General features: G+C 39.9%; 1 long non-coding RNA gene across 1 annotated transcript; it reads right to left on the bottom strand.

Moving 5' to 3' along the window:
- Positions 1-39,385: 39,385 nt before the first annotated feature.
- Positions 39,386-58,347, bottom strand: LOC117522645. The gene is made up of 3 exons (XR_004564275.1): positions 58,336-58,347; positions 43,632-43,635; positions 39,386-39,474 (listed from the first exon to the last, which is right to left on the bottom strand). It is a non-coding gene; the product is annotated as an uncharacterized LOC117522645 (long non-coding RNA).
- Between the last annotated feature and the right edge of the window lie 13,742 nt (positions 58,348-72,089).

Below are 72,089 nucleotides of genomic sequence, written 5' to 3'. Positions count from 1 at the left end.
ATGTGGCCCTGCGACTGACTGGTGTCCTGTCCAGAGTGTACCCCACCTCACACTCTATGACTGCTCGAGTAGGCTCCAGAACCCCCCTGCCCCAACCACTGATTGGAGTACGCAAGTATAGAAAATGAATGAATGAATATTATTATTATTATTATTATTATTGCTGTTGTTGTTACGTCCACCAAGGACGTAATAAAATCATTGGGGTTTATTTATTTGTCTGTCTGTCTGTCTGTCAGAAGGATTACATCAAAACTACTGCACAGATTTTGATGAAATTTCCACCATAGGCCACGGACCATTAAGTTTTGGAAGTGATCCGGTGTCACAGACCGAACAGTCCCCCTTAAAAATCAGTCTACCCTGGCTTCACTGCGCATGCAACAATTAGCAGCGTCAGCAACGATTCACCAATTATCACCTTGTTTCCTGCTTAAAACTGCACTCCAGTCATCATCTATCTTAGCGACAGATCTCTGAAGCTTTGGTACAACAATCATTTTCACATAATTTCATAATAAAATATGGGGGACTGATCACAGCGCAACACCAGCACGTCTGAGTCTGACTCTCTGAGTCTGACTCTCTACACCCAAACTGATAAAAGGGAATAATGTGATTACTAACTATCAGATGGCAAAGTTAAACCTCTTAAATCATTATAAAGTCAGTTTTAAGCAGAAACGAGGCGATAATCTGTTAATCGCTGCTGATACTCTGAAATGATGCATGCCCAGTATACAAAAGGGGACTGATTTTTAGGGGGAACCGTTTGGTCTGAGACACTGGATCCAGATTCTGGCTCAGGATTTCACTTTTATAGGCTTTCAAGGATTACGTCAAAACTACGTCACAGCTTCTCACCAAATTTGCACCACAGATAGGTATTAGGGCATGGAAGACTCATGGATGACCATTTTGTGAATTAAATTAAAGTGAATTAATTAAATATCACAATTGCAATATCTTGATCAGTCAAACCATTCTGGATCAGTATGCAGTTGTTGCATTGTGTTGTGGAATCCAGATTCAGGCAAAGTACAGGTCACAGTGTAACTCACATATGCATATGTCAACCCTTGGTGGATGTCAGAAATCTCAGATTGTTCTTATTTGTTTGTTTGTTTCTTTTTAAGAGCCATAGTCTGTAACTGTGGAATGGTTTATAGAAGGGAGTGATATATCATGTTTTAGTAGGCCACTGAAGTTTTTTTAGGGGAAGCTATATTGTCCAAACGGACAAAAATTACGTTTTTCATCCAAAGATCCCTTCGGGTGGAAATTTACGGCCCTTTATAGGGTAGGGATTTTTGCCTCATTAACCAGGGTTAATGAGGCAAAACGCCTTCTTAATATCTTTATCCTGAATAGCAGAGATACAGAGGAACATAATAAAACAAGTTTCACTGAAATCCATAGGGGGACGCACCGAGATATGGCCAAATGAAAATCGCCAAATATCGCGTTCTAAACATAAAAAGCACCACCTATGCAAAAGTGCCCTAACTAAGCCACCGCCATTTATGCAAATTTGGACTTGTCCCAATGTATCCAAATATGCATAAATGAGCAAGGCTTATTCAGGACGCAGGCCCTGGGAGGGTCCCAAATGTAGCCCAAAATGCCAAAGGTTGTGACTTGAAGCCCACCTATAGGTAGCACCCACAGTTAGCCTTGAAAAATATAACGCTAAATGGGAGAACTCCATCCATACATTCATATACCATAAGATCAATGAGGCTTACTGAGGGTGCACAAAGATATTCAAAGGTCAAAATCCACATTTTGACTATGTCACTGTTTTGGCCCCTTTAACCCCTATCCTAAAAAGGGCAGTAATTTTCCTCCCGAAGGGATTTATGGGTAAAAATGTAATTTTTGTCCGTTTGGACAATACAACTTCCCCTAAAAAAATCTTCAGTGGCCTACTGAAACATGATATATTACCACCCATTTAAAAGTTACAGATTTTGGCTGTTAATCAAAACTGCCAATATTCTGTTTTCCAAAATATCAGTGTGGTAAAATAGGGCAGCAAAACAGTCCGTTGTTTTTATGTCAGAATACAAAAGAGATGCTTTAGTTAATATCTCCTAAATAATCCATCAAAGTCATTGGGCCAACGCTAAGCCAACTGAATGTTCTTGTGCAAACTGTCGTTATAACTGTTACATGGCATGTCTTTGGCCTTAGTGGGGGAATGAGCTTTATGTGCTTGACTAAGTGCCATTTGTCTCACATTTAATTTTGTTCCATCTCAGCTAAAGTGAAGGACACCACAGAATCTATATTGTAAAATGTTTTCACAAAAAGCTCAAATTTGCATTTGCCTCAACAGCCTCCTTGAATTCTGGGATGGCTGCCATCGAAATTAAACAGACTTCCTCAGGCTGCGTTTTGTTGCCTTTTGCCACACGCTGTCTACGTGCAGGCAGGCAGCAAAGTGTGACGCCTTTAGGGATATAGTCAAAGTTGGACTCTTTCTGACAAACCTCCGAAGCGTTCCCATTTGCCCTATAATGCCCTAAAGCTGCTGACCTGACTGATGTGATCTGACAAACAGACACTTGTTCATGTTTCTTTTTTTTTTTCTTTTTTTTTCTTTTTTTTTTGGCGATAACAACAAGCGCCCTTGCTCCCCTGTAGGCCGACCCTCCTCGCGTGACTCACTGTCGAGCTATCCCAGGTGCTCATCAGTAAGCTCCGGGCTCTTTAAAACATCAGTGGAAAACAGGTGCAACCAGGAGCACTGACATAAACCGCAGCCCCACCGAAACCTCGACCGTGACCTAATGTGGAAACATTACAAGCAGCTACTCCTATTATTCTGATCATTCACCTCATAAAAGCCAAGTGCCACCAAGGGGGCACTTTGAACTTCAAAATAATAAAGTTGTTTTTTTCCACCACTCTTTAGGGAATCTAATATCTCTCCAACCATCAGCAACAATCTGTCATAGTGTTGTTGGAGGAAAAAAGAAGATGAATGCCAATTAGCTTCATAATCACGCAAGACGCCTCTTTAACATCAATGATTAACTGCATGACTGATTTCTCCGATAATGCATTTATAGAGGTAGGAGGAGAAGAAGCTGGAAGTCATTTAACGCATGCACCATTTACAGGATGAGTTAAGGCAAATACTACCTACTTGTGGAAACTTAATGGAGAATTCTGTTGAATTACAACCTACGGAGCATCCAGAAAGTATTCAAAGCGCTTCACTTTTTCCATATTTTGTTATGTTACAGTCTTATTCCAAAATGGATTAAAATCTTTTGTTTTTCCCTCAAAATTATGCACACAATACCCCATCATGTCAGCATGAAAAACCTTTTTTTGCAAATTTATTAAAAATAAAAATTAAAAACTAAGAAATCACATGTATATATGATGTCTTATCTTTCTTATGTCTTATTATTTATTATTATATATACTATTTTCTTGAGCCACTTGGGTGGGTAGGGAGCGTTCCCATGGGATAAAAAACCTTTTCAACCTACCATCCCTGATTCTCAAGACCAGGCACCTAAGTGGCTCTACTCTACTCTTTTCCACTCTTCTATTTTACTCTTCCTTTTTAGATATTTTCCTTTTTAGATACCTTAGAATTGGAATATAATATATAAGATATACGTTACTGAATTTTCATGTATGTAAGTATTCACATCCTTTGCTCAATACTTTGTTGATGCACCTTTGGCAGCAATTACAGCCTCAAGTCTTCTTGAATATGATGCCACAAGCTTGGTGCACCTATCTTTGGGCAGTTTTGCCCATTCCTCTTTGCAGCACCTCTCAACCTCCATCAGGTGGGATGGGGAGTGTCGGTGCACAGACATTTTCAGATCTCTCCAGAGATGTTCAATCAGATTCAGGTCTGGGCTCTGGCTGGGCCACTCAAGAACATTCACGGAGTTATCCTGAAGCCACTTCTTTGAAATCTTGGCTGTGTTCTTGGGGTCATTTTCCTGCTGAAAATGAACCGTCGCCCCAGTCTGTGTCAAGAAAAGTCTGGAGTGTTTTCATCCAGGATGTCTCTGTATATTGCTGTATTCATCTTTCACTTAATCCTGCCTAGTCTCCCAGTTCCTGCCGCTGAAAAACATCCCCACAGCATGATGCTGCCACCACCATGCTTCACTGTAAAGATGGTGCTTGGTTTCCTCCAAACATGACGCCTGACATTCAGGCCAAAGAGTTCAATCATTGTCTCATCAGACCAGAGAATTTTGTTTCTCATGGTCTGAGAGTCCTTTTGGTGCCTTTTGGCAAACTCCAGATGGACTGCCATGTGCCCTTTTGACAGGAATGGCTTCCGTCTGGCCACTCTACCAGACAGGCCTGATTGGTGGATTGCTGCAGAGATGGTAGTTCTGGAAGGTTCTCCTCTCTCCACAGAGGAATGCTGGAGCTCTGACAGAGTGACCATCAGGCTCTTAGTCACCTCCCTGACTAAGGTCCTTCTCCCCCGATCGCTTAATTTAGACAGGCAGCCAGCTCTAGAAAGAGTCCTGGTGGATCTGAAATTCTTACATTTATGGATGATGGCGGTCACTCTCCCTCAGCCCCAACCAGTCCCAACAGAAGACTGCCCCTCCCTGAGCCTGGTTCTGCTGGAGGTTTCTTCCTGTTAAAAGGGAGTTTTTCCTTCCCACTGTAGCCAAGTTCTTGCTCACAGGGGGTCGTTTTGACCGTTGGGGTTTTACATAATTATTGTATGGCCTTGCTTTACAATATAAGGCGCCTTGGGGCAACTGTTTGTTGTGATTTGGCGCTATATAAAAAAAAAATTGATTGATTGATATATATTGATATATATATATATATATATATAAATTTGCAACAAAAAACTTTTTTCACATTGTCATTATGGGGTATTGTGTGTAGGATTTTGAGGGAAAATGATTTTTATCCATTTTGGAATAAGGCTGTAACATAAAATGTGTGAAAAGTGCAGCGCTGTCAATACTTCCTGTATTCACTGTAGGCTTTTTTTTTTTTTAGATGTTTTGGGTGTCATCTTTTTACTACATACACAAAGTAATTTAATCTACATATTATTTGTTTAGAATGCAAGAACTCAAGCTTCTTGTCTCCACTGAACAGGTGAAAGCATCATTAGAAGTGTCCAACTGCACAGAGAGTTTCAGTCTGGAGCTAAACGTGTGCACATTTACCTCACTAAATGTAAAAGGCTTTATAAAGTGTCTAATTATACAGTTAATTTCTTACCTTAGCCTCACCATCAAAGCGCTGAGGAGCGGGTGGATCTTACAGAACAAGTTCCAATTCTACTCAGAGGAATTTCCCATTTACGTCTGCCAGGAACAGCCGCCTGATGTCAGAATTGCAACTCATCAGCTTGTTCGAACACCACATTCCCCAACTTCACAATCCAAACTCTCTGCTCCGAACAGTAAGAACAAAGTGTAGTTTTTACTGTTTTTGGACTGCTGTCATTTTTGTGTCCAAATGAATAAATTGTACACACATTACTGGTCTACTACTGTCTTTTGATATGCTGTTTTGGTGTTTTTGCACAGGAAATGCAGTGCAATGTGTTGTTTATTAACTGCTGCTGCTAACACTGGCTAACACAGTAGATGATGTTAACAACAATGACTAGCTACACTGCGATACCAACCAAACAGTAAATCAAATCACTAATCACTAATGTAACTTCTGCACAATCTGTTCTCTTCCATGAGGTCTCTTTGGTGGGCCGCAATCTTACTGTATCCTCCAAAATGTTGGAGGCATCCAGCTTATTTTCTGACTTGCGATTTTGTGTGAAAACTCAGGTGTGACATCATTATCAGTCTTGATTTACGAATTGCAAGGTAACTGAAACACGCCATTACTCAGAAGCAACAGAGCATGGCTAGGCTACGGTAAGACGCTAGCTGTGTAACTGGATCTTCTAAAAACTTAATGTACATTTTGTGTGGTAAATGTGCACACATTTAGCTCTGCATTCAAATCATCTGTGCAACCAGAACTTCAAATGATATTTTCACCTCTTCGGTAGTATATAAGAAGCAGTTTACTCTGAGTTATTGCCACTTCCGATAGCATTAATTAGCCGGTTAGCTTCTACTTGATGTTTGTGTTCTAAATAAAAATTTATTTTGTGCCTGAATAAAAAAGATGACACCTAAAACATCTAAAAATAGGAATAATGCTAGGGCAAAAAATTGCTTTAGGTCATGTTGTATTTAATTTGAAAACCTCTTGCAGCTATCCTCTTACAGTGACTGATGAAACACTACAAAATTCAATTTATTCATTCACAAAAGTCACATCTGAGGTCTCTGTGGTGTCATTTTTATTGCATCCAGTGGGAATAAAGTGTGATTTTGTTTTTCATATTTATTTATTTACCAGAATTGCAGCTTTTTTTTATTCAATTTGCCTTTTTTCTTTTTTTTTACTACAAATGTATCATCATGCTGTTTCATTTTCCCAGAAAAATATGCAGAGATGTGCCAAAGGCTCAGAGAAGAGCAGCTTCAGTGTAAATCAGGGTTCCGCTCTCAGAAACCTGCTGACTTTACGGTGAATCAGGGAGTATGATTCCATTATGACCATCAAGTGGAACAAATAAAGTTAAGACTTGTTCTCTGAGGTCTTATTGTCCTGGCCAGGATGTGATCCCAAGCCTCCCGTCTCACCCCACCTCAGCAGAAAGCAGATGACTGTGTATTCCCCCTTTACTCTGACCGCCTGCAGGAATGCTCGCCTGTTTATTGCGCTCTTGTTAAAGACTATTCGCTTTCGTTTTTGCTGTCTCCTCAAGTGGCTGGATAGCTGTTTAAAACTGTGCTGCTTTTTTCAGCTGGAGGTGCATTTTCTCCAAATAAAACTGTTTGCCTCTAATTGTGCAGTGTCCTTTGCTCCAGTGCGCTATTTGTTGATAGATTGGATTCATGCAAATCAAGTGGGGATAATTTAATCACGAGGGAATATGAATTCCTTTGAAAGCTTTCTGTCCATTATAGCTCATCTCATTAAAGCAAAATGACGACTATAAAAATGGAGAAAAAAAATAACTTTGATGTGTTTCAGAGTTTCAGAGGAATTGTGTCTGATCCCCTGTGAAAGAGACTAGCGACTTTTTTTTGTATGTCGTTATGAGCAGAAAGTCATGCGGAGGCAAACGAGGTTCTGTTGTCCTAATCAATAGTTCTGTGGTCGTTTTTTGTTTTTTGTGCAGTCAGCTGTAACAGGGTCCTGTGATCATTTTTGCTGCAACACTCAGCCAACTAAACCCTGCGACCGCAGCAGCAAGGAATCGTGTCTGTAAACAGCACCACTGTTTGCAGCCTTTGATTACATCAGTCAGAGGTTTTTTATTTTTATTTACAGGTTTTTCCTTGTTTGTTTGCATTTGTTTGACTGTATGTTTTTTGTCAGGAGGATTGTTGTACATTACAGGATCAAAGCAACCATGGCCTAAGTTCAATAATAAAGATCAAAGGCAATAAAGATAAGTGATTGGGATACAAGGTGAGAAATCAGTACCAATGCTTCGTGATTAGTATCATATGCCAGTGGTCAAGATCAAAGATCAGTTTCAGGTTCAAAGGTCAAGATTAAAGTTCAGCTGCCAAGATCTAAATTCAGGAATCAGGATCAATCCTTTTTCATCAGGATCAAAATCTAGTGATCAGGTTCAAAGGTTAGCAATCATTATCAAAACTGAGTAATCAGGATGAAAAATCATCATCAAAGATCAGTTTCAAGTTTATAGATCAAGCTTAAAAGCTCAACAGTTAAGATCTAAGTTCAGTAATTAGGACCAAATGTCAGCAGAGTCACTCCCGAGTGATCAGGATAAAAAAAAAAAGATGATCACAGATCAGTTTCAGGTTCAAATGTCAAGATTAAAGTTTAGTTTTTAAGACCCAAGTTCAGTAATTAGGATCAAAGGTAGTAATCAGGATCAAATGTCAGCAATTAGGATCACTCCTGGGTGATCAGGATGAAAAATCATAATCACAGATCAGTTTCAGGGTCCATTGTCAAGATTAAAGTTTAGTTTTTAACAGTGTTGCCACAGTAACTTTGAAAAGTTACTTTATTATTTACTTTTTACAGTTACATTTTACAGTTGCGACTAGTGAGTAGCAATCAAACTTGGTTATTTTCAAGATTTAGTACAAAGGAAAGTAACAATTAGTTACTTTGCTGATTAGTTACTTTGTTGATTACTCAATCTTAGGAGTAACCAAGTTAGATTACTTGTTACCTTATTAGTTATCTTACTTATTTGTTACAAGTTGTCGGCAGCTGCTAAGAAAGTAACCGCATAAAGCTAATGAAGTAACTGTATAAAGTAACTAAGAAAGTAACTTTTCAAGGTAACTGTGGCAACACTGGTTTTTAAGACCTAAATTCAGTCATTTGGATCAAAGGTCAGTAATCAGGCTTGAAGGTTAGCATGCAGGATCAGGATCCATGCTTAGTGATCAGGATCAAAGGTCAGTAATCAGAATCAAAAATTGATCTTAGGTCTTTTGAACTTAGGTTCAAAAGACCTAAGATCAAAAAATTGAGCTTAGGTTTGAAATTGATCAAAGATCAATTTCAGGCACAGGGGTGGTGGCCAAGTGGTTAATGTGCTTGGTTTCAGTGCAGAAGTTTCCGGGTTCAAATCCCACCCCTGCCACATTTCTCCATGTAATGTGGAGTTGCGTCAAGAAGGGCATCCGGCATAAAACCTATGCCAATTCAACATGCAGATCCACCTTGGATTTGTTGTTGCGACCCCGAGTGCAAACAAGGGAGCAACTGAAGGGACTTACCTTTATCAATTTCAGACCTAAGTTCAGTAATCAAGATCAAAGCATTAAATTAATATTTAATATTTCAGTCCACTGATCTTGAGACTTTGGATTGTGATGAATAGAAATGTAAGCTTTGAGCTGAATTATTATAAGTGTTTAACCCTGTTTGGAATGTCACAATAAAACATAACACTCATGGAGAAGTGTTTCTGTCCAACAGATCCACGAGACATTTAATCCCTATGATCCTGGACTGTGTTACTACACTGAGGACAATGACAAAATATTATGAACTGTCCACATAGTACTCACAGATAAGTTAGATATGTTCAAGTCCAGATTTGAAATTCTGTTTCCAGTCATTTTTTGCCAGTGACCGATCAAGTGATTTTGACACTTTGGCCTTGAGTCCAAATGGGTTGAGTTGGGTCTCCTCAACATCCACGGCCATGTGGCTTGTGTCTAGTTCATGATCTAGTTCTAAGATACCTCAGTGTTGAGCACCTCATGGAACTAGGAAAACCAGATGGACACCTGGCAGATGGATGTTACTTTTGAGATGTACGCCCAGGCTGATTCCATGGCATGGCACCTGCACGTGCTCACAGACTTGATTGAACTTGATCTTGTGTGGTTGATCAGCCTCCTAGGTGACTTGTCAGCTCCAAGGTGCTTATTTTCTTTAATGCCCACTGAACTCTTAATCACACAGTCTTCTATATTCCTGCCTAGTCTCTGAGATTTGAATTCATCATAAAACCTTGAAAACCCAAAGGGATGCTCCTCCCACCACCACCAACTATGTATATAATGCTGTCAATATGATCTGAGACAATCATAAACTCCTGTGTTGTGCACAGATCTGAAACCTTGAAAAAGTGACTGACGTATGACCATATGATTTGTGACATGTCAGTTAATGTGGATTGTATCTCCTTGAACACACGGCTCTCCAAGAATCCCTTTTTCAATGAGATCCCATGAGGATAGGAGGCCATTCAAGCAAGCAATGTTTTCACAAAGTCTCCCCTCTGTCTGAGCAGAAGGTGAAGTTGGATTTTTGTCAGCGTTATAGAATCACTTCCTGACAGGGATGACTATACGGTTGTTAGCTTCACAAAGCGGTGCGGGGAATTAACTACTTGATGTAATGTCACACTTTTATTTAGAATCATGCTGATGACATTCTTTGAATAGTGGCTGCAGCAAATTGCTCAATTTTAATCCTTTTACAACTCTGAGCTGCTCTTGACACCATTGATCATCCAATTTAAATTGAAGGCCATGAGCACATTGCTACTACCTGCACTGCACTTGACTGATTAATCTCCTTACTCTTAAAACTGAAACTTCTCTGACACCAATGGAAAGTCATCTTTGTCAAGGGCAAATACGTCACATGTGCAGATCAGTACTATTGCATGGTTTTTTAAAATACATGCTGGACATCATAGCCAGGATATACACAGGTACTGTGAGCACTGTGCAGAGAGTAGGCAGAGTCTCTGACGTCTACCCAGTAAATTATGGTGTGCCACAGGGATGTGTTCTGGCTCTGACTCTGTTCAATGGTTGCATGAACTGCAAATGTATGTTTGTTGTGGAGGATGTTGGATGTCTTTGTTGGTGAGGAAATTTTAGTGATCTTGACTTTGCAGATGATGTTGTGAACTTTATGGCATCAAAGAATACCCTGACTGCAGCATTTAGGAGCTGAATGAGGAGTCGGAGTGTCTGGTTTGTGACAATCCTGAACTTGTAGTGAGATTCATGTCTTTGAGTCATTGGCTTTTGAGACTGAGAGATGACTGGGAAGAGCTCATGCAGCCATGAAGTAACTGGGTGGAATGCAGATCTAAGAATTTAGCGTCCTGGTGATTCCTGTCTTACTGGATGATTGAGGAGTCTAAGGTGATGGGTACATGCCTTTGGTACTAGGTCTCGGCGGAGGATCCTTCTGTACCTCTGGAATGACTTTGTGTCAAACAAATAGTTGCGTGACTCAGATATGGACTATCACTTGCATTATGAGGGAACGGGATTGTATATTGTGGCCGTGTGGCGTGCTTCTCTACACATGATCCAGCATGCAGGTGCCTCGATGAGGACCCCAGCAGCTTGAAAAGGCCAAGATGGCAGATAGGTGGCTACTGTCGGGTGGTTGGGATGGACTAGTTGTCTGTCTGTGTGGTGGGTGCCATCATGCACAGCATCAACACATGCTCCCAGAAATGTAGCTTTAATTCTACCAGAAGACTCAGATTTTAAGTTTTCATTCAAAATCAGTTTAACAGCAGCTGTAATATCTAAACAGAAGCAGGGGTCTCCTGTTAGCCATTAACTCCCAACCAAAAGGAAACACACATTCTGTAAAACATCAAAGTTCTCACTCACCTCTCACTGTATACAGATCATCAAGCAGACGCTCCCTCTCCCACCCCGTCACCACCATTTGGTCCTTGTCCTCTACGCAGGAGTAGGCTCTGTCCCTGCGTTTTCCAACGGCAGGATTTGAAATAATAATACCTCTAAGCTCTGCCGTGACCAACCCCAGAGACTGTTCTAATATTCTGTACATTAGTTTAATGTATTATGGTATTAAGGTGCTTCCTGAGACTTTGTAGTAAAGCTGACTTGAGCTATACATAGTATGTATAGTATGTGTATAGTATGCTAACCACCATGCCTACCCTTAGTATGTCAGACATACTAAGGGTAGCCATGGTGGTTAGCATGGTTTCATGTCAGCAAGAAGGTCCTAGGTTCAATCAACCAATACTTGTTTCCTTTCTATGCGACATTTGCATGTTCTCTCCATGTCTACATACGTTTCCTCCTATTATCACAAAATACATCATGTGAAATATTCCTTCCACTAAACCACAGCATCCCCGCTCAACTTGGTGCTGGTCCCCAGGCACCTGATTGTGCCTGACCAGAGTGATTGGATTGCATCCAACTGTGACTCTTCTGATTTTATCCCTGGTGGTATATCATTTGCAAACACATTTCATTTATGTAGTGATGATATATAGCTTTATCTCCTGCATCCGGAAAGTATACACAATGCTGCACTTTTCCACATTTTGTTATGTTACAGCCTTATTCCCAAATGGATGAAATTCATATTTTCCTCAAAATTCTGCACCCAGTACCCCATAATGATAATGTGAAAAACATTTTTTTTTGCAGATTTATTTATTTATTCATTTTATTGAGCAGACTGTAAGATACATTTGTTACAGTGATATACAGAAATTGCTCATTTTTTATATTATAAAGACAACAAATGAAGAAAAAACATAGCACTTAACATAAAATAACACAAGAAACCTGATACCTACTCACCCCCCCCCCCCCAGCCCAACTGTTGTTATGATGATAAATGATGAAATGATAAAGACCACAAGTCCAATAATACTTTTTATGACTGCAGAAATGTAGAGAGAGGTGTCCATATTTTGTCAAACAGAGAGAGCCTGTCAGAAAGATTATACCATATTTTTTCCAGATGTAATGTATTTACAAGGTCATTAAGCCACAGTTTTAGAGGAGGGGCATCACTGTTTTTCCAATGGGTCAGAATAAGTTTCTTAGCAATAATTATGCAATATGATATAAAACATTTCTGTGTGTTGTTTAGTCCCACAATATTATCATAGATGCCCAAGATAATTAATAAATGGTCAGGTTTTATATGGATATGGAGGATCTAAGCCATATGGTCAAAGATGTCAGTCCAATACTTCTGAACTTTAGAGCAGAGAATAAAACTGTGGCTTAATGTAACAACATCTATGGCACATTTCTCACAGATAGGAGAGATATTGGGATAGATTTTATCTAACCTATCTTTAGAGTAGTGTAAACGATGTAAGGTTTTGAACTGAATCAAACAGTGTCTTACATTGTAAGAGCACTTGTGAATATTTGCCAAGCTTTCTTCCCATTGTTCATCAGTGATTTGAATATTCAACTCCTCTGCCCATTTAGATTTATTAAGGTATGAATTTGTGGGGGTCACTGACATCAGATTTCCATATGTACAAGAAATAAATCTCTCTGTACTAGGTGAAAGTTGAAGGCAATCATCAAAGCAAGAACTGCTAAGACTTTCAAAGCTCTGTACAAATTTCCTGATGAAATCTCTTATCTGCAGATATCTGAAAAAGTCTTTCCCTGGTAGTTTATATATCTCTTGTATCTGTTTAAAAGAAGCAAAGACCCCCTCTCAGTACAAGTCACCTATTTTACAAAGTCCCACCTGCCTCCAAGTTTTAAATGTAATGTCCAGGGTTGATGGTTTAAAGGCTGGATTGTCTGCGATAGGCATGACAGGGGACAAATGCTTCAGTTTGAAATGTTGTTTAATCTGCTTATAAATATGTATGGTGTTGTGAACTACCACATTGTTATTATATATAGATTTATCAATTGTCACAGGGGATAGCAGTATAGCTCCAACACATTAAGGCTGACATGCTTCCTGTTCCAATTGCAACCACGTAGGAGGTTCACTAATGTCAGCCAACCGATATGTCATGAATTTTATGTGTGAGGCCCCATAATAGAGTAGAAAGTTATGCCAGACCCCCATCCCTCTTAAACTTGTAAAGGTGTTTCCTGGCACATCTATGTGTCTTATTATTCCACAAAAAAGGCAAAACAAGCGAATATAATTTCTTGAAATATGATTTAGGAAGAAATACAGGAAGGTTTTGAAACAGATATAAGAACTTGGGCAAAACTATCATTTTTATAGCATTAACTCTGCCTATAAGTGAAATGGGAAGCATATTCCATAATTGTATATTTAGTTTAAGCTCGGATAGTAAAGGTTGATAGTTAAATTTTAATAAGGAAGAGTAGCACCTTGTCACCTGTATTCCCAGATATGTGAACTTCTCATGGGCTATTTTGAAAGGTAGATTATGTAACCAGGATGTATTATTCACATGTACGGGCATAAGTTCACTTTTATTCAGATTTATCCTGTATCCGGAAAAGGACCCAAATAGCTTGATATTTTCTAAAATGGCAGGTAGAGATTGCTCAGGGTTGGTGATATATAACAAAATATCGTCAGCATAAAGAGAAATTTTATTACAGGTTTTGTTAGTTTCATAGCCAAAGATAGTAGGGTCTTTGCGGATACTTTTAACCAGGGGCTCTATTGCCAGAGCGAATATCAGCGGGGACAGGGGGCGACCCTGTTTTGTCCCCCCGTGTAAACGAAAATGTGGTGACAGAATCTGATTGGTGAGGACCCGGGCCTGTGGGTTAGTGTAGAGTAATTTGACCATTGATATAAAATTTTGACCTAATTGAAACCTTTCCAATATTTCAAACAAATACAACCATTCAATCTGGTCAAATGCTTTTTCAGCGTCAAGTGACAAAACTACTAGCTCCTCCCTAGGCCTACTTGGAGAATAAATTATGTTGAATAGATGTCTGAGATTAAAGAATGAATTTCTCTGAGGTATGAATCCAGTCTGGTCCGAATGTATTAACCGTGACAGGAGGGGGCTTAGTCTATTGGCAAGTATTTTAGAAAAAATTTTTCCATCCAAATTTAAAAGAGAGATGGGGCGATAGGAACCCACTTCTTCAGCATTCCTGCCTTTCTTATAAATAACTGTTATAACTGCTTCTGTAAGAGTAGGGGGAAAGGCTTTATCAAGTAAAGCTTGAGTGAATGTTTTATGCAAATATGGACAGAGAGTTTCACTAAATTTTTTATAAAATTCGCTAGGAATACCGTCCGGCCCAGGAGCTCTGTTGTTTAGTTGAGGCAATTGCACTCTTGATTTCTTCTACTGTTATTTCTGAGTTCAGTGAGGTCAATTCTTTCTCCTCCAAATTTGGAAAAGTACATTTATCTAAGAATTTTTTCATGGAGTCATGCTCTACATTCTGTGTAGCATATAGGTTTTGATAAAACTGAAAAAACTGATCGTTGATATCTCTAGGGTTAGTCAGGCTTTCACCCCTATTTGTAATTTTGCGTATTGTACGATCCTGTTCCTGTTTCCTAAGTTGTCTAGCCAATATTTTGTGTGGTTTATCACCCAGTTCGAAATATTTCTGCCTAGTGTACAGAAAGCCCTACTAATTTTTGCTGACATTAAATTGTTGTATTCATATTTCAAGGATAGAATTTTTTATACAAAACTGTGGAAGGCGTTCGGGCATTCTCCTCGTCTAAATCTTTAATTTGTTTCTCCAGTTCAGTCAATTTAGCCCTATTTCTCTTTCTTCTAGCCGTTTCAAAGGATATAATAACACCTCTTAAATGGGCTTGGAAAGCTTCCCAGAGCACAGCAGGTGAGGTGTCTGGGTTGTCATTGATGTCAAAATACAAAGAGATTTGTGCCTTCAAATAATCAAGAAAATCCTTATTGCCTAATAATAGTGGGTGCAGTCTCCATGACTGTTGTGGTCTGACTGCGTTTTGGATATTCAGAGTACATGTAACAGGACAATGGTCTGAAATGACAATATTATGATATTTTGTGTTGACAACATAAGGCATTAACTTGGCATCCAAGAGAAAATAATCGATCCTAGTTTTTTGCAGATTTATGAAATTATGAAAAATCTATGAAAAGACTTATGAAAAACAAAAAACTAAGAAATCACATGTACATAAGTATTCACAGCCTTTGCCATGAAGCTCAAAATAGAGCTCAGGTGCATCCTGTTTCCACTGATCATCCTTCAGATGTTTCTACAGCTTAAATGGACTCCACGCGGGGTAAATTCAGATGATTGGACATGACACAAACCTGTCTACATATAAAGTCCCACAGTTGACAGTGCATGTCAGAGCACAAACCAAGCATGAAGTCAAAGGAATTGTCTGTAGACCTCCGAGACAGGATTGTCTCAAGTCACAAATCTGGTGAAGGCTACAGAACATTTCTACTGTTTTGAAGATCCAAATGAGCACAGTGGCCTCCATCATCCATAAATTGAAGGAGTTTAGATCCACCAGGACTCTTCCTGGAGCTGGCCCCCTGTCTAAACTGAGCGATCAGGGTAAAAAGGCTTTAGTCCGGGAGATGAGCAAGAACCTGATGGTCACTCTGTCAGAGCTCCAGCATTCCTCTGTGGAGAGAGCGAACCTTCCAGAAGGACGACCATCTCTGCAGCAATCCACCAATCAGGCCTGTATGGTAGAGTGTCCAGATGGAAGCCACTCCTTAGTAAAGGCACATGGCAGCCTGCCTGGAGTTTGCCAAAAGGCACCTGAAGGACTCTCATACCATGAGAAACAACATTCTCTGGTCTGATGAGACAAAGATTGAACTCTTTGGTGTGAATGGCAGGTGTCATGTTTGGAGGAAACCAGGCACCATCCCTACAGTGAAGCATGGAGGTGGCAACATCATGCTGTGGGGATGTTTTTCAGTGGCACGAACTGGGAGACTAATCAGGATTGAGGGAAAGATAAATGTTGCAATGTACAGAGACATCCAGGATGAAAACCTGATCCAGAGCACCCCAGACTGGGGTGCCGGTTCATGTTTCAGCAGGAAAATAATCCTAAGCACACAGCCAAGATATCAAAAGAGTGGCTTCAGGACAACCCTGTGAATGTCCTTGAGTGGCCCAGCCAGAGCCCAGACCAGAATCTGATTGAACATCTCTGGAGAGATCTGAAAATGACTGTGCACCGATGCTCCCCATCCAACCTATTGGAGCTTGAGAGGTGCTGCAAAGAGCAATGGGCAAAACTGCCCAAAGATAGGTGCACCAAGCTTGTGGCATCATATTCAAGAAGACATGAGGCTGTAATTGCTGCCAAAGGTGCATCAACAAAGTTTTGAGCAAAGGATGTGATGTGTGATTTCTTAGTCTTTTATTTTTTAATAAATTTGCAAAAATTTAAAAAAAAACTTTTTTCATGTTGTCATTATGGGGTGTTGTGACTACAATTTTAAGAGAAAAATTTACTCCATTTTGGAATAAGACTGTAACACAACAAAATGTGGAAAAAGTGAAGAGCTGTGAATACTTCCTGGATGATCCGTATCACAATAATCAAAACAACCTTGAAACACTAAATAACTGCTTTCCTCCTGACCTCCTCAGGAATAGGATGTCTCAGATGTTTTCCAGCAATCTGAAAGTATTTCAAATTTTCTTCTCATCTGCTGGGGTTAAAAGGTTCCAGCCATACAAAATAAAATGCTGCATGACTCTGTTTTGACCTTCAAGGTTTTTCAGCAGCAGAAAGTATTATTCAAAGGAGAAAATATAATGCAATGCTAAAATACCCTCAGCTGTATGAGCATATATACAGTTGTGCTCAAAGGTTTACATACCCTGGCAGATTTTTTTTTTTTTTTTTGGCCATTTTTCAAAGAATATGAACAATAACACAAAAACTTTTTTTTTACTCATGGTTAGTGGTTGGGTGAAGCCATTGATTGGCAAACAACAGTGTTTACTCTTTTCAAATCATAATGACAACAGAAACTACCCAAATGAACCTGATCCAAAGTTTACATACCCCTGTTCTTAATACAAATTGCCAGAAGGTACATCTGAGATGCAAGCCTGGATTTGATCTGTTTTGGTGAAAGAAAACCCTTCTCTGCTCTACTCAACTATGAAGCTAAGAGTAGTGATGCAACTGGATATGTGGAGATGATTAGATTTTGGAAGAGCATGGTCAAAGGTCAAATTCAATGTTAAAGAAAACATTGTTCAAAAATATATCACCAAGGAAGTAATCTGGAAGGATGATCTAAAGATCATCTATAGGCTTCTTGGTTGTTGATGTGTTTGACCATGTTTTCCTTGACCTTTCTTTGACTAAACTACACTTAAAAATAGATGCAATGGATGAACTCAAGTCAACTGTGAGCAGGATTTCCATCTAATAAATATAAGTAGTCATTTGTTTGAGTGATACACTTAAAAACTGACTCATTGGATTGGATTCCATCTAATAAATATATGTAGTCCCAACTAAATTAAATTACATTATCTTGCATGGATGGGTTTTATTTGAGTTGAGGCTACAAATATTTATTAGATGGAAATCCTGCACATAAATGAATTGAGTTCATCCAATGAGTCATCTGTTTGAGTGATACACTCAAAAACTGACTCATTGGATTGGATTTCCATCTAATAAATATATGTAGTCCCAATTAAATTAAATTACATTATCTTGCATGGATGGGTTTGATTTGAGTTGAGGCTAGATATATTTATTAGATGGAAATCCTGCACATAATTGAACTGAGTTCATCCAATAAGCCATTTTTTGAGTGTACTCCGCAATTGGTAGCTATTGGTATCTTGGTAGCTATTCAAGTACTATAGAATAGAATAGTCTTTATTCTTTTTGTATTGGGGGAGGGGGTGTACAACAAAATATTCCCATGTTTGACCCATCTAGGCTTCTTGGTTATTGAGATATACAAAAAAAGGTGATTTTTCTTGACCTTTCTTGACCAAACTACTACAAAACCAAGGTATTATTCCCTCCAAATCTGAAGTAAATCTGTCCCACCATTCTTGAATTATCTTGTCTGCAGGCACACAGACACACCAGTGAAAACAATACCCTGCTACTGCTGCTTTGCCGACGTGCAGGATAAATATGCAGTTATTACATAGCACTTTTCTTGAAGCTTGGCAATGAGGTGATGGTAAAAACCATTATCTGTGGTCAGTCACCCATTGAATCTGTACTAATGATGGAGCAGTAGGCAAACACAGATAATAAGGAAATGATAACTGTGTGGATAAGTAAGAATTAGTATTTTAAACCCAGTGTATGTCTGAGCAGTGACTGTGCACAGTGTGTATTTGTGAGATCATCCCTGAGAGACCAGCAGACCGAGTCACTGACCTAATTATGATGAATCGGGGCTGCAAAAAGCCGCCTGGCCACCAGCCGTTCCTAACTGGTTTTACACTCCGCCGCGACGGCGTGAACAGCCTCATTGAAACAGCAAAACATATCAGAGATGCAAAACATGAGAGATGCATATTGTGCACGGCTGCAGCACTGTGCCACTTATCCAAATAGCTGAAAATCGAGTGGGGAGGACTATTAAAGGTTTTGAAATGCATTGATTTGGACGGGGAGGTGATGAAATAGGGTCCTCACAGTGAAAGCTTTTGAAGCGTTTCACCAGATCAAACTCGTGTGATGGTCTCGTAAGAATGTTCCCCCCACGTCCAATCCCAGGTACTGACATCAAAGAACAGCTGTCGGGAGACACACGTTACAGCGTGACCTCGCTTTAACGTGCGAGTAAATAGTGAAACAGAATACTCCGGGGGCCTTGAGAAAGGCCCACCCTGGAGTTTGCCATGACACTGGGCCTCTGAGTGGTATTAAGCACAATCCACATCATATTCACTGCTTTAATATCACGACTTTGAGGAATTTCTAGGTTTCACGGATGGACATAATCATCCGGCAGCCTGATGCAGGATGAAATCACCGACAAACCCTCCAACATTCAGCTCAGAGACCTTCAGGAAGAGCAAACCGCATCACTGGAGATGCTTTGGATCCTCTTTTTTTTTTTCTTCTGTCTTCTTGTTATCTGATCATCGGAGGAGGGAAAAGGTGAGTATGGAGTGCAAACAAAAGGTGCTTGAATAAGTGAGTTGGCGGCCACATTATTCAGACTCGGGGTATTGTGTCGTGCTGACAAGTCTCGACAGGATGGGAGTGTCCACAGGAGCTTCTCCTGCACAACGGAGCTCATGGCAGCAACACCTCACATCCATAATCTGCATTTTCATTGCTGTGACATGTGGAAACGGACAACACAAGTATCAACAACATCGCACTGTAAACGCTCAACCACAAAGACAAGAAATAAGAACATAAAAGAATGTTTCTTTCTGTTTTTCTTCTCTCAATTTACTTGTGTGATGAAGGAAAACTATTAAAAACTAGAAGGCACTTAGAAAGCTTATGCCTCTTTTCTACGACATTATCCATCTGCTCACCACATTTGATCAACGTCCTCTCACTAGTTTTTGAGTTAAATGATGCCACACTCAACATTCCTGGACCTCAGTTCCAAACTATATTCCAGATGAACTCCAAAATTCACTCATTTCCCGGAACAATATATGTCTGCTCACCAAATTTTTTGTGAGTTATTCTGCTGACAGTTAAACAAACAGACAAACAATGTATATTTCATGCTGCTGAATTACGACATGCCGTGAGTCTGGGTTGGGGTTTTTTGCATAATATTTTCTTTGACATTGAATTTGACCTTTGACCATGCTCATCCAAAGTCTAATTGTCTCCAGATATTCATCCACGTAAGATTCCCACCAAGTTTAAAAGAAATCTGTCCAGCCGTTTTTGAGTTATCTTGTCCACAAACACACACAAACAATACTCTGCTATTACCGCTGCACCGACATCCATGTTTGACCAAAACTGTCTTTTCTTTACAGTGAACTTAATAGTACACCTTTCTTCACCAGCAAAGTCCATGGACTGATCAACCCACAACTACTGCTATCAAAGATGTGTTACTTATTGTTTAATTTCTTTGTTTTGTGTGTGTGTGTGTGTGTGTGTGTGTGTGTGTGTGTGTGTGTGTGTGTGTGTGTGTGTGTGTGTGTGTGTGTGTGTGTGTGTGTGTGTGTGTGTGTGTGTGTGTGTGTGTGTGTGTGTGTGGTTGGGGGGGTGTTAAATGTGGAGAAAGTGTCAAACTGCTGCAGAGATTCGCATATTTCTGCAGCGACGCACACGTCTCCATGTCCTCAGCCGATGGGGTGGAGTGGGCGTCCCCAGCGGGGTGACCATCTGCTACGGCCATACTAACAAAAAGACAACAAATAATTGTCAGAACATTCAGCCACAGAAATGTTGCAGTTAAACAGTTATATACAGTCCAGTGTACACCTCCTCCTCCATTACTTCATCTCCTCCGCATGCCAGTTGCAGAAACACCCGTGATGCTGAAATGCAGGAAAAAAAATGTCTAATTAACAAATTAAATAAAGACGACCACACAAAATATGAGATATCTTGGGTTTGTGCTGTCTGTAATGAAATCACTTCCATTTTCAGCTCGCAGCCCAACGTTTTCTGATTTAGGGTTGTAATCATGGGTGGCAAATGGTAATTTTCTGGTGGAGTTATGGGGTGAAATTCTCAGAGGGACATGTGCTTGGGATGTGGGGGGGGTCGAGGGGTCCTTTGTGACACAGTGAGCTGTGCACTGCAGGTTTCATGAGATGCTTCTGCTTAATGTTCACAGCACACAAATTGCACTATGATGTTTTGATGTTCTCTCACATGCAGTGATGAACCCCCACCCCCAGAGCTTGTGCGCTTTGAAAGGATATGCACTGCAAAATGTTGCTATCATACATAAGTAAAACGGTATAAAATCATCAGTCATTCTGAAAACAGTCACTGATCTTCGCCTCCCCCGGTGATATTTTTTTCTGTGATCACTGGGACAGAATGGATGCAGCCCTGTTTACAACAGTAGGCAACAAAACTGTCTGCTATGAAGTGAGATCTCCTCTGGGAATGTCGACACTTTTATCCATTTCTTTGTTTTTTTAAATGCTGGACAAAACTCAGCATTTCCATCTTCCACTTGTTTCCAACAGAAGTCAGAAATATGCCGGCGCTCTTAAGATTTCGAGCGTCACCTGCCAAGCTGCCGAGTGCCTCTTCTGAGTGACATTTTTGCAATTATGAGACTTGTGAGAAGCACATCACAACTGCCCTCTGAGAGACGGGATCTGTTTGTCTTTCCGAGCTAGAAGTCGCACTCTTCCCTGCCATAAATGTCTCCTGTCGCTGGCGCATTCCTCCACCTTCACCGCAGACTTTTGTGTATTTTCCAAGCTGACCTGGTCTGCACCCGAGGCTTTCATTCTAGCGGACTGATCACAGGAGTCCTGATCCAGCTGTGTCGCGAACCGCAGAGAAGGCCGCCAGCGCTGATAAGAGACTGGGTAGACCCCTGCCTGATGTGGGATAAAGCGTGACTTTAAAGGACGAGCACCATTTGGATTGCATTAGGAGATAACGCTAATGACGCTGAGATTAACACTAATTTAGGCCTGTGTGACCAAAGCAACACCAATACCGGGTTTGAGATCACTGGTGATATCATAGACGCAACACGCGCCAGCGAACGCAGGAATGGAGGTGTGTGGAGGGTCTGCAGGGGCGGACGCATCATCGCCTCATAAAAGCGGCGTTACTTGCCACAGGCGGACGGAATGTTCCACGGGAGTGACAGAAGGTGTGTCTGATCAAACAACAACATCCCCCGCCTTCACCCTCCCACCTCCATGACTTCTGGTGCAACCCCCTTTCAGCTAATCGCCCCAACTCACTGTCACTGTGTAGACAAATGGCAACGGCTACATGGTGGCGAAAGCGCAGCAGGTGCTGTGCTGTCAAAAGACACTTCACACCTCCTGTCTCTTACACCACCGCTATCAGCCCCCTCCCTGGGTCCCGGCCACCATCTCCACAGGAGGGCAGAGCGGTCTCTCCGGGGCCTGTTTTGTTATCAGCACGCTCCAGCTTTGAAGCGAGCCGGGCCAGAATCGAGACTGTGTTTACTTGAAGGCATCTCCCTTGTTGTGTGTCAGCCTGAAGTAATTACCGCTCAGTGAGTGGCCCTGGCCGCGATGACATGGTGGGGTTGGTGTGGAGAAGTAGGCAGGGCCCTGAGTACATCAGTGTCTGGAGCTGCTCTTACTCACTCGGATGTGGTTCAGACATGGGCGCTCCCGAGGGGGCTTGGCTTGCTTGGGCTTGAAATGTCATAAGAGGCAGCAGCCGTGGCCAATAACGTGTCCTGTAATTGTTTTGTAAATCAAGTGCAGGACTTTTTTCTCAGCGGGGGGTCACATCAAACACTCGTTACTCCAACCAGCATAATATTTTGCTTCATAACTCAAAAGGATTGTTTGAGTTACACGTTTAATGTATGCTAATGGATTTTCTGTTCTTTGCTGAGTTTCATAAAGAACTAGAGAGCTGATGCAAAGGCGTGTGTATGATGCCACTTCTCCTTCATTCGGAGGTTTTGGCATGTAAAATGCAGCGAGTGAAAGCAAAGATGTTTACTAGCGTGTTGCCCGTGGGGATCCAGGGGGCTCCAGATTGGGTAGTGTTAATAAAATAGGTAGCTGACATTTTTGTGGTAAGGGTGGTTATAAATTAAGCAAAGTTTGTATCATGAGTTGGAATGACGTGTAAGTCAAGAATGTTTTTCGAACCTTAAACCTTAATATTTAGAGGAGGAACTCAAGCATTTATTTCATGTTAATTATGTACATTTTTTATGTCAATTTACTGTCTTAATGTATTTATAAATGCTTTAGGTTCTTGTTATCATATACACACTATTATTATTATATTTCTACTTCTATTTTGTCATTTGATTTTAAGTGGACCACAATGGAAATAAGTGTTTTCAGTTTCTTGTGTCATCCATGTATTTGTAACATATTTACAATTAGATTATGTACTTACATTGAACTTAAAATCACTCACGCTTTTAATTTTAAAGATGACTACCCTTACCAAAAAATAGTACTGATAAGTATATAAAAAGTAAACTAGAAGTATACTTGAAACATACTTGCATATACTACTTTTTGGTAAGGGTAACTACCCCCTGCTGGAATGGCGTGTGAGTCCAGAACATCCATTGTTCCGTTTTTGCAGTATTCATCCTTGACCAAAAATACATAAGCATACCAAACTGCAAATATCAGCTGTCCACAGTTTCTCTGTGGTTGAAGTTGCACGCATGCACAGCTGTTGTTAGCAGGTGTTTTTAATTTGACAACCAAACACAGTGGCTGAAGACATTAAAACCACTACACATTTCACTCATGGTACAAACATGAAACTTAAGTCACTCATGGTAAAGAGCAACATAAGACTTATCTAAACTGACTAAACCAACTGAGCTAAAAAAATGAAAAAAACAATAACACTAACAGCACTATTTAACTAACATCAACCACAATAACAACATTTAAAACCTCAAAACCTCAAATTCCCATTGTGCATTGCTGCAGAGCATCCATTGTTTATTGGTTGGCTAAAATTGGTAATTTCTCCAAACATATTTTCCTATCAACTTTCCGTTTTTGCAGCATTCATCCTTGACCCAAAATACATAAGCATGCCAAATGGCAAATCTCAGCTCTGCCTGGCTTTTGCGTGATCAAAGCCATAAGCATGTGCACACACACACACACACACACACAGAGGCCACTTTGCTATTATAATATATATATATATATATATATATATATATATATATATATATATATATATATACACACACACACACACACACTGGTCGGCACTGTTCAGCTAATCCGATAACCGATAATTATTGAAGCTAATGTTTTTGTGAGCGGATTAGCTTTTCAGATAAGTTTTAAAACCATCACTGGATCAATTATCATCCAATAACTTTCAGTCCGCTAACATTTTTTTGCTGGTAAAGTGAGCAAAGTGATCCTTGAATTTACCCAGAAGCTCCCGCGGTGCTTAAAGTGAAACTGTTTATCAGAAGCGGACAGTGTAATCTGATGTGGCCTTGTCCGAATAAAAGTTATGGTTATCTGTAATAAAGATACATTATACATTTTTTTAGCAGTTTAACGGTTTAGCATCATAAAAGATAACTTTTCAGCTATCGGATTAATGGTTATCGAAGCTACCTTTTTGGTTAGCTGTGCCCACCACTGTGTATATATATATAATTTTTTTTTTTTTTTTCCTTATGCATTGACAGTTTTGATGTGATTACACCTGAGTTTACATGTCAGGCAGATGCTTAAAAGTGCTTCAGAATGATGAATTCATCTATTCACATGGTAAATATAAGATGCTCATCAGCACACCGGATCCACTTAGGAATTAAAGATATCATTCAAAGGCACTTTAGTGATGGCAATGAGGATGAGGCAAGTGGTGGTCTTTCACCTTCCTCACCCATGTTTTCATGTCTGTTTTGGGGATTGAACATATGACCATCTGGTGAAAAACAAATTTCTCTTACCTTTAAGCCATCACTTCCTCTGTTGTCAATTTATTGTGAACAACAACACTCCCTGACATACTTTTTATTGCACATAATACTAAAATCATCCAACTTTGAGAAAGTCCTATATTCCCTGAGCTCATAACAACCTGGGGTTTGTACAAGAAAAATTTTGACGAGTGGGTTAGTCCATCCAGCATTGTCTAATCCATAAATCAATAACAATAAATGCTATAATATTGTATCTCACCAAATTAAAAGAGTACATGATGATTAATTGATGAAACAAACCCAATTTTATATTGCCTGTGCAATATCATAGAGCAGGGAACACAGCAGAATAAGGAGTTGGGCTACCGATCTGCACTGTACCGGTCCACCCAGAAGGTGTGTAACAATACATCGTGATAATTGTATTGTGAAACATGTATCAAATTGTATTTTTTAAAATTAGTATTGTGATACCATGAGAAGTCAGCTAATGCACAGAAGAAATAAGAATCTCTTGCAGAAGAATCATGAATGATTTATAAAATTTACAAAGAGAAAATAATTTGTTTCGTTAAACATTCACCAGATTGGTTTCTATGTACCTAGTGGGAATAGTGATATGATTTTGGATCATTATACATATCATATTGTGGGGCTAGTGTATTGTTACACCTCTACCACCCAGCTGTAAATGGGTGCCAGCCTTGGCTACGGAAGGAACTTGCGTCAAACTGGCATCACATCCAGAGGGAGTTATAGACTGTCATTTGTTTCATGCTCTGAAATCTGGGGATAACCAGCAGCTCCAAAGGGCCTCAGGGCCTATATCAGACTGATTTATTTCTTCTGTTTAATATTCCACTGGATGAAACACCTGCCTGCATGTGAGTCTCACCTAAAATGTTAAGCTAGTAGTCGTGAGGAGAAACTTGGTGTCCACTCTGGCTAAATAGGGGATGCTTGATACAGCAGAATGGGAACGTAAAATCAGAATTAAAGAATGGATACTCATCGGCTACTTTATTAGGTACACCTTCCTAGTACTGGGTTGGATCCCCTTATGCCTTCAGAACTGCCAAAATTCTTCATGGCATAGATTCAACATGGTATTGGAAACATTTCTCAGAGATGTTGGTCTGTATTGACATGACATGATGGCATCACGCAGTCGCCCATTCAACCAGTCTGCCCATTCTCCTGTGATATCTGACATCAACAAGGCATTTTCATCCACACAACTACCACTCACTAGATATCTTTTCTTTTTGGGACCATTCTTTGTAAACTCTAGAGATGGTTGTCCGTGAAAATCCCAGTTGATCAACAGTTTCTAAAAATCTCAGACCAGTTTGTCTGGCACCAGTGACCACGACACCAGATGCTACTATTATTGTGAACACCCCCTTTTCTACCTTTTTTTACTAATAGCCCAATTTCATAGCCTTAAGAGTGTGCATATCATGAATGCTTGGTCTTGTTGGTTTTGTGAGAATCTACTGAATCTACTGGTACCTTGTTTCCCATGTAACAATAAGAAATGCGCAAAAATGGTCTGTATATTCCTTTAAACTTCATGTTGGTTATTGAAAGTGTTGGAAAATATGCCATTCTAGTTGTGTTATAGACATGTAATAATGACATTTAGCTGTCAGGCACAAATAATCTCAGTGAACAAAATAATAGAAACTGACACACAAACACTTTTCTCTCCCTCTTTACATTCTCATTATTCAAAACATGACTGTCATAGGGTTAGAAAAGCAATTAACCATCACAACAGAAGTATACAAGGTTGTCAATTGTAAATGTCACAGCAGACGGCACTGGTGCTGTCTCTGCTGTCAGTGTCTAAGTGTGTTCATGATGTTCGTGTGAAGTCAAAGGTCACATTCCACATGATCTTGCTGAAGCCTTGTGAGAGTCAGCCTCTCAGACACTGCTGTATGAACAGTAATCTAGAATGAAAATATATGACGCTGGAGATTGGTGCATTGCAAAAGGCTCCACATCCCCCTGCAGGTGTGGTGCAGTTGTCAGGGAGATGTGTAATCGCTCTGTCGCTGCAGTGGTGGAGGTTTGCATCAGCTGTAATATCCTGTGAGCTGAGTTTTATAATCTTGTGCATATTGTTACATCGTGATGTGTTATGAACTCTGTTTTCTTTGTGCTGATTACAGACTCTCAATTTTATTATTTTGCAGACACACATCTAAGACAAGCAACATTCGTGTTATTGCACAAACAGACCCTGTACTGACTATAGCTTTTGTATTTGAAATTCAACATTTGATATGGGTGCACATTCTTGAACTGTCCAGCAGGTGTTAGTGTTTAGCAGGTGGCACCTCAGCAAGTGATACGTTACTTTTCAAGCAGACGTGCTCAATGTTCAAAATGAACTCTGTATATAGACTGATGTGGCAGGAAACAACGGCAAGCCAAGACGTAGAATGGAAGCTGTTATGGCAGAACAAGGAATGGAAAGGGATAATATTATGGCACTGTTAATTTCATTTAAAACCAACACTTTTTCTCTAGATTACTAAGAAGAATCGATTATTTTTTATTAGAGAGGAATTACACTCTGCTCAAACCCTCTGCACACTCCTATACAGTAGGTGGTGGTATACATGTATTAACAGTTGCGATCTGCTATTTAACTACAGTATAAGAAGAAGGATTCAAAATGTTCAAACTAGAGGTGGGCGATACCGGGAATTTTGGTATTGATCCGATACCAAGTAAATACAGGCCTAGTATCGTCGATATTGATACTGATACTTTTTCATATTTAAGCTTCATAGATCCAAAGGATCCAAAAGACCTAGGATAGAATTTTGCCAAATATTATACGTGACAACAAAATACTTTATTATCATAATCAATATTTTTGTTTAAAAAAATATCATTCAACACAACTTAAAACAAAATCTCCTGAGGTAGAGGGCAGACAAACCATAATACAAGGGTGCGCTGATCCATGTTGTGTGACACAACGCAGCGCTGCTCTTACAGACAGAGAGGAGACTTTGATGAATCTGTGTGCGCAGTAGTCAGTGCGTGCAGGAGAGAAAAAAGCTTGCGTATCGATCTTTTTACACGAGGATCGTTCAATATCAATACCAGTGTTGGCATCGATATTATCGATATTAGGATCGATCCGCCCACCTCTAGTTGAAAGCAGTTTCTTCTTCTTCCATTTTACTTGTCTCCTTCAAAAAATAGGAGCTTTTTATGACATTTGAGTTAGCTATTGCAGTACAGATTAATAGTTTTGGCAACATCCCCAGTCATACGTTCTATCTGTTCTTAAATTTTGGTTTTACTTTTCCATTCTGTTGCATATTTTGGCTTGCACCATGATGTCTTTCTGTGGACTCTGGAACAACATTTAAAATTGGCATTTCAGTGATTTCAAAAGATTGTCAGAGCAGTGTTTCAAGTTAACTAATAGTAATTTTAAGAAAGATGAAATGCTTTAGCACATAGCCACAGTTATATCTACTCTTTAATTCAGCTTTTACTTTCTGTTCTGATGTGTATTTTGTCTTCCTTTCATGGAGACTCTGTAACAATGTTCAAAATGGGCACTTCAAAGGTTTCTAAATATTTCAAGCATTGTTTCAACTTAGCTCACAGTAATTGCAGTAAGACAAAACATTTTGGTACTATCACCAGTCACACATTGATCTGCTCTTTAATTCCGGTTTCACTTTTCATTTCTGTTGTGTATTTCAACTCCCATTGTTATGTGTTTTCATGTGGCCTTGTGGAACAATGTATAAAATGGGTGTTTTAAAAGCTTTAAAACATTCTGAAGTAGTGTTTTATGTTGACTAAGAGACATTTACAGTAAGATGAAATGTTTTGGCACTATATACAGTGACACATTTGATCTGTTCTTTACTTCCAATTGTGCTTTCTGTTGTATAATCTATCTTGTGCACTATATGTGGGCATCATGTTTACATACAGTAGTGTTCAGAATAATAATAGTAGTGCTATGTGACTAAAAGATTATTCCAGGTTTTCAGTATATGTCTTATTGTTACATGAGTAAACAAGTTACCAGTAGATTCTCACAAATCCAACAAGACCAAGCATTCATGAGATGCACACTCTTAAGGCTATGAAATCAGGCTATTAGTAAAAAAAAAAGTAGAAAAGGGGGTGTTCACAATAATAGTAGTGTGGCATTCAGTCAGTGAGTTCGTCAATTTTGTGGAACAACAGGTGTGAATCAGATGTCAACTATGTAAGGATGAAGCCAGCACCTGTTGAACATGCTTTTCTCTTTGAAAGTTGAGGAAAATGAGACATTCAAGACATTGTCCAGAAGAACAGCGTAGTTTGATTAAAAAGTTGATTGGAGAGGGGAAAACTTATACGCAGGTGCAGAAAAATATAAGCTGTTTCATCTACAATGATCTCAAATGCTTTAAAATAGACAAAAAAACAGAGACGCGTGGAAGAAAACAGAAAGCAACCATCAAAATGGATAGAATAACCAGGAATGGCAAGGCTCACCCATTGATCAGCTCCAGGATGATCAAAGACAGTCTGGATGTTACCTGTAAGTGCGTGACAGTTAGAAGATGCCTGTGTGAAGCTAATTTATTGCAAGAATCCCCCGCAAAGTCCCTCTGTTAAATAAAGACGTGCGAAGAGGTTACAATTTGCAAAGACTACATCCACTGGCCTAAAGAGAAATGGAGGATATTTGTGGACTGATGAGAGTAAAATTGTTCTTTTGGATACAAGGGCCCATGGCAGTTTGTGAGATGACCCCCAAACTCTGAATTCAAGCCACAGTTCACAGTGAAGACAGTGAAAGCATGGTGGTGCAAGCATCATGATATGGGCATGTTTCTCCTACTATTGTGTTGGACCCTATAGATCGCATACCAGGTATCATGGATCAGTTTGGATATGTCAAAATACTTGAAGAGGTCATGTTGCCTTATGCTGAAGAGGACATGCCCTTGAAATGGGTGTTTCAACAAGACAATGACCCCAAGCACACTAGTAAACGAGCAAATCTTGTTTCCAATCCAACAAATTAATGCCTCGCAGATGTGAAGAAATCATGAAAAACTGTGGTTATACAAATAAATACTAGTTTAGTGATTCACAGGATTGCTAAAAAAGCAGTTTGAACATAATAGTTTTGAGTTTGTAGCGTCAATAACAGATGCTACTATTATTGTGAACACCCCCTTTTTCTACTTTTTTTTAGTAATAGCCCAATTTCATAGCCTTAAGAGTGTGCATATCATGAATGCTTGGTCTTGTTGGATTTGTGAGAATCTACTGAATCAACTGGTACCTTGTTTCCCATGTAACAATAAGAATATACTCAAAACCTCAATTAATCTTTTTAGTCACATAGCACTACTATTATTCTGAACACTACTGTACATCTATGGCATGTTGCATAGGTAAAACAAAGTTGTTTTTGGGGATTGATCTGGTGCATTCCAGCTCACCACAAATTAATTAGCTCTTCCTCATCATGTGCTCTTTTTAATTTAGTCAGCCACTCATCCACATTTGCTCTCCAAGTGCAATGCTGTTAGCAGGGCAGAGAAATGTGATCACATTTGGCGTATTCATCTTGTTACACTGTTTTAACTGACTACAATTAATATGGACTTTTAATCAAATTTAATAGACGCTCTCACTCGTGTGTTAATACCGACTTGTCTACTTTGGACCAAACACTGGAGTGCACAGTTGAATCTAATTGCGAACAGACAAATTAATTCTCTTTAAGATTAAGAGCTTTTGCTTTTGAAATCAGCAGCACAATTCCCCTCACATTTCCAAGGTGAGAAAGGACATAGGACAGAAGTTAATATAACAGTGTGAAAGCTTTTTCAAAGCAAGTACACCCAGATTAGGGAGGTTCGACAACATATATCATGATCTGATAAAAGCTCTGGCATTTCATTGGTGAGTGTCTCTGCTTTTATCTTCTACAAATGCTGAACTTTCCTTATCATGTGCAGCCTGGAATTCCAGCCTCTGATAATTACCCGTAATCTCTGGTTAGTTGAGCAAAGAGTTAAACAACCGCAGACTGTAAAATATTTTTAAAAAACAGGCAAGTATTGCACACAGACGAATGGGAGAATGGAGTCATCTGTTGTACATGGTAGAGGTGGGCGGATCGATACCAACGCTGGTATCGATATTAGGATAGATCTTCGTGTAAAAAGTACTCAAGCTTTTTTTCTCTCCCGCATGCACTGGCTGCTGCGCACGCAGAGTCATCAAAGTCTATCTCTGTCTGTAAGAGCAGCGTTGCGCTGTGTCACACAACACGGAGCAGCGCACCCTTGTACGAGGTCTGTTAGAAAAGTATCGGACCTTTTTATTTTTTTCAAAAACCTGATGGATTTGAATCACGTGTGCTTGCGTGAGCCAACCTTGAACCTTCGTGCGCATGCGTGAATTTTTTCACGCCTGTCGATTGCGTCATTTGCTGGAAAGCAGCCTTTGTGTGAGGTCGTGTGTAGTGCGCTCGTCGGATTTTCATTGCAAGGAAAATGGCGGAACGACTGGAGCAGCGCCGCATCAAATTTTGCTAGATACTGAGCGACAGCCAGGTGGAAACCATTTGGAAGATTCAGACGGCTTTCAGTGACTTTTCAGTCGTGTGACTATCTGAGAAATTGCGGAAGAGGTGGGCATCATTTTTTGGAGTCCAGCATGTCCTGTGAGGCTTCAACACGAAGGTACTTTTGCTCTATCAGCAGCGGCATGGATTTTGCTGCAACTCTTTTCATGGCCAAATCTTCACAATGGAATGTGCTGAAAAGGTGCTGATGTCCACCTCTTCTGCAATTTTTCGGACAGTCACACAATGGTCCCGCATCACCACAGCGTTCACTTTGGCAATGACCTGGTCATTTTGGCATGTTGATGGCCGACCGGAGCGTGGTTCGCTCTCCACCGTTGTGCAGCCATCTTTAAACCGGTTGTATCGCTCCTTAATCTGTGTGATGCCCAGAGCATCATCACCGAAAGCCGTCTGAATCATCCGAATGGTTTCCACCTGGCTGTCGCTGAGTTTCTGGCAAAATTTGATGCAGTAGCACTACTCCACTCGCTCTGTCATTTTCCTTGCAATGAAAATCCCACGAGGCGCACTACACACGACCTACACACAAATGCTGCTTGCCAGCAAATGACGCAATCGACAGGTGTGAAAAAATCACGCATGCGCACGAAGGTTCAAGGTTGGCTCATGCAAGCACACGTGATTCAAATCCATCAGGTTTTTGAACAAAAAAACAAGGTCCGATACTTTTCTAACAGACCTCGTATTGTGGTTTGTCAGCCCACTACCTCAGGAGATTTTGTTTTAAGTTGTGTTGAGTGATATTTTTTAAAACAAAAATGTTGACTGTGATAATAAAGTATTTTGTTGTCACGTACAATGTTTGGTGAAATTCTATCCTAGGTCTTTTGGATCCTTTGGATCTATGAAGCTTAAATGTGAAAAAGTATCGGTATCGATATCGGCAATACTGGGCCTGTATTTACGTGGTATCAGATCAATACCAAAATTCCCGGTATCACCCACCTCTAGTACATAGTGGTTGATACGTTGCTTGTGTTTTGATTTCTACAAGGTGCTTTAAATCCCCAGCCAAAATTTCACCTTCTTTGAGTTAATCAATATGGAGTTTTCCTTCACGAAGAGTAACATTGATAGATTGTTAATTCAAATGTGATTCAACCAGTGGTAGCTACAGCTAATCTAAACGTTAGCTTCATATGCTAACTGAAAATGCTAAAACTTATAAATCCCTAAAGCATTTAGCTGACATTACAGATAACTGATATCTTTTACGAAATTAAATTTTTGACGTTTCTTGCTCTAAAACGCAGACAAAGAGACATAAAGAGCTGAAATTTCAATATGTCAAAGTGTAAACATGGAGGTTCCAAAAAAAGTTTAGCATGCAAAGATAAAATGATGTTCAGGATGTAATTAAATGAGCAATGAAATAGTAGTTTACATTCCACATCTAGTTTATTCATAGTGCAGAAAGTATTACATGTATAAGAAATATTAAGAACTAATACACATGAAAATAATTTTATTAATCTAATTAATGCAGCCTTCTGCTCCTCCATCTCCTCGGGTGATGCTTGGTGCCATCACACGATGTTTCTTTTTAGCTTATTGGACTTGTGCATATGCTCCGGCAGGGACAAGGCTGTAGGATTTTAGGGATACAAATTTAGGGAAGGTGATGGTCTAGTGGTAAGCGTTGGGCTTGAGACCAGGGGATCCTCGGTTCAAATCCCAGGCCTGACCGGAAATCACTAAGGGCCTTGGGCAAGGTCCTTAATCCCCTAGTTGCTCATGGTGTGTAGTGGGCCCCTTGCATGGCAGCAGCCTGACATCGGGTGAATGTGAGGTAATGATGTGTAAGAACTTTGAGCGTCTGATGCAGATGGAAAAGCGCTATATAAATGTAGTCCATTTTACCATTTAGAAATTATGGCAGTACAATTTTGCTCGTTTTTGCATGTGGTTGGCCTTAAAATTAGGTGTGGGTCAATTGCAATTGCACCAAATATCCCCAAAAACCTAGACTAAGTCTACTCACAGAGTTGTTCTGGTATTTACAGTAGTGTTTCAGAATAATAGTAGTGCTATGTGACTAAAAGATTAATCCAGATTTTGAGTATATTTCTTATTGTTACATGGGAAACAACTGGTACCAGTAGATTCAGTAGATTCTCACAAATCCAACAAAACCAAGCATTCATGATATGCACACTCTTAAGGCTATGAAATTGGGCTATTAGTAAAAAAAAAAAAAGTAGAAAAGGGGGTGTTCACAGTAATAGTAGTGTGGCATTCAGTAAGTGAGGATTCATCAATTTGTGGAACAAACAGGTGTGAATCAGGGTCCACTATTTAAGGATGAAGCCAGCACTGATGAACATGCTTTTCTCTTTGAAAGCCTGAGGAAAATGGGGAGTTCAAGACATTGTTCAGAAGAACAGCGTAGTTTGATTAAAAAGTTGATTGGAGAGGGGCAAAAACTTATACGCAGGTGCAAAGAATTATAGGCTGTTCATCTGCAATGATCTCCAATGCTTTAAAATGGACCCAAAAAACAGAGATGCATGAAGGAAAACAGAAAACAACCCATCAAAATGGACAGAAGAATAACCAGAATGGCAAAGGCTCACTCATTGATCAGCTCCGGATGATCAAAGACAGTCTGGAGTTACCTGTAAGTGCCTGTGAGAGTTAGAAGACGCCTGTGTGAAGCTAATTTATTTGCAAAGAATCCCCAACAAAGTCCCTCTGTTAAATAAAAGACGTGCAGAAGAGGTTACAATTTGCCCAAAGAACACATCAACTGGCCTAAAGAGAATGGAGGAATATTTTTGTGGACTGATGAGAGTAAAATTGTTCTTTTTGGGTCCAAGGGCCGCAGACAGTTTGCTGAGACGACCCCCAAACTCTGAATTCAAGCCACAATTCACAGTGAAGACCAGTTGAAGCATGGTGGTGCAAGCATCATGCTATGGGCATGTTCTCCTACTATGGTGTTGGGCCTATATATCGCATACCAGGTATCATGGATCAGTTTGGATATGTCAAATACTTGAAGAGGTCATGCTGCCTTATGCTGAAGAGGACATGCCCTTGAAATGCGTGTTTCAACAAGACAATGACCCCAAGCACACTAGTAAACGAGCAAAATCTTGGTTTCAAACCAACAAATGAATGCCTCGCAGATGTGAAGAAATCATGAAAAACTGTGGTTATACAACTAAATACTAGTTTAGTGATTCACAGGATGCTAAAAAAGCAGTTTGAGCATAATAGTTTTGAGTATTTGTAGCGTCAACAGCAGATGCTACTATTATTTGGAACACCCCTTTACTACTTTTTTTACTAATAGCTCAATTCATAGCCTTAAGAGGTGCATATCATGAATGCTTGATCTGTTGGATTTGTGAGAATCTACTGCTATCTACTGGTATCTGTTTCCCATGTAACAATAAGAAAATCTACAGAATCTGGATTAATCTTTTAGTCACATAGCACTACTATTCATTCTGAACACTACTGTATAGGAGCAATGCTAGAAGTCGCCACTGCGATTAGAATGGCTTCCTGTCAGGGTGTATACCCTGCTTCATGTACTATGAGTACTGGGATAGGCTCCAGCCACCCCTGAATCCTTGATTGGAGTAAGTGGATTATAGAAAATCAATGAATTATTAGTAGAATGGATTGGCTCTTTGGATATGTATCTGCACATGCATCAAGTGCTCAAACTCAGACTCTGAGTCCCTCAAAATCGAGATACGCCTGAAAAAACTTATGGAGTCAGGAGGTCTCTCAACAGAGTTGTTTTGTTACAACAATATCTTTTCAGGCAAATGAAGGTCTAAGTCTTTAAGATCCAGGTGTTTCCTGCTTTACTGTATGGTTGTGAGACTTGGATGGTAACCAATGACCTAAGGCAATGACAGGATGTCATTAGTACTAGGTGTCTTTGGAAGATCCTTAGGTACTACCAGAATGACTCTTGAATGAAAGGTTACTTCAGTACAGATCAGAACTATCATTTATGTAGTCAGGGGGCGTCAGTTACAATATTTTGGCCATGAGGTGTCCTGCAGTGAGCATGATCCAACATGCGGGTGCCTCAGTATTCAGGACACCGGTGGCTGGAAAAGGCCAAGGGGACGCACACATTTCACCTGGATGCAGAAGATAGATGGCTACTTTTGAGACAAAAAGTATTCTCAGGTTGTCAACACTTTAATGACCAAATTATTCTTAAAAATAAGTGTGCCAATAAATACCTCCTACCCCATACGTGTGCACCATCAATATCAAAGAGACTAACAGATGGCTGTTTTGTCTTTATTAGTTTTTTCAAGTCCAAATAAATCCAGCAATGTGGAGGACAGAAGGTACAAGCTGATGCTGAGGTAAAACTCCTCTGCCCTGATGCCAGAGAAAGCAGAAGCAATGGCTGACCTTGTCCTTCTTTGCTGTTGGTCTGTGGGTTTGGGCCAGGGACAGGAACTCCCTGTACAGACACTGTGTCTGCAATTGCTGAACTTAACTCCACAGTAGAATGCTTTGTTCACTGCCACCAAGGAAAACCTAGACAACAAAAACACACACATTCTGGAAAAATGGACACTTGAGAGGGGTCGTTATTCCCTCAAACGTCTTGCTTGGGTTTCAGTGGTAAATAATATTCCCTTCAGAAAACAAAATGACAGAGCCTTTCAAATCTCCTCAAGATATTTACAAGACCTGCTGTTATCAAGCCATTAATCTAAATTATAAGAAGCAAAAAGTCATGATGGCTTGCATAAAACGATTACAAAACCACATTGCAACCCAAGAATTACACTGCCTGACAGTGAGGGGATGGAAGCCCAACTCTGAAAACGAAAAAATATTTTAGAAGGTGGTTGTTTGAACCACTTAGAATATTGCTGTAAATATTGCTATTAGTCATAGACCAGATATATAATTTCATATTTCACACATCATATAAACATATATACAAGTAAATTGAAATACTGCATTATGTAATCACAAATCAATCTTCTGTTATAGTATTTACTGAAATTTGGAGATAGACTATTAGATATAACAATAATAATTCTGTTGTAAAGTTAAACATTTTAACATGGGCATCTATGGGGACTGACTCACCTTTTGAGGCAGCAAAACTAAGATACAGGCTTATAATGACTTCCTGAACTCAGCCATTAGTCGTGTATCTGTATATGGTGAAAGTGTTGAACTTATAGAGACACTTATTCCTGCCGTGACATTCGGGTCCCTGGGTCCTCGGCTTTTGGAAAAGGAAGGTCCCACTCTTTAGTGTCCTGGTACTTCCTGATGCATGGTTATGTTCAAGAAGTAAGTTTTGATTTCATTTTGAACAGGTTGCTACCGTTTTGAAATGTTCCAAAGCCAAGTTTCGAGTTTGCCAAAATTACTTTGCCGGACTGATGCAAAGTTTTGGTATCATCCCCAGCCACATATTCTATCCATTCTTTAATTGTGGTTTTACTTTCTAAATCTGATGTATATTTTGTCCCATATTTTCCCAGGTAGTAGATATTATGTTTCTCTTTAGGTCTGCTAGTTGTTAACTGACATTCACCTGAAGGTGTATGCCAATGGGTAGAGCACAACAAGGAGCATGTAGCAAACACAGTGCTCAGCAGGAGGAAGACATCTTTCTGCTATCACTTTGGGAAAATAAAGTTTTTTTTGATGGATCTGGTGCATCAAAATTAACTAAAGTCTAATCACTTCACCATTATTATATGCTCTTTTCAGTTGGTCAGTAATATGAAGATTGGAGTTCTTGTTTTTAAGTTACTGCTTACACAATGCTGGTTGGGAGGGACAAATCCACCCACCCACTCATCTGCATGTTTGCTGTACAGTAGCATGCTTAAAATGTTTATCATATGACCCCTTTAAGAAACAGTGCACAGATGGAACAATCAATTGTAAATCTAACTATCCAAGGGAGCTCATTTGTCAAACTACCAAGTCCACACAGATGCAAATTTAACATTGCAGCAACCACAGATCTGGTGCAACTGATGTGTGCACTTGGCATTGAGCATTTGTTTCATTCACATCCAATACAGCTGGCAAATATCCCTGGCAAATAGTGTCAGTTCAATCACGGTGCCCCCAAAAACTGAGAGGTTATCCAATTATGTGCCTTGATGGATTTCCTGTGAAGCTGGAACATTGCTCATGACCTTTTTCTTGATAGAAATAAAATTTTCTAACCCTCTGGCTAAACAAAATCTCACAGTGCCCCACCCTGTGAGTGAGTCAGAGCGGGATAGTCCGACAAGCCCAAGAGATAAATCTTCAGACGTTACTCCGGGAGAACAGGCGCTCAGAAATCACCCATCATGCTCAGCGATGTGTCACATTATTCTGCATCGGCATGTCTCGGGGTTGGGAGAGGTGTCGATTAGTGGCCGGACGACGTGCCGAGCCCTTTGCTGTTTTCCTCCGTCACGTCTCAGAGCAGGTTATCTCTCCTCGCAGCAAGCTGCCACGCGCCTGTTGCACCTGATTGTCTCATCAACACATTCCAGGTTAGAGGGCCCAACAAGCCCGGACAGAGCGCCCAGACAGTGATACACTTGTTCAGCAGCCGCAGGTGTAGCTGCCCTCTTTTCTCTGCTCTCCCAGAGGTATTAGGCCTCGTGGAGGAGGGAGAGTCAGCTCAGGGACGGCAGGAGTGGAAAATAAAATCAATGACAAATGACTCGTCCTTTTCATTGAAAAGAACATCCATTTGTGTAGTCATCTTATTGACCTAGTTCATTCAGGGTACACTCAGGAGTAAAACAAAATACAATAAAGTCATGCACTTAGTAGTGAAAACACTGTGCAGGGACAGCGATTTAATATAAAAAGGAAATTTACCCATTAATTGAGAGTGCAGTCCTCATGTGGGGTATGAAGTCAGTGCACTAGTCAGTGCACTAAATTGCACGAAACCATTTACTGCTGAATGTTGCACAAAACAGTGAATGTTGCACACTGATGCACTATCATGTACATATCATGTAGGCCATTAAACAAGCATATTTTATATTTCCCTTCTTACAGTGTATATTTCTTTATTACATTATTACATTTTTATTACATTGCTTGTTATATTCTATTGTTCTTACCAGCATGCTTATTTTATGTTATTTCATCCCCCCCACACACCCCCAACTTATATTTAGATATTTATACTTAGTTATTTATTTATATATATTTATATATAACTCGTATATTTGGGCATCCAGTGTGGGCAGCAAAGTAAGAATTTCATTGCACAGGGAAACATGTTTCTTTATTGTGCAAATGACAATAAAAGCTTTGAATCTTGAATCTTAAATCTTGAAACTAGAGTGTGAAATCTGAAACAGAAATCTGACTAACTGTCCACATAGATATAAAAAAAGAGTGTTAAAAATACAGTAATATCAAATAACTGAAATATTATAAAAACAGAAACTAGTGTTTTAAACTGCAAGGACACTCAACAAGCACATGCAACAACGGAATATCAATTATCAAAATTATCCTACAAGTTCCCATCAAGATACTTGCATCGGTTTTGAGTTATCAACAGAAATTAGACAAAATATTGTTCCATGACCTTCTCACAGTGGTATAAAAACCTTAAAATAGATCCTTTTTTTTACTTTCACTTTGGATACTCTGTGTGCTTCTTACCCTGTGTGCTACTATACAGTGCTGCTGGAACCTCAATTTCTCTGAGGGAGTCTTCCCAAGAGATTAATGAAATTCTGTCTAATCTAATCCAAGAGTCAGAATGAGATCCAGATTTCTATAGTGCAAGAACTGAAGCAAATCTTCACTGGACCAAATCCTCCACCTCCAGAGCATTTCATTGATATCAGTCTGTAACTTTTTGAATCATCTTGCTTAAAGACAACCTGGCAGATATATGAACATCACCTCCATCTATTGATGGAGGTATGACTCCAGGACCTTCATTTATCAACAGCTCATACCCACAGATTTGTGCTTAAAGCATGCCTGCAAACATTTCTATGTAAAATGTGGAATTTACCAGCTTGTTCTTATCCTTAGAGATGTGTGTAAAAAGGCACACAACTCTGATAATACGTGCAAACAGCATCTAGTGGTAGAACAGGAAAATTACAGGTCACAGCATGCAACCTCATTCATATATGTACTTTATTTCCTCAAATTAATAAGTACACAGTTAATTACATATATTGAAATATATTGTATATTGGGCCCACATTATTTTCACTGCTCAAATTTCATGAGGAGAATTTTTATCTTCATAACGACTGCAGCGCGGTGAAGTCACGGAAGCACAAAGGATTCTGAGAAAACTAACGATAAATAATTGTGCACTTGTTCTTTTGATTGAAAAGTTTTATGCTTGCTGGTCCTTGTTGTGAGCTTGTTAAAGCTTCTAAAAATTGTGTTCCATTATTCCGGTGAGGAACACAAGCAATAAACTGATGTTTTGTTACCACATATGGTTAATTGAGGACATTTCTTAATCCAAATGACCAAGAACATGCAAGAGCATGAGATTTACACCACGTGGGCTTTATCAACAGCTGATACTGATGTCCATGTGACCTGCACATGCCTGTTTGATAAATGTGGATTTTTTTTTTTTCTTTTTTACATGCTTAATTTTGTACATACAACAGCATTTCAACACTTTTCTGTGCACAGTTTGATAAATGAATGCCCTGGATTCACATCTGGATTTGGGCATCAGTTCAAAATTGTTTCATAAATTCAACCTCTTATGTAGTAATCACTGATATTTACATACAGTTTACAAAAATGAGTTATTCTGCAAACAGACCACCAAACAAACCTTTAAATCTGTTCAGCTGTGAAATTCCATGGACTACAACAAGTCAGTGTTGTTCCATCGTTTGCATTGTAAAATGTTCCTGCTACCACCTTCCTTTGGCTTTAAAGAATCAACTTCAACCTGTTCCCAATTACAGATTTAATTCCATCCCCTGAAGCAGCATAATACTCTCTTGCTCCACACGAACACTGTATCTCCCTGACATTAATAACTCCTCTTTATCCATTCAGGCGTACATTATGTGCACCTTCTAAATTTATGCCTTTGTGGGTCTGTTCGCCTGTCACTGTGGGGTGATCAGCCATTCAAGAGAAGGAGGAAACAGGAACTGAAACATTTGATGATGTAATTGGCAGCACATGCGGAGGAAGATGGAGATAAAGGTGAAGGAATTCAAAATAATATCTGTTTGGACATGCATCACAGGACCATAGAGCAAAGATGGGTGATGTTTTGACTTTTGTCACACTGATTCTATGTTATGTGATGATTAGAGTTTGGAAATTTGAATTTTGTGGAGCAACGGTTGTGATATCATTGAGAAATACTGCTGCAGCTGCATCACACTAACATTTGAGAAATATGTGCTTGTTTGTCTCACTACTCCTCTGAAGACAGGCCAGTTTCTGCCGAACTTGTTGTGTGCATGTAGGTTCACCCCAGAATTGCCCTTAAAGGGTTTGTTTTGAGAAAAGTCAAGGTCATTGGGTCAAAGGTCAAAATTTTGCTTTCTCTTTGTTACCCTACTCCTCCTAGTTCCTTTTCCTGATTTCCACCAAGCTTGATATGTAGATGAAGGTCAACCCCAGTTACTTAAAAATGTCAGCTCTAGCATTATTTAAAATGTTATTTGAAAATGTCAAGTCTAACTCTAACTTACCCTCACACTGCACAGTGCAATTACACTCCATCAGTGCAATTCTCATATACTTCTGTTTGCATCTCATGTCTGCCTCAGTATGTTGCTGCTAATGTGTGAATGTGTGTGTGACTTGTATGTGTGTGTGTTTGTTTGTTTTACTGGTACTATTGAAGCTATTTAATTTTTTGTAATTACGTATGTACACTGTTCATGCAAGGATAAACGATACTTCATTTGTGACTGCACTGAAGTGTAGGTAACATAACAATAAAAAATATCTACAATTTTGAACCCCTCTGCTGTCTGCAGTTGCTGACATGAACACCACCTCCTCCACCCTGCCTTTTCTGACAGTTAAGGCCCCTTAACACTTGCACAACTTTGAGGCACACACTTGCATGCATTATGTCGTGCAGGAGAGTAAACTTGTCTTTAACGGGTGTAGACTGACCATGAGAGGGGCGCCAGCACGTCTAATTGCGCAAAGAGAATTTTGAAATGTTCAAAAAATCTTTCACGCATAAATGTCGTGCAACGTTGCGGAATTGACTCACCAACACTACGCGCAGTTTGTCAATTCAAGTAAGAAGTGAACAGTGTGAGTGATTGCACCAGCACACCGCATCAGACCACATCTCGTCTGAACAATTACGAGATGTTAAATCTATCATAAACTGTTGGCGATCCTCCTGTCCTGTGCGCCAATAGCATTTCTTGTATATTTGTCCGTGAATTGTTCTGTAATTTATGTTTGTAGCATGGCCCAAGCAGAGGGTCACCCCTTTGAGTCTGGTCTGCTTGAGGTTTCTTCCTCAGAGGGATTTTTTCCTTACCACTGTTGCTCTGGGGGTTGGTAAGGTTAGACCTTGCCTGTGTGAAGCGCTCTGAGGCAACTCTGTTGTGATTTGGCACTATATAAATGAAAATAAATTGAAATTAAATAAACATACTTTTACAGCTGCACACAAGAAGGAAAGAACATGCAACTGTTTTACCAAGCCATGACAATGTAAACATGACAAATAATTACCTTTTTAGACAGCTTTCTCCAGTTCATTCAGCGTGCGTGAATACAGCTGCGGCTGGAGCGCTCCTCTGCAATTCAGGAAGTGATTAGAGTCGTTTTCAAGAACCAACTCGCAGAGAAAATGATTAATCTGCTATAAAATAGTTATTTTATATACACAGCATCCAGCGCACAGAGCATGGCAGTGGAACAAAGCACAGCGTCCAGCTGGGAACACAGGGGTGGGATCGTCATGACGACATGCGTGCAAATGCGCAAATCAAAGTCGTGCAAGTGTCAGGGGGCCTTAAGATTTGAAGTCTAAGTAGCCCTTAACTATTGTGACTGGGACCTCCAACAAAGACTGTTCTATCATTGTGTACAATATCACTATGGATTGAAAGCTTTAGCTTTTTCTTGTCTCCTGAGTCTTTGATGGACCCTGGCAAGGTTGACCAATTTTTGTGAATGTCAAGGTCATTGATGTCAAATGTCTACCTCTTACTCTCTACATTCCCTTAGGAGTAAAAGTGGGCTATCCCCACTGGATCAGGGCTCACACATGGACCCTGCTGACGACAAACACAAAATGCTAAGATACAAAACACATTTGTGTTATCAGCACTGCTCATTTTGTGCACCATCAGCTAGGAAATAAGATTTCAAATTCTCCATCAAGGCCTCATAATGCTGGAAACAGTTCAGTAGTTCCTCCACATTAAATGTTAGCCTGTCATGTAAAATTTGGATAAAGAAAATTCCCAAAGAAGGCCAAGTAGCCACTTTTTCCTGCCTCCTTGTGGTCTGATAATCAGGTAACAACAGGCCGGGGCTGGGAAGATGCAGCGGGGGAGAACACAGGCTGGGACCTGCTTCGGCATTAAGCTATGCCTTTGTAAGGTACAAGCACTTGCCTGTGGCAGGTGCAGGTAGAAGACGTGACGCTGCCAGGGTGTTTCTATTGCAAAGAACCAACCTGCTGAAGTGTTAGAACAGTTTGAAACTCGTCACCACCCTGCTCAGGAAAGCGAACCAGATCCGCATACTCCTATGACTTGCACTTGCAAAGATGAGATGGAAAATCCCAGGGCTTGAACATAAAATTACAGGATCGTCACAATACGTGTTATGGTGGCGAATGTGGGGATAATACATCATAACAGTAATTACAATCTCAGGGGACTGTCTCTTTTATTATTCAGTGTTTGAAAAAGTATTTGTGGTAAAAGCATTTTTAAGCATAAAGCATATTTTGAAATAGAATCATATATCATTGACGGTATGATCTGTGTTTTTAATGGCAGCAGACTAATCCCAAAACTGGAGTTTAAATATGTGCATAATAAGCAGTGCACTCATGAAAAATTGCAGCAATGGGTTACAGCGAAGAGTTCCTCAAAATAAAAATAAAAAAGCAACTACATTTTTTAACAAAGTCAAGAATCCCTCTTGCCATGTCAGTTAGAGTCAGGTGACACACACACATGGTGATAAATGCAATACTTTCCTAGAAGAAACATACCAAAGAGCTGACATTCCACACTTTTCACACTAGTCTCGCAAGTACAGTAGTGTTCAGAATAATAGTAGTGCTATGTGACTAAAAAGATTAATCCAGGTTTTGAGTATATTTCTTATTGTTACATGGGAAACAAGGTACCAGTAGATTCAGTAGATTCTCACAAATCCAACAAGACCAAGCATTCATGATATGCACACTCTTAAGGCTATGAAATTGGGCTATTAGTAAAAAAAAAGTAGAGAAGGGGGTGTTCACAATAATAGTAGTGTGGCATTCAGTCAATGAGTTTGTCAATTTGTGGAACAAACAGGTGTGAATCAGGTGTCCCATATTTAAGGATAAAGCCAGCACCTGTTGAACATGCTTTTCTCTTTGAAAGCCTGAAGAAAATGGGACCTTCAAGACATTGTTCAGAAGAACAGCGTAGTTTAATTAAAAGTTGACTGGAGAGGGGAAAACTTATACGCAGATGCAAAAGATTATAGGCTGTTCATCTACAGTGATCTCCAATGCTTTAAAATGGACAAAAAAAACCAGGGACGCGTGGAAGAAAATGGAAAACAACCATCAAAATGGATAGAAGAATAACCAGAATGGCAAAGCCTCACCCACTGATCAGCTCCAGGATGATCAAAGACAGTCTGGAGTTACCTGTAAGTGCTGTGACAGTTAGAAGACACCTGTGTGAAGCTAATTTATTTGCAAGAATCCCTGCAAAGTCCCTCTGTTAAATAAAAGACATGTGCAGAAGAGGTTACAATTTGCCAAAGACCACATCAACTGGCCTAAAGAGAAATGGAGGAATATTTTGTGGACTGATGAGAGTAAAATTGTTCTTTTTGTGTCCAAGGGCCGCAGACAGTTTGTGAGATGACCCCCAAACTCTGAATTCAAGCCACAGTTCACAGTGAAGACAGTGAAGCATGGTGGTGCAAGCATCATGATATGGGCATGTTTCTCCTACTATGGTGTTGGGCCTATATATCGCATACCAGGTATCATGGATCAGTTTGGATATGTCAAAATACTTGAAAAGGTCATGTTGCCTTATGCTGAAGAGGACATGCCCTTGAAATGGGTGTTTCAACAAGACAATGACCCCAAGCACACTAGTAAACAAGCAAAATCTTGGTTCCAAACCAACAAAATTAATGCCTCACAGATGTGAAGAAATCATGAAAAACTGTGGATATACTGTACGTATATCTGTACGTCTCCACAGCTGGAATGGCAATGACTGGCAAGTATGTTGATTTCTGCCACATTTATATAGTACTTTGGGTTTACGTGAAGTGTTTTTATGCATTTGCAAATTGCCCTTAAATCAGATGCAAATACTAGTTTAGTGATTCACAGGATTGCTAAAAAAGCAGTTTGAACATAATAGTTTTGAGTTTGTAGCATCAACAGCAGATGCTACTATTATTGTGAACACCCCCTTTTCTACTTTTTCTACTAATAGCCCAATTTCATAGCCTTAAGAGTGTGCATATGAATGCTGGTCTTGTTGGATTTGTGAGAATCTACTGAATCTACTGGTACCTTGTTTCCCATGTAACAATATGTCCACCTCTTCCACAATTTCTCTGGTAGTCAGACGACATCCCGGATCAACCAGCGTTCACTTTGGAAATGATCTGGTCATTTCAGCCTGTCGATGGCCGATCAAGCTTAAAAGCTCAACAGTTAAGAATCTAAGTTCAGTAATTAGGACCAAATGTCAGCAGAGTCACTCCCGAGTGATCAGGATAAAAAAAAAAGATGATCACAGATCAGTTTCAGGTTCAAATGTCAAGATTAAAGTTTAGTTTTTAAGACCCAAGTTCAGTAATTAGGATCAAAGGTAGTAATCAGGATCAAATGTCAGCAATTAGGATCACTCCTGGTGATCAGGATGAAAAATCATAATCACAGATCAGTTTCAGGGTCCATTGTCAAGATTAAAGTTTAGTTTTTAACAGTGTTGCCACAGTAACTTTGAAAAGTTACTTTTTATTTACTTTTTACAGTTACATTTTACAGTTGCGACTAGTGAGTAGCAATCAAACTTGGTTATTTTCAAGATTTAGTACAAAGGAAAGTAACAATTAGTTACTTTGCTGATTAGTTACTTTGTTGATTACTCAATCTTAGGAGTAACCAAGTTAGATTACTTGTTACCTTATTAGTTATCTTACTTATTTGTTACAAGTTGTCGGCAGCTGCTAAGAAAGTAACCGCATAAAGCTAATGAAGTAACTGTATAAGTAACTAAGAAAGTAACTTTTCAAGGTAACTGTGGCAACACTGGTTTTTAAGACCTAATTCAGTCATTTGGATCAAAGGTCAGTAATCAGGCTTGAAGGTTAGCATGCAGGATCAGGATCCATGCTTAGTGATCAGGATCAAAGGTCAGTAATCAGAATCAAAAATTGATCTTAGGTCTTTTGAACTTAGGTTCAAAAGACCTAAGATCAAAAAATTGAGCTTAGGTTTGAAATTGATCAAAGATCAATTTCAGGCACAGGGGTGGTGGCCAAGTGGTTAATGTGCTTGGTTTCAGTGCAGAAGTTTCCGGGTTCAAATCCCACCCCTGCCACATTTCTCCATGTAATGTGGAGTTGCGTCAAGAAGGGCATCCGGCATAAAACCTATGCCAATTCACATGCAGATCCACCTTGGATTTGTTGTTGCGACCCCGAGTGCAAACAAGGGAGCAACTGAAGGGACTTACCTTTATCAATTTCAGACCTAAGTTCAGTAATCAAGATCAAAGCATTAAATTAATTTTATTTCAGTCCACTGATCTTGAGACTTTGGATTGTGATGAATAGAAATGTAAGCTTTGAGCTGAATTATTATAGTGTTTAACCCTGTTTGGAATGTCACAATAAAACATAACACTCATGGAGAAGTGTTTCTGTCCAACAGATCCACGAGACATTTAATCCCTATGATCCTGGACTGTGTTACTACACTGAGGACAATGACAAAATATTATGAACTGTCCACATAGTACTCACAGATAAGTTAGATATGTTCAAGTCCAGATTTGAAATTCTGTTTCCAGTCATTTTTTGCCAGTGACCGATCAAGTGATTTTGACACTTTGGCCTTGAGTCCAAATGGGTTGAGTTGGGTCTCCTCAACATCCACGGCCATGTGGCTTGTGTCTAGTTCATGATCTAGTTCTAAGATACCTCAGTGTTGAGCACCTCATGGAACTAGGAAAACCAGATGGACACCTGGCAGATGGATGTTACTTTTGAGATGTACGCCCAGGCTGATTCCATGGCATGGCACCTGCACGTGCTCACAGACTTGATTGAACTTGATCTTGTGTGGTTGATCAGCCTCCTAGGTGACTTGTCAGCTCCAAGGTGCTTATTTTCTTTAATGCCCACTGAACTCTTAATCACACAGTCTTCTATATTCCTGCCTAGTCTCTGAGATTTGAATTCATCATAAAACCTTGAAAACCCAAAGGGATGCTCCTCCCACCACCACCAACTATGTATATAATGCTGTCAATATGATCTGAGACAATCATAAACTCCTGTGTTGTGCACAGATCTGAAACCTTGAAAAAGTGACTGACGTATGACCATATGATTTGTGACATGTCAGTTAATGTGGATTGTATCTCCTTGAACACACGGCTCTCCAAGAATCCCTTTTTCAATGAGATCCCATGAGGATAGGAGGCCATTCAAGCAAGCAATGTTTTCACAAAGTCTCCCCTGTCTGAGCAGAAGGTGAAGTTGGATTTTTGTCAGCGTTATAGAATCACTTCCTGACAGGGATGACTATACGGTTGTTAGCTTCACAAAGCGGTGCGGGGAATTAACTACTTGATGTAATGTCACACTTTTATTTAGAATCATGCTGATGACATTCTTTGAATAGTGGCTGCAGCAAATTGCTCAATTTTAATCCTTTTACAACTCTGAGCTGCTCTTGACACCATTGATCATCCAATTTAAATTGAAGGCCATGAGCACATTGCTACTACCTGCACTGCACTTGACTGATTAATCTCCTTACTCTTAAAACTGAAACTTCTCTGACACCAATGGAAAGTCATCTTTGTCAAGGGCAAATACGTCACATGTGCAGATCAGTACTATTGCATGGTTTTTTAAAATACATGCTGGACATCATAGCCAGGATATACACAGGTACTGTGAGCACTGTGCAGAGAGTAGGCAGAGTCTCTGACGTCTACCCAGTAAATTATGGTGTGCCACAGGGATGTGTTCTGGCTCTGACTCTGTTCAATGGTTGCATGAACTGCAAATGTATGTTTGTTGTGGAGGATGTTGGATGTCTTTGTTGGTGAGGAAATTTTAGTGATCTTGACTTTGCAGATGATGTTGTGAACTTTATGGCATCAAAGAATACCCTGACTGCAGCATTTAGGAGCTGAATGAGGAGTCGGAGTGTCTGGTTGTGACAATCCTGAACTTGTAGTGAGATTCATGTCTTTGAGTCATTGGCTTTTGAGACTGAGAGATGACTGGGAAGAGCTCATGCAGCCATGAAGTAACTGGGTGGAATGCAGATCTAAGAATTTAGCGTCCTGGTGATTCCTGTCTTACTGGATGATTGAGGAGTCTAAGGTGATGGGTACATGCCTTTGGTACTAGGTCTCGGCGGAGGATCCTTCTGTACCTCTGGAATGACTTTGTGTCAAACAAATAGTTGCGTGACTCAGATATGGACTATCACTTGCATTATGAGGGAACGGGATTGTATATTGGGCCGTGTGGCGTGCTTCTCTACACATGATCCAGCATGCAGGTGCCTCGATGAGGACCCCAGCAGCTTGAAAAGGCCAAGATGGCAGATAGGTGGCTACTGTCGGGTGGTTGGGATGGACTAGTTGTCTGTCTGTGTGGTGGGTGCCATCATGCACAGCATCAACACATGCTCCCAGAAATGTAGCTTTAATTCTACCAGAAGACTCAGATTTTAAGTTTTCATTCAAAATCAGTTTAACAGCAGCTGTAATATCTAAACAGAAGCAGGGGTCTCCTGTTAGCCATTAACTCCCAACCAAAAGGAAACACACATTCTGTAAAACATCAAAGTTCTCACTCACCTCTCACTGTATACAGATCATCAAGCAGACGCTCCCTCTCCCACCCCGTCACCACCATTTGGTCCTTGTCCTCTACGCAGGAGTAGGCTCTGTCCCTGCGTTTTCCAACGGCAGGATTTGAAATAATAATACCTCTAAGCTCTGCCGTGACCAACCCCAGAGACTGTTCTAATATTCTGTACATTAGTTTAATGTATTATGGTATTAAGGTGCTTCCTGAGACTTTGTAGTAAAGCTGACTTGAGCTATACATAGTATGTATAGTATGTGTATAGTATGCTAACCACCATGCCTACCCTTAGTATGTCAGACATACTAAGGGTAGCCATGGTGGTTAGCATGGTTTCATGTCAGCAAGAAGGTCCTAGGTTCAATCAACCAATACTTGTTTCCTTTCTATGCGACATTTGCATGTTCTCTCCATGTCTACATACGTTTCCTCCTATTATCACAAATACATCATGTGAAATATTCCTTCCACTAAACCACAGCATCCCCGCTCAACTTGGTGCTGGTCCCCAGGCACCTGATTGTGCCTGACCAGAGTGATTGGATTGCATCCAACTGTGACTCTTCTGATTTTATCCCTGGTGGTATATCATTTGCAAACACATTTCATTTATGTAGTGATGATATATAGCTTTATCTCCTGCATCCGGAAAGTATACACAATGCTGCACTTTTCCACATTTTGTTATGTTACAGCCTTATTCCCAAATGGATGAAATTCATATTTTCCTCAAAATTCTGCACCCAGTACCCCATAATGATAATGTGAAAAACATTTTTTTTGCAGATTTATTTATTTATTCATTTTATTGAGCAGACTGTAAGATACATTTGTTACAGTGATATACAGAAATTGCTCATTTTTTATATTATAAAGACAACAAATGAAGAAAAACATAGCACTTAACATAAAATAACACAAGAAACCTGATACCTACTCACCCCCCCCCCCCCCAGCCCAACTGTTGTTATGATGATAAATGATGAAATGATAAAGACCACAAGTCCAATAATACTTTTTATGACTGCAGAAATGTAGAGAGAGGTGTCCATATTTTGTCAAACAGAGAGAGCCTGTCAGAAAGATTATACCATATTTTTCCAGATGTAATGTATTTACAAGGTCATTAAGCCACAGTTTTAGAGGAGGGGCATCACTGTTTTTCCAATGGGTCAGAATAAGTTTCTTAGCAATAATTATGCAATATGATATAAAACATTTCTGTGTGTTGTTTAGTCCCACAATATTATCATAGATGCCCAAGATAATTAATAAATGGTCAGGTTTTATATGGATATGGAGGATCTAAGCCATATGGTCAAAGATGTCAGTCCAATACTTCTGAACTTTAGAGCAGAGAATAAAACTGTGGCTTAATGTAACAACATCTATGGCACATTTCTCACAGATAGGAGAGATATTGGATAGATTTATCTAACCTATCTTTAGAGTAGTGTAAACGATGTAAGGTTTTGAACTGAATCAACAGTGTCTTACATTGTAAGAGCACTGTGAATATTTGCCAAGCTTTCTTCCCATTGTTCATCAGTGATTTGAATATTCAACTCCTCTGCCCATTTAGATTTAGTAAGGTATGAATTTGTGGGGGTCACTGACCTCAGATTTCCATATGTACAAGAAATAAATCTCTCTGTACTAGGTGAAAAGTTGAAGGCAATCATCAAGCAAGAACTGCTAAGAACTTTCAAAGCTCTGTACAAAATTCCTGATGAAATCTCTTATCTGCTAGATATCTGAAAAGTCTTTCCTGGTAGTTTATATATCTCTTGTATCTGTTTAAAAGAAGCAAAGACCCCCTCTCAGTACAAGTCACCTATTTTACAAAGTCCCACCTGCCTCCAAGTTTAAATGTAATGTCCAGGGTGATTGGTTTAAAGGCTGGATTGTCTGCGATAGGCCATGACAGGGGACAAATGCTTCAGTTTGAAATGTTGTTTAATCTGCTTATAAATATGTATGGTGTTGTGAACTACCACATGTTATATATATAGATTTACAATGTCACAGGGGATAGCAGTATAGCTCCAACACTATTAAGGTGACATGCTTCCTGTCCAATTGCCACCACGTAGGAGTTTCACTAATGTCAGCCAACCGATATGTCATGAATTGTATGTGTGAGGCCCCATAATAGAGTAGAAAGTTATGCCAGACCCCCCATCCCTCTTAAAACTTGTAAAGGTGTTTCCTGGCACATCTATGTGTCTTATTATTCCACAAAAAAAGGCAAAACAAGCGAATATACTTTCTTTGAAATATGATTTAGGACAGAAATACAGGAAGGTTTTGAAACAGATATAAGAACTTGGGCAAAACTATCATTTTTATAGCATTAACTCTGCCTATAAGTGAAATGGAAGCATATTCCATAATTGTATATTTAGTTAAGCTCGGATAGTAAGGTGATAGTTAAATTTTAATAAGGAAGAGTAGCACCTTGTCACCTGTATTCCCAGATATGTGAACTTCTCATGGGCTATTTGAAAGGTAGATTATGTAACCAGGATGTATTATTCACATGTACGGGCATAAGTTCACTTTTATTCAGATTTATCCTGTATCCGGAAAAGGACCCAAATAGCTTGATATTTTCTAAAATGGCAGGTAGAGATTGCTCAGGGTTGGTGATATATAACAAAATATCGTCAGCATAAAGAGAAATTTTATTACAGGTTTTGTTAGTTTCATAGCCAAAGATAGTAGGGTCTTTGCGGATACTTTTAACCAGGGGCTCTATTGCCAGAGCGAATATCAGCGGGGACAGGGGGCGACCCTGTTTTGTCCCCCGTGTAAACGAAAATGTGGTGACAGAATCTGATTGGTGAGGACCCGGGCCTGTGGGTTAGTGTAGAGTAATTTGACCATTGATATAAAATTTTGACCTAATTGAAACCTTTCCAATATTTCAAACAAATACAACCATTCAATCTGGTCAAATGCTTTTTTCAGCGTCAAGTGACAAACTACTAGCTCCTCCCTAGGCCTACTTGGAGAATAAATTATGTTGAATAGATGTCTGAGATTAAAGAATGAATTTCTCTGAGGTATGAATCCAGTCTGGTCCGAATGTATTAACCGTGACAGGAGGGGGCTTAGTCTATTGGCAAGTATTTTAGAAAAAATTTTTCCATCCAAATTTAAAAGAGAGATGTGGCGATAGGAACCCACTTCTTCAGCATTCCTGCCTTTCTTATAAATAACTGTTATAACTGCTTCTGTAAGAGTAGGGGGAAAGGCTTTATCAAGTAAAGCTTGAGTGAATGTTTTATGCAAATATGGACAGAGAGTTTCACTAAATTTTTTATAAAATTTCGCTAGGAATACCGTCCGGCCCAGGAGCTCTGTTGTTTAGTTGAGGCAATTGCACTCTTGATTTCTTCTACTGTTATTTCTGAGTTCAGTGAGGTCAATTCTTTCTCCTCCAAATTTGGAAAAGTACATTTATCTAAGAATTTTTTCATGAGTCATGCTCTACATTCTGTGTAGCATATAGGTTTTGATAAAACTGAAAAAACTGATCGTTGATATCTCTAGGGTTAGTCAGGCTTTCACCCCTATTTGTAATTTTGCGTATTGTACGATCCTGTTCCTGTTTCCTAAGTTGTCTAGCCAATATTTTGTGTGGTTTATCACCCAGTTCGAAATATTTCTGCCTAGTGTACAGAAAGCCCTACTAATTTTTGCTGACATTAAATTGTTGTATTCATATTTCAAGGATAGAATTTTTTATACAAAACTGTGGAAGGCGTTCGGGCATTCTCCTCGTCTAAATCTTTAATTTGTTTCTCCAGTTCAGTCAATTTAGCCCTATTTCTCTTTCTTCTAGCCGTTTCAAAGGATATAATAACACCTCTTAAATGGGCTTGGAAAGCTTCCCAGAGCACAGCAGGTGAGGTGTCTGGGTTGTCATTGATGTCAAAATACAAAGAGATTGTGCCTTCAAATAATCAAGGAAAATCCTTATTGCCTAATAATAGTGGGTGCAGTCTCCATGACTGTTGTGGTCTGACTGCGTTTTGGATATTCAGAGTACATGTAACAGGACAATGGTCTGAAATGACAATATTATGATATTTTGTGTTGACAACATAAGGCATTAACCTTGGCATCCAAGAGAAAATAATCGATCCTAGTTTTTTGCAGATTTATGAAATTATGAAAAATCTATGAAAAGACTTATGAAAAACAAAAACTAAGAAATCACATGTACATAAGTATTCACAGCCTTTGCCATGAAGCTCAAAATAGAGCTCAGGTGCATCCTGTTTCCACTGATCATCCTTCAGATGTTTCTACAGCTTAAATGGACTCCACGCGGGGTAAATTCAGATGATTGGACATGACACAAACCTGTCTACATATAAGTCCCACAGTTGACAGTGCATGTCAGAGCACAAACCAAGCATGAAGTCAAAGGAATTGTCTGTAGACCTCCGAGACAGGATTGTCTCAAGTCACAAATCTGGTGAAGGCTACAGAACATTTCTACTGTTTTGAAGATCCAAATGAGCACAGTGGCCTCCATCATCCATAAATTGAAGGAGTTTAGATCCACCAGGACTCTTCCTGGAGCTGGCCCCCTGTCTAAACTGAGCGATCAGGGTAAAAAGGCTTTAGTCCGGGAGATGAGCAAGAACCTGATGGTCACTCTGTCAGAGCTCCAGCATTCCTCTGTGGAGAGAGCGAACCTTCCAGAAGGACGACCATCTCTGCAGCAATCCACCAATCAGGCCTGTATGGTAGAGTGTCCAGATGGAAGCCACTCCTTAGTAAAGGCACATGGCAGCCTGCCTGGAGTTTGCCAAAAGGCACCTGAAGGACTCTCATACCATGAGAAACAACATTCTCTGGTCTGATGAGACAAAGATTGAACTCTTTGGTGTGAATGGCAGGTGTCATGTTTGGAGGAAACCAGGCACCATCCCTACAGTGAAGCATGGAGGTGGCAACATCATGCTGTGGGGATGTTTTTCAGTGGCACGAACTGGGAGACTAATCAGGATTGAGGGAAAGATAAATGTTGCAATGTACAGAGACATCCAGGATGAAAACCTGATCCAGAGCACCCCAGACTGGGGTGCCGGTTCATGTTTCAGCAGGAAAATAATCCTAAGCACACAGCCAAGATATCAAAAGAGTGGCTTCAGGACAACCCTGTGAATGTCCTTGAGTGGCCCAGCCAGAGCCCAGACCAGAATCTGATTGAACATCTCTGGAGAGATCTGAAAATGACTGTGCACCGATGCTCCCCATCCAACCTATTGGAGCTTGAGAGGTGCTGCAAAGAGCAATGGGCAAAACTGCCCAAAGATAGGTGCACCAAGCTTGTGGCATCATATTCAAGAAGACATGAGGCTGTAATTGCTGCCAAAGGTGCATCAACAAAGTTTTGAGCAAAGGATGTGATGTGTGATTTCTTAGTCTTTTATTTTTTAATAAATTTGCAAAAATTAAAAAAAAACTTTTTTCATGTTGTCATTATGGGGTGTTGTGACTACAATTTTAAGAGAAAAATTTACTCCATTTTGGAATAAGACTGTAACACAACAAAATGTGGAAAAAGTGAAGAGCTGTGAATACTTCCTGGATGATCCGTATCACAATAATCAAAACAACCTTGAAACACTAAATAACTGCTTTCCTCCTGACCTCCTCAGGAATAGGATGTCTCAGATGTTTTCCAGCAATCTGAAAGTATTTCAAATTTTCTTCTCATCTGCTGGGGTTAAAAGGTTCCAGCCATACAAAATAAAATGCTGCATGACTCTGTTTTGACCTTCAAGGTTTTTCAGCAGCAGAAAGTATTATTCAAAGGAGAAAATATAATGCAATGCTAAAATACCCTCAGCTGTATGAGCATATATACAGTTGTGCTCAAAGGTTTACATACCCTGGCAGATTTTTTTTTTTTTTTGGCCATTTTTCAAAGAATATGAACAATAACACAAAAACTTTTTTTTTACTCATGGTTAGTGGTTGGGTGAAGCCATTGATTGGCAAACAACAGTGTTTACTCTTTTTCAAATCATAATGACAACAGAAACTACCCAAATGAACCTGATCCAAAGTTTACATACCCCTGTTCTTAATACAAATTGCCAGAAGGTACATCTGAGATGCAAGCCTGGATTTGATCTGTTTTGGTGAAAGAAAACCCTTCTCTGCTCTACTCAACTATGAAGCTAAGAGTAGTGATGCAACTGGATATGTGGAGATGATTAGATTTTGGAAGAGCATGGTCAAAGGTCAAATTCAATGTTAAAGAAAACATTGTTCAAAAATATATCACCAAGGAAGTAATCTGGAAGGATGATCTAAAGATCATCTATAGGCTTCTTGGTTGTTGATGTGTTTGACCATGTTTTCCTTGACCTTTCTTTGACTAAACTACACTTAAAAATAGATGCAATGGATGAACTCAAGTCAACTGTGAGCAGGATTTCCATCTAATAAATATAAGTAGTCATTTGTTTGAGTGATACACTTAAAAACTGACTCATTGGATTGGATTCCATCTAATAAATATATGTAGTCCCAACTAAATTAAATTACATTATCTTGCATGGATGGGTTTTATTTGAGTTGAGGCTACAAATATTTATTAGATGGAAATCCTGCACATAAATGAATTGAGTTCATCCAATGAGTCATCTGTTTGAGTGATACACTCAAAAACTGACTCATTGGATTGGATTTCCATCTAATAAATATATGTAGTCCCAATTAAATTAAATTACATTATCTTGCATGGATGGGTTTGATTTGAGTTGAGGCTAGATATATTTATTAGATGGAAATCCTGCACATAATTGAACTGAGTTCATCCAATAAGCCATTTTTTGAGTGTACTCCGCAATTGGTAGCTATTGGTATCTTGGTAGCTATTCAAGTACTATAGAATAGAATAGTCTTTATTCTTTTTGTATTGGGGGAGGGGGTGTACAACAAAATATTCCCATGTTTGACCCATCTAGGCTTCTTGGTTATTGAGATATACAAAAAAAGGTGATTTTTCTTGACCTTTCTTGACCAAACTACTACAAAACCAAGGTATTATTCCCTCCAAATCTGAAGTAAATCTGTCCCACCATTCTTGAATTATCTTGTCTGCAGGCACACAGACACACCAGTGAAAACAATACCCTGCTACTGCTGCTTTGCCGACGTGCAGGATAAATATGCAGTTATTACATAGCACTTTTCTTGAAGCTTGGCAATGAGGTGATGGTAAAAACCATTATCTGTGGTCAGTCACCCATTGAATCTGTACTAATGATGGAGCAGTAGGCAAACACAGATAATAAGGAAATGATAACTGTGTGGATAAGTAAGAATTAGTATTTTAAACCCAGTGTATGTCTGAGCAGTGACTGTGCACAGTGTGTATTTGTGAGATCATCCCTGAGAGACCAGCAGACCGAGTCACTGACCTAATTATGATGAATCGGGGCTGCAAAAAGCCGCCTGGCCACCAGCCGTTCCTAACTGGTTTTACACTCCGCCGCGACGGCGTGAACAGCCTCATTGAAACAGCAAAACATATCAGAGATGCAAAACATGAGAGATGCATATTGTGCACGGCTGCAGCACTGTGCCACTTATCCAAATAGCTGAAATCGAGTGGGGAGGACTATTAAAGGTTTTGAAATGCATTGATTTGGACGGGGAGGTGATGAAATAGGGTCCTCACAGTGAAAGCTTTTGAAGCGTTTCACCAGATCAAACTCGTGTGATGGTCTCGTAAGAATGTTCCCCCCACGTCCAATCCCAGGTACTGACATCAAAGAACAGCTGTCGGGAGACACACGTTACAGCGTGACCTCGCTTTAACGTGCGAGTAAATAGTGAAACAGAATACTCCGGGGGCCTTGAGAAAGGCCCACCCTGGAGTTTGCCATGACACTGGGCCTCTGAGTGGTATTAAGCACAATCCACATCATATTCACTGCTTTAATATCACGACTTTGAGGAATTTCTAGGTTTCACGGATGGACATAATCATCCGGCAGCCTGATGCAGGATGAAATCACCGACAAACCCTCCAACATTCAGCTCAGAGACCTTCAGGAAGAGCAAACCGCATCACTGGAGATGCTTTGGATCCTCTTTTTTTTTTTCTTCTGTCTTCTTGTTATCTGATCATCGGAGGAGGGAAAAGGTGAGTATGGAGTGCAAACAAAAGGTGCTTGAATAAGTGAGTTGGCGGCCACATTATTCAGACTCGGGGTATTGTGTCGTGCTGACAAGTCTCGACAGGATGGGAGTGTCCACAGGAGCTTCTCCTGCACAACGGAGCTCATGGCAGCAACACCTCACATCCATAATCTGCATTTTCATTGCTGTGACATGTGGAAACGGACAACACAAGTATCAACAACATCGCACTGTAAACGCTCAACCACAAAGACAAGAAATAAGAACATAAAAGAATGTTTCTTTCTGTTTTTCTTCTCTCAATTTACTTGTGTGATGAAGGAAAACTATTAAAAACTAGAAGGCACTTAGAAAGCTTATGCCTCTTTTCTACGACATTATCCATCTGCTCACCACATTTGATCAACGTCCTCTCACTAGTTTTTGAGTTAAATGATGCCACACTCAACATTCCTGGACCTCAGTTCCAAACTATATTCCAGATGAACTCCAAAATTCACTCATTTCCCGGAACAATATATGTCTGCTCACCAAATTTTTTGTGAGTTATTCTGCTGACAGTTAAACAAACAGACAAACAATGTATATTTCATGCTGCTGAATTACGACATGCCGTGAGTCTGGGTTGGGGGTTTTTTGCATAATATTTTCTTTGACATTGAATTTGACCTTTGACCATGCTCATCCAAAGTCTAATTGTCTCCAGATATTCATCCACGTAAGATTCCCACCAAGTTTAAAAGAAATCTGTCCAGCCGTTTTTGAGTTATCTTGTCCACAAACACACACAAACAATACTCTGCTATTACCGCTGCACCGACATCCATGTTTGACCAAAACTGTCTTTTCTTTACAGTGAACTTAATAGTACACCTTTCTTCACCAGCAAAGTCCATGGACTGATCAACCCACAACTACTGCTATCAAAGATGTGTTACTTATTGTTTAATTTCTTTGTTTTGTGTGTGTGTGTGTGTGTGTGTGTGTGTGTGTGTGTGTGTGTGTGTGTGTGTGTGTGTGTGTGTGTGTGTGTGTGTGTGTGTGTGTGTGTGTGTGTGTGTGTGTGTGTGTGTGTGTGTGGTTGGGGGGGTGTTAAATGTGGAGAAAGTGTCAAACTGCTGCAGAGATTCGCATATTTCTGCAGCGACGCACACGTCTCCATGTCCTCAGCCGATGGGGTGGAGTGGGCGTCCCCAGCGGGGTGACCATCTGCTACGGCCATACTAACAAAAAGACAACAAATAATTGTCAGAACATTCAGCCACAGAAATGTTGCAGTTAAACAGTTATATACAGTCCAGTGTACACCTCCTCCTCCATTACTTCATCTCCTCCGCATGCCAGTTGCAGAAACACCCGTGATGCTGAAATGCAGGAAAAAAAAATGTCTAATTAACAAATTAAATAAAGACGACCACACAAAATATGAGATATCTTGGGTTTGTGCTGTCTGTAATGAAATCACTTCCATTTTCAGCTCGCAGCCCAACGTTTTCTGATTTAGGGTTGTAATCATGGGTGGCAATGGTAATTTTCTGGTGGAGTTATGGGGTGAAATTCTCAGAGGGACATGTGCTTGGGATGTGGGGGGGGTCGAGGGGTCCTTTGTGACACAGTGAGCTGTGCACTGCAGGTTTCATGAGATGCTTCTGCTTAATGTTCACAGCACACAAATTGCACTATGATGTTTTGATGTTCTCTCACATGCAGTGATGAACCCCCACCCCCAGAGCTTGTGCGCTTTGAAAGGATATGCACTGCAAAATGTTGCTATCATACATAAGTAAAACGGTATAAAATCATCAGTCATTCTGAAAACAGTCACTGATCTTCCGCCTCCCCCGGTGATATTTTTTTCTGTGCTCACTGGGACAGAATGGATGCAGCCCTGTTTACAACAGTAGGCAACCAAAACTGTCTGCTATGAAGTGAGATCTCCTCTGGGAATGTCGACACTTTTATCCATTTCTTTGTTTTTTTAAATGCTGGACAAAACTCAGCATTTCCATCTTCCACTTGTTTCCAACAGAAGTCAGAAATATGCCGGCGCTCTTAGATTTCGAGCGTCACCTGCCAAGCTGCAGAGTGCCTCTTCTGAGTGACATTTTTGCAATTATGAGACTTGTGAGAAGCACATCACAACTGCCCTCGGAGAGACGGGATCTGTTTGTCTTTCCGAGCTAGAAGTCGCACTCTTCCCTGCCATAAATGTCTCCTGTCGCTGGCGCATTCCTCCACCTTCACCGCAGACCTTTTGTGTATTTTCCAAGCTGACCTGGTCTGCACCCGAGGCTTTCATTCTAGCGGACTGATCACAGGAGTCCTGATCCAGCTGTGTCGCGAACCGCAGAGAGGCCGCCAGCGCTGATAAGAGACTGGGTAGACCCCTGCCTGATGTGGGATAAAGCGTGACTTTAAAGGACGAGCACCATTTGGATTGCATTAGGAGATAACGCTAATGACGCTGAGATTAACACTAATTTAGGCCTGTGTGACCAAAGCAACACCAATACCGGGTTTGAGATCACTGGTGATATCATAGACGCAACACGCGCCAGCGAACGCAGGAATGGAGGTGTGTGGAGGGTCTGCAGGGGCGGACGCATCATCGCCTCATAAAAGCGGCGTTACTTGCCACAGGCGGACGGAATGTTCCACGGGAGTGACAGAAGGTGTGTCTGATCAAACAACAACATCCCCCGCCTTCACCCTCCCACCTCCATGACTTCTGGTGCAACCCCCTTTCAGCTAATCGCCCCAACTCACTGTCACTGTGTAGACAAATGGCAACGGCTACATGGTGGCGAAAGCGCAGCAGGTGCTGTGCTGTCAAAAGACACTTCACACCTCCTGTCTCTTACACCACCGCTATCAGCCCCCTCCCTGGGTCCCGGCCACCATCTCCACAGGAGGGCAGAGCGGTCTCTCCGGGGCCTGTTTTGTTATCAGCACGCTCCAGCTTTGAAGCGAGCCGGGCCAGAATCGAGACTGTGTTTACTTGAAGGCATCTCCCTTGTTGTGTGTCAGCCTGAAGTAATTACCGCTCAGTGAGTGGCCCTGGCCGCGATGACATGGTGGGGTTGGTGTGGAGAAGTAGGCAGGGCCCTGAGTACATCAGTGTCTGGAGCTGCTCTTACTCACTCGGATGTGGTTCAGACATGGGCGCTCCCGAGGGGGCTTGGCTTGCTTGGGCTTGAAATGTCATAAGAGGCAGCAGCCGTGGCCAATAACGTGTCCTGTAATTGTTTTGTAAATCAAGTGCAGGACTTTTTTCTCAGCGGGGGGTCACATCAAACACTCGTTACTCCAACCAGCATAATATTTTGCTTCATAACTCAAAAGGATTGTTTGAGTTACACGTTTAATGTATGCTAATGGATTTTCTGTTCTTTGCTGAGTTTCATAAAGAACTAGAGAGCTGATGCAAAGGCGTGTGTATGATGCCACTTCTCCCTTCATCGGAGGTTTTGGCATGTAAAATGCAGCGATGTGAAAGCAAAGATGTTTACTAGCGTGTTGCCCGTGGGATCAGGGGGCTCCAGATTGGGTAGTGTTAATAAAATAGGTAGCTGACATTTTTGTGGTAAGGGTGGTTATAAATTAAGCAAAGTTGTATCATGAGTTGGAATGACGTGTAAGTCAAGAATGTTTGTTTCGAAACCTTAAACCTTAATATTTAGAGGAGGACACTCAAGCATTATTTCATGTTAATTATGTACATTTTTTTATGTCAATTTACTGTTTAATGTATTTATAAATGCTTTTAGGTTCTGTTATCATATACACACTATTATTATTATATTTCTACTTCTATTTTGTCATTGATTTTTAAGTGGACCCCAATGGAAATAAGTGTTTTCAGTTCTTGTGTCATCCATGTATTTGTAAACATATTTACAATTAGATTATGACTTACATTGAACTTAAATCACTCACGCCCCTTTTTAATTTTAAAGATGACTACCCTTACCAAAAATAGTACTGATAAGTATATAAAAGTAAACTAGAAGTATACTTGAAACATACTTGCATATATACTTTTTGGTAAGGGTAACTACCCCTGCTGGAATGGCGTGTGAGTCCAGAACATCCATTGGTTCGTTTTTGCAGTATTCATCCTTGACCCAAAAATAAATAAGCATACCAAACCTGCAAATATCAGCTGTCCACAGTTTCTCTGTGGTTGAAGTTGCACGCATGCACAGCGGTTGTTAGCAGGTGTTTTTAATTTGACAACCAAACACAGTGGCTGAAGACATTAAAACCACTACACATTTCACTCATGTACAAACATGAAACTTAAGTCACTCATGGTAAAGAGCAACATAAGACTTATCTAAACTGACTAAACCAACTGAGCTAAAAAAAATGAAAAAAACAATAACACTAACAGCACTATTTAACTAACATCAACCACAATAACAACATTTAAAACCTCAAAACCTCAAATTCCCATTGTGCATTGCTGCAGAGCATCCATTGTTTATGGTTGGCTAAAATTGGTAATTTCTCCAAACATATTTTCCTATCAACTTTCCGTTTTTGCAGCATTCATCCTTGACCCAAAATACATAAGCATGCCAAATGGCAATCTCAGCTCTGCCTGGCTTTTGCGTGATCAAAGCCATAAGCATGTGCACACACACACACACACACACACAGAGGCCACTTTGCTATTATAATATATATATATATATATATATAATATATAGATATATATATATATATATACACACACACACACACTGGTCGGCACTGTTCAGCTAATCCGATAACCGATAAATTATTGAAGCTAATGTTTTTGTGAGCGGATTAGCTTTTCAGATAAGTTTTAAAACCATCACTGGATCAATTATCATCCAATAACTTTCAGTCCGCTAACATTTTTTTGCTGGTAAAGTGGAGCAAAGTGATCCTTGAATTACCCAGAAGCTCCCGCGGTGCTTAAAGTGAAACTGTTTATCAGAAGCGGACAGTGTAATCTGATGTGGCCTTGTCCGAATAAAAGTTATGGTTATCTGTAATAAAGATACATTATACATTTTTTAGCAGTTTAACGGTTTAGCATCATAAAAGATAACTTTTCAGCTATCGGATTAATGGTTATCGAAGCTACCTTTTGGTTAGCTGTGCCCACCACTGTGTATATATATATAATTTTTTTTTTTTTTTTCCTTATGCATTGACAGTTTTGATGTGATTACACCTGAGTTACATGTCAGGCAGATGCTTAAAAGTGCTTCAGAATGATGAATTCATCTATTCACATGGTAAATATAAGATGCTCATCAGCACACCGGATCCACTTAGGAATTAAAGATATCATTCAAAGGCACTTTAGTGATGGCAATGAGGATGAGGCAAGTGGTGGTCTTTCACCTTCCTCACCCATGTTTTCATGTCTGTTTGGGGATTGAACATATGACCATCTGGTGAAAAACAAATTTCTCTTACCTTTAAGCATCACTTCCTCTGTTGTCAATTTATTGTGAACAACAACACTCCCTGACATACTTTTTATTGCACATAATACTAAAATCATCCAACTTTGAGAAAGTCCTATATTCCCTGAGCTCATAACAACCTGGGGTTTGTACAAGAAAAATTTTGACGAGTGGGTTAGTCCATCCAGCATTGTCTAATCCATAAATCAATAACAATAAATGCTATAATATTGTATCTCACCAAATTAAAAGAGTACATGATGATTAATTGATGAAACAAACCCAATTTTATATTGCCTGTGCAATATCATAGAGCAGGGAACACAGCAGAATAAGGAGTTGGGCTACCGATCTGCACTGTACCGGTCCACCCAGAAGGTGTGTAACAATACATCGTGATAATTGTATTGTGAAACATGTATCAAATTGTATTTTTTAAAATTAGTATTGTGATACCATGAGAAGTCAGCTAATGCACAGAAGAAATAAGAATCTCTTGCAGAAGAATCATGAATGATTTATAAAATTTACAAAGAGAAAATAATTTGTTTCGTTAAACATTCACCAGATTGGTTTCTATGTACCTAGTGGGAATAGTGATATGATTTTGGATCATTATACATATCATATTGTGGGGCTAGTGTATTGTTACACCTCTTACCACCCAGCTGTAAATGGGTGCCAGCCTTGGCTACGGAAGGAACTTGCGTCAAACTGGCATCACATCCAGAGGGAGTTATAGACTGTCATTTGTTTCATGCTCTGAAATCTGGGGATAACCAGCAGCTCCAAAGGGCCTCAGGGCCTATATCAGACTGATTTATTTCTTCTGTTTAATATTCCCACTGGATGAAACACCTGCCTGCATGTGAGTCTCACCTAAAATGTTAAGCTAGTAGTCGTGAGGAGAAACTTGGTGTCCACTCTGGCTAAATAGGGGATGCTTGATACAGCAGAATGGGAACGTAAAATCAGAATTAAAGAATGGATACTCATCGGCTACTTTATTAGGTACACCTTCCTAGTACTGGTTGGATCCCCTTATGCCTTCAGAACTGCCAAAATTCTTCATGGCATAGATTCAACATGGTATTGGAAACATTTCTCAGAGATGTTGGTCTGTATTGACATGACATGATGGCATCACGCAGTCGCCCATTCAACAGTCTGCCCATTCTCCTGTGATATCTGACATCAACAAGGCATTTTCATCCACACAACTACCACTCACTAGATATCTTTTCTTTTTGGGACCATTCTTTGTAAACTCTAGAGATGGTTGTCCGTGAAAATCCCAGTTGATCAACAGTTTCTAAAATCTCAGACCAGTTTGTCTGGCACCAGTGACCACGACACCAGATGCTACTATTATTGTGAACACCCCCTTTTCTACCTTTTTTTACTAATAGCCCAATTTCATAGCCTTAAGAGTGTGCATATCATGAATGCTTGGTCTTGTTGGTTTTGTGAGAATCTACTGAATCTACTGGTACCTTGTTTCCCATGTAACAATAAGAAATGCGCAAAAATGGTCTGTATATTCCTTTAAACTTCATGTTGGTTATTGAAAGTGTTGGAAAATATGCCATTCTAGTTGTGTTATAGACATGTAATAATGACATTTAGCTGTCAGGCACAAATAATCTCAGTGAACAAAATAATAGAAACTGACACACAAACACTTTTCTCTCCCTCTTTACATTCTCATATTCAAAACATGACTGTCATAGGGTTAGAAAGCAATTAACCATCACAACAGAAGTATACAAGGTTGTCAATTGTAAATGTCACAGCAGACGGCACTGGTGCTGTCTCTGCTGTCAGTGTCTAAGTGTGTTCATGATGTTCGGTGTGAAGTCAAAGGTCACATTCCACATGATCTTGCTGAAGCCTTGTGAGAGTCAGCCTCTCAGACACTGCTGTATGAACAGTAATCTAGAATGAAAATATATGACGCTGGAGATTGGTGCATTGCAAAAGGCTCCACATCCCCCTGCAGGTGTGGTGCAGTTGTCAGGGAAGATGTGTAATCGCTCTGTCGCTGCAGTGGTGGAGGTTTGCATCAGCTGTAATATCCTGTGAGCTGAGTTTTATAATCTTGTGCATATTGTTACATCGTGATGTGTTATGAACTCTGTTTTCTTTGTGCTGATTACAGACTCTCAATTTTATTATTTTGCAGACACACATCTAAGACAAGCAACATTCGTGTTATTGCACAAACAGACCCTGTACTGACTATAGCTTTTGTATTTGAAATTCAACATTGATATGGGTGCACATTCTTGAACTGTCCAGCAGGTGTTAGTGTTTAGCAGGTGGCACCTCAGCAAGTGATACGTTACTTTTCAAGCAGACGTGCTCAATGTTCAAAATGAACTCTGTATATAGACTGATGTGGCAGGAAACAACGGCAAGCCAAGACGTAGAATGGAAGCTGTTATGGCAGAACAAGGAATGGAAGGGATAATATTATGGCACTGTTAATTTCATTTAAAACCAACACTTTTCTCTAGATTACTAAGAAGAATCGATTATTTTTTATTAGAGAGGAATTACACTCTGCTCAAACCCTCTGCACACTCCTATACAGTAGGTGGTGGTATACATGTATTAACAGTTGCGATCTGCTATTTAACTACAGTATAAGAAGAAGGATTCAAAATGTTCAAACTAGAGGTGGGCGATACCGGGAATTTTGGTATTGATCCGATACCAAGTAAATACAGGCCTAGTATCGTCGATATTGATACTGATACTTTTTCATATTTAAGCTTCATAGATCCAAAGGATCCAAAAGACCTAGGATAGAATTTTGCCAAATATTATACGTGACAACAAAATACTTTATTATCATAATCAATATTTTTGTTTAAAAAAATATCATTCAACACAACTTAAAACAAAATCTCCTGAGGTAGAGGGCAGACAAACCATAATACAAGGGTGCGCTGATCCATGTTGTGTGACACAACGCAGCGCTGCTCTTACAGACAGAGAGGAGACTTTGATGAATCTGTGTGCGCAGTAGTCAGTGCGTGCAGGAGAGAAAAAAGCTTGCGTATCGATCTTTTTACACGAGGATCGTTCAATATCAATACCAGTGTTGGCATCGATATTATCGATATTAGGATCGATCCGCCCACCTCTAGTTGAAAGCAGTTTCTTCTTCTTCCATTTTACTTGTCTCCTTCAAAAAATAGGAGCTTTTTATGACATTTGAGTTAGCTATTGCAGTACAGATTAATAGTTTTGGCAACATCCCCAGTCATACGTTCTATCTGTTCTTAAATTTTGGTTTTACTTTTCCATTCTGTTGCATATTTTGGCTTGCACCATGATGTCTTTCTGTGGACTCTGGAACAACATTTAAAATTGGCATTTCAGTGATTTCAAAAGATGTCAGAGCAGTGTTTCAAGTTAACTAATAGTAATTTTAAGAAAGATGAAATGCTTTAGCACATAGCCACACGTTATATCTACTCTTTAATTCAGCTTTTACTTTCTGTTCTGATGTGTATTTTGTCTTCCTTTTCATGGAGACTCTGTAACAATGTTCAAAATGGGCACTTCAAAGGTTTCTAAATATTTCAAAGCATTGTTTCAACTTAGCTCACAGTAATTTGCAGTAAGACAAAACATTTTGGTACTATCACCAGTCACACATTTGATCTGCTCTTTAATTCCGGTTTCACTTTTCATTTCTGTTGTGTATTTCAACTCCCATTGTTATGTGTTTTCATGTGGCCTTGTGGAACAATGTATAAAATGGGTGTTTTAAAAGCTTTAAAACATTCTGAAGTAGTGTTTTATGTTGACTAAGAGACATTTACAGTAAGATGAAATGTTTTGGCACTATATACAGTGACACATTTGATCTGTTCTTTACTTCCAATTGTGCTTTCTGTTGTATAATCTATCTTGTGCATATAGTGGGCATCATGTTTACATACAGTAGTGTTCAGAATAATAGTAGTGCTATGTGACTAAAAAGATTATTCCAGGTTTTCAGTATATGTCTTATTGTTACATGAGAAACAAGGTACCAGTAGATTCTCACAAATCCAACAAGACCAAGCATTCATGAGATGCACACTCTTAAGGCTATGAAATCAGGCTATTAGTAAAAAAAAAGTAGAAAAGGGGGTGTTCACAATAATAGTAGTGTGGCATTCAGTCAGTGAGTTCGTCAATTTTGTGGAACAAACAGGTGTGAATCAGATGTCAACTATGTAAGGATGAAGCCAGCACCTGTTGAACATGCTTTTCTCTTTGAAAGTCTGAGGAAAATGAGACATTCAAGACATTGTTCAGAAGAACAGCGTAGTTTGATTAAAAAGTTGATTGGAGAGGGGAAAACTTATACGCAGGTGCAGAAAAATATAAGCTGTTCATCTACAATGATCTCAAATGCTTTAAAATAGACAAAAAAACAGAGACGCGTGGAAGAAAACAGAAAGCAACCATCAAAATGGATAGAATAACCAGAATGGCAAAGGCTCACCCATTGATCGCTCCAGGATGATCAAAGACAGTCTGGAGTTACCTGTAAGTGCTGTGACAGTTAGAAGATGCCTGTGTGAAGCTAATTTATTTGCAAGAATCCCCCGCAAAGTCCCTCTGTTAAATAAAAGACGTGCAGAAGAGGTTACAATTTGCCAAAGAATACATCAACTGGCCTAAAGAGAAATGGAGGAATATTTTGTGGACTGATGAGAGTAAAATTGTTCTTTTTGGATCCAAGGGCCACAGGCAGTTTGTGAGATGACCCCCAAACTCTGAATTCAAGCCACAGTTCACAGTGAAGACAGTGAAGCATGGTGGTGCAAGCATCATGATATGGGCATGTTTCTCCTACTATGGTGTTGGACCTATATATCGCATACCAGGTATCATGGATCAGTTTGGATATGTCAAAATACTTGAAGAGGTCATGTTGCCTTATGCTGAAGAGGACATGCCCTTGAAATGGGTGTTTCAACAAGACAATGACCCCAAGCACACTAGTAAACGAGCAAAATCTTGTTTCCAATCCAACAAAATTAATGCCTCGCAGATGTGAAGAAATCATGAAAAACTGTGGTTATACAAATAAATACTAGTTTAGTGATTCACAGGATTGCTAAAAAAGCAGTTTGAACATAATAGTTTTGAGTTTGTAGCGTCAATAACAGATGCTACTATTATTGTGAACACCCCCTTTTTCTACTTTTTTTTAGTAATAGCCCAATTTCATAGCCTTAAGAGTGTGCATATCATGAATGCTTGGTCTTGTTGGATTTGTGAGAATCTACTGAATCAACTGGTACCTTGTTTCCCATGTAACAATAAGAAATATACTCAAAACCTCAATTAATCTTTTTAGTCACATAGCACTACTATTATTCTGAACACTACTGTACATCTATGGCATGTTGCATAGGTAAAACAAAGTTGTTTTGGGGATTGATCTGGTGCATTCCAGCTCACCACAAATTAATTAGCTCTTCCTCATCATGTGCTCTTTTTAATTTAGTCAGCCACTCATCCACATTTTGCTCTCCAAGTGCAATGCTGTTAGCAGGGCAGAGAAAATGTGATCACATTTGGCGTATTCATCTTGTTACACTGTTTTAACTGACTACAATTAATATGGACTTTTAATCAAATTTAATAGACGCTCTCACTCGTGTGTTAATACCGACTTGTCTACTTTGGACCAAACACTGGAGTGCACAGTTGAATCTAATTGCGAACAGACAAATTAATTCTCTTTAAGATTAAGAGCTTTTGCTTTGAAATCAGCAGCACAATTCCCCTCACATTCCAAGGTGAGAAAGGACATAGGACAGAAAGTTAATATAACAGTGAAAGCTTTTTCAAAGCAAGTACACCCAGATTAGGGAGGTTCGACAACATATATCATGATCTGATAAAAGCTCTGGCATTTTCATTGGTGAGTGTCTCTGCTTTTATCTTCTACAAATGCTGAACTTTCCTTATCATGTGCAGCCTGGAATTCCAGCCTCTGATAATTACCCGTAATCTCTGGTTAGTTGAGCCAAAGAGTTAAACAACCGCAGACTGTAAAATATTTTTAAAAAACAGGCAAGTATTGCACACAGACGAATGGGAGAATGGAGTCATCTGTTGTACATGGTAGAGGTGGGCGGATCGATACCAACGCTGGTATCGATATTAGGATAGATCTTCGTGTAAAAAGTACTCAAGCTTTTTTTCTCTCCCGCATGCACTGGCTGCTGCGCACGCAGATTCATCAAAGTCTATTCTCTGTCTGTAAGAGCAGCGTTGCGCTGTGTCACACAACACGGAGCAGCGCACCCTTGTACGAGGTCTGTTAGAAAAGTATCGGACCTTTTTATTTTTTTCAAAAACCTGATGGATTGAATCACGTGTGCTTGCGTGAGCCAACCTTGAACCTTCGTGGCGCATGCGTGAATTTTTTCACGCCTGTCGATTGCGTCATTTGCTGGAAAGCAGCCTTTGTGTGAGGTCGTGTGTAGTGCGCTCGTCGGATTTTCATTGCAAGGAGATGGCGGAACGACTGGAGCAGCGCCGCATCAAATTTTGCTAGATACTGAGCGACAGCCAGGTGGAAACCATTTGGAAGATTCAGACGGCTTTCAGTGACTTTTCAGTCGTGTGACTATCTGAGAAATTGCGGAAGAGGTGGGCATCATTTTTGGAGTCCAGCATGTCCTGTGAGGCTTCAACACGAAGGTACTTTTGCTCTATCAGCAGCGGCATGGATTTTGCTGCAACTCTTTTCATGGCCAAATCTTCACAATGGAATGTGCTGAAAAGGTGCTGATGTCCACCTCTTCTGCAATTTTTCGGACAGTCACACAATGGTCCCGCATCACCACAGCGTTCACTTTGGCAATGACCTGGTCATTTTGGCATGTTGATGGCCGACCGGAGCGTGGTTCGCTCTCCACCGTTGTGCAGCCATCTTTAAACCGGTTGTATCGCTCCTTAATCTGTGTGATGCCCAGAGCATCATCACCGAAAGCCGTCTGAATCATCCGAATGGTTTCCACCTGGCTGTCGCTGAGTTTCTGGCAAAATTTGATGCAGTAGCACTACTCCACTCGCTCTGTCATTTTCCTTGCAATGAAAATCCCACGAGCGCACTACACACGACCTCACACAAATGCTGCTTGCCAGCAAATGACGCAATCGACAGGTGTGAAAAATTCACGCATGCGCACGAAGGTTCAAGGTTGGCTCATGCAAGCACACGTGATTCAAATCCATCAGGTTTTTGAACAAAAAAACAAGGTCCGATACTTTTCTAACAGACCTCGTATTGTGGTTTGTCAGCCCACTACCTCAGGAGATTTTGTTTTAAGTTGTGTTGAGTGATATTTTTTAAAACAAAAATGTTGACTGTGATAATAAAGTATTTTGTTGTCACGTACAATGTTTGGTGAAATTCTATCCTAGGTCTTTTGGATCCTTTGGATCTATGAAGCTTAAATGTGAAAAAGTATCGGTATCGATATCGGCAATACTGGGCCTGTATTTACGTGGTATCAGATCAATACCAAAATTCCCGGTATCACCCACCTCTAGTACATAGTGGTTGATACGTTGCTTGTGTTTTGATTTCTACAAGGTGCTTTAAATCCCCAGCCAAAATTTCACCTTCTTTGAGTTAATCAATATGGAGTTTTCCTTCACGAAGAGTAACATTGATAGATTGTTCCTTCAAATGTGATTCAACCAGTGGTAGCTACAGCTAATCTAAACGTTAGCTTCATATGCTAACTGAAAATGCTAAAACTTATAAATCCCTAAAGCATTTAGCTGACATTACAGATAACTGATATCTTTTACGAAATTAAATTTTTGACGTTTCTTGCTCTAAAACGCAGACAAAGAGACATAAAGAGCTGAAATTTCAATATGTCAAAGTGTAAACATGGAGGTTCCAAAAAAAGTTTAGCATGCAAAGATAAAATGATGTTCAGGATGTAATTAAATGAGCAAATGAAATAGTAGTTTACATTCCACATATAGTTTATTCATAGTGCAGAAAGTATTACATGTATAAGAAATATTAAGAACTAATACACATGAAAATAATTTTATTAATCTAATTAATGCAGCATTCTGCTCCTCCATCTCCTCGGGTGATGCTTGGTGCCATCACACGATGTTTCTTTTTAGCTTATTGGACTTGTGCATATGCTCCGGCAGGGACAAGGCTGTATGATTTTAGGGGATACAAATTTAGGGAAGGTGATGGTCTAGTGGTAAGCGTTGGGCTTGAGACCAGGGGATCCTCGGTTCAAATCCCAGCCTGACCGGAAAATCACTAAGGGCCTTGGGCAAGGTCCTTAATCCCCTAGTTGCTCCTGGTGTGTAGTGGGCCCCTTGCATGGCAGCAGCCTGACATCGGGTGAATGTGAGGTAATGATGTGTAAAGAACTTTGAGCGTCTGATGCAGATGGAAAAGCGCTATATAAATGTAGTCCATTTTACCATTTAGAAATTATGGCAAGTACAATTTTGCTCGTTTTTGCATGTGTTGGCCTTAAAATTAGGTGTGGTCAATTGCAATTGCACCAAATATCACCAAAAACCTAGACTAAAGTCTACTCACAGAGTTGTTCTGGTATTTACAGTAGTGTTCAGAATAATAGTAGTGCTATGTGACTAAAAAGATTAATCCAGATTTTGAGTATATTTCTTATTGTTACATGGGAAACAAGGTACCAGTAGATTCAGTAGATTCTCACAAATCCAACAAAACCAAGCATTCATGATATGCACACTCTTAAGGCTATGAAATTGGGCTATTAGTAAAAAAAAAAAAAAAGTAGAAAAGGGGGTGTTCACAATAATAGTAGTGTGGCATTCAGTAAGTGAGTTCATCAATTTTGTGGAACAAACAGGTGTGAATCAGGTGTCCCCTATTTAAGGATGAAGCCAGCACCTGATGAACATGCTTTTCTCTTTGAAAGCCTGAGGAAAATGGGATGTTCAAGACATTGTTCAGAAGAACAGCGTAGTTTGATTAAAAAGTTGATTGGAGAGGGGAAAACTTATACGCAGGTGCAAAGAATTATAGGCTGTTCATCTGCAATGATCTCCAATGCTTTAAAATGGACAAAAAAAACAGAGATGCATGGAAGAAAACAGAAAACAACCATCAAAATGGACAGAAGAATAACCAGAATGGCAAAGGCTCACTCATTGATCAGCTCCAGGATGATCAAAGACAGTCTGGAGTTACCTGTAAGTGCTGTGAGAGTTAGAAGACGCCTGTGTGAAGCTAATTTATTTGCAAGAATCCCCAACAAAGTCCCTCTGTTAAATAAAAGACGTGCAGAAGAGGTTACAATTTGCCAAAGAACACATCAACTGGCCTAAAGAGAAATGGAGGAATATTTTGTGGACTGATGAGAGTAAAATTGTTCTTTTTGGGTCCAAGGGCCGCAGACAGTTTGTGAGACGACCCCCAAACTCTGAATTCAAGCCACAATTCACAGTGAAGACAGTGAAGCATGGTGGTGCAAGCATCATGATATGGGCATGTTTCTCCTACTATGGTGTTGGGCCTATATATCGCATACCAGGTATCATGGATCAGTTTGGATATGTCAAAATACTTGAAGAGGTCATGCTGCCTTATGCTGAAGAGGACATGCCCTTGAAATGCGTGTTTCAACAAGACAATGACCCCAAGCACACTAGTAAACGAGCAAAATCTTGGTTTCAAACC

This window comes from Thalassophryne amazonica, chromosome 12, assembly GCF_902500255.1.
Source record: "Thalassophryne amazonica chromosome 12, fThaAma1.1, whole genome shotgun sequence".
In the NCBI taxonomy this organism is placed as follows: domain Eukaryota; kingdom Metazoa; phylum Chordata; class Actinopteri; order Batrachoidiformes; family Batrachoididae; genus Thalassophryne; species Thalassophryne amazonica.
The sequence above is the reverse complement of the archived record's forward strand: the minus strand, read 5'-3'. Positions and strand labels throughout refer to the sequence as shown.